Raw genomic sequence first — 72,089 nt, 5'->3', positions numbered from 1 at the left:
GTATTCTCTATCGTAACCTATCCTCTATCCTATCCTATCCTCTATTATATCCTATCCCCTATACTATCCTATCCTCTATCCTACCCTATCCTCTATCCTATCCTATCCTCTACAATATCGTATCCTCTATCATATCCTTTCCTCTTTCCTATAATATCATCTATCCTATCGTATCCTCTATCTTATCCTATCCTCTATCCTATCCTATCATCTATCCTATCCTATCCTCTATCCTATCCTATCCTCTATCCTATCCTATCCTCTATCCTATCCTATCCGCTATCCTATCCTATCCTCTATCCTATCCTATCGTATCCTCTATCGTATCCTATCCTCTATCCTATCCTATCCTCTATCCTATCCAATACCCTATCCTATCCTCTATCCGATCTTATCCTCTATCCTATCCTATCCTCTATCCGATCCTATCCTCTATCTTATCCTATCCTCTATCCTATCCTATCCTCTATACTATACTATCCTCTATCCTATCCTCTATCCTATCCTATCCTCTATCCTAACCTATCCTCTATCCTATCCTATCCTCTATCCTATCCTATCCTCTATCCTATCCTATCCTCTATCCTATCCTATCCTCTATCCTATCCTTTCGTATCCTCTATCGCATCCTATCCTCTATCCTATCCTATCCTCTATCCTATCCTATCCTCTATACTATCCTATCCTCTATCCTATCATATCCTCTATTATATCCTATCCCCTATTCTATCCTATCCTCTATCCTACCCTATCCTCTATCCTATCCTCTCCTCTATCCTATCCTATCCTCTATCATATCCTATCCTCTATCCTATTCTATCCTCTATCCTATCCTATCCTCTATCCTATCCTATCCTCTATCCTATCCTATTCTCTATCCTATCCTATCGTATCCTCTGTCCTATCCTATCCTCGATCCTATCCTATCCTCTATCGTATCCTATCGTCTATCCTATCAAATCCTCTATCTTATCCTATCCTCTATACTATCCTATCCTCTATCATATCCTATCCTCTCCTCTATCCTATCCTATCCTCTATCATATCCTATCCTCTATCCTATTCTATCCTCTATCCTATCCTATCCTCTATCCTATCCTATGTTCTATCCTATCCTATCCTCTATCCTATCCTACCCTCTATCCTATCCTATCGTATCCTCTATCGTATCCTATCCTCTATCCTATCCTATCCTCTATTATAACCTATCCCCTATTCTATCCTATCCTCTATCCTACCCTATCCTCTATCCTATCCTATCCTCTATCCTATCCTATCCTCTATCATATCCTATCCTCTACCCTCTCCTATCCTCTATCCTATCCTATCCTCTATATTATCCTACCCTCTATCCTATCCTTTCGTATCCTCTATCGCATCCTATCCTCTATCCTATCCTATCCTGTAACCTATCCTATACTCTATACTATCCTATCCTCTATCCTATCCTATCCTATCCTCTATCCTATGCTATCCTCTATCCTATCCTATCCTCTATCCTATCCTATCCTCTATCCTATCCTACCCTCTATCGTATCCTATCCTCTATCCTATCCTATCCTCTATTATATCCTATCCCCTATACTATCCTATCCTCTATCCTACCCTATCCTCTATCCTATCCTATCCTCTATCCTATCCTATCCTCTATCCTATCCTACCCTCTATCCTATCCTATCGTATCCTCTATCCTATCCTATCCTCTATCCTATCCTACCCTCTATCCTATCCTATCGTATCCTCTATCGTATCCTATCCTCTATCCTATCCTATCCTCTATTATAACCTATCCCCTATTCTATCCTATCCTCTATCCTACCCTATCCTCTATCCTATCCTCTCCTCTATCCTATCCTATCCTCTATCCTATCCTATCCTCTATCCTATCCTATCCTATCCTATCCCATCCTCTATCCTATACAATCCTCTATCCTATCCTCTATCCTATCCTATCCTCTATCCTATCCTATCCTCTATCCTATCCTATCCTCTATCCTATCCTATCCTCTATCCTATCCAATGCCCTATCCTATCCTCTATCCCATCCTATACTCAATTCTATCCTATACTGTATTATATCCTATCCTCTATCCTATCCTATCCTCTATCCTATCCTTTCCTCTATCCTATCCAATGCCCTATCCTATCCTCTATCCCATCCTATACTCAATCCTATCCTATACTGTATTATATCCTATCCTCTATCCTATCCTATCCTCTATCCTATCCTATCCTCTATCCTAGCCTATCCTCTATCCTATCCTATCCTCTATCCTATCCTATCCTCTATCCTATCCTCTATTCTATCCTATCCTCTATCCTATCCTATCCTCTATCCTATCCTATTCTATCCTCTATCATATCCTATCCTCTTTCCTATCCTATCCTCTATCCTATCCTATCCACTATCCTATCCCATCCTCTATCCTATCCTAACCTCTATCCTATCCTATCCTCTATCCTATCCTATCCTCTATCCTATCCTCTTTCCTATCCTCTATCATATCGTATCCTCTATCCTATCCTATCATCTATCCTATCCTATCCTCTATCCTATCCTATCCTCTATCCTATCATATCCACTATCCTATCCTATCCTCTATCCTATCCTATCCTCTATCCTATCCTATCCTCTATCCTATCCTATCCTCTATCCTATCCTATCCTATCCTCTATCCTATACTATCTATCCTATCCTATCCTCTATCCTATCCTATCCTCTATCCTATCCTATCTATCCTATCCTATCCTCTATCCTATTCTATCCTCTATCCTATCCTATCCTCTATCCTATCCTATCCTCTATCCTATCCTATCCTCTATCCTATCCTATCCTCTATCCTATCCTATCCTCTATCCTATCCTATCCTCTATCCTATCCAATGCGCTATCCTATCCTCTATCCCATCCTATACTCAATCCTATCCTATACTGTATTATATCCTATCCTCTATCCTATCCTATCCTCTATCCTATCCTTTCCTCTATCCTATCCAATGCCCTATCCTATCCTCTATCCCATCCTATACTCAATCCTATCCTATACTGTATTATATCCTATCCTCTTTCCTATCCTCAATCATATCGTATCCTCTATCCTATCCTATCCTCTACCCTATAATATCCTCTATCCTATCCTATCCTCTATCCTATCCTCTCCTCTATCCTATCCTATCCTCTATCCTATCCTATCCTCTATCCTATCCTATCCTATCCTCTATCCTATCCTATCCTCTATCCTATCCTCCCCTCTATCCTATCCTCCCCTCTATCCTATCCTCTATCCTATCCTATCCTCTATTCTATCCTATCCTCTATCCTTTCCTATCCTCTATCCTATCCTATCCTCTATCCTATCCTATCCTCTATTATATCCTATCCTCTATCCCATCCTATCCTCTATCCCATGCTATACTCAATCCTATCCTATACTGTATTATATCCTATCCTCTATCCTATCCTATCCTCTATCCTATCCTATACTCTATCATATCGTCTATCCCATCCTATACTCAACCCTATCCTATCATGTATTATATCCTATCCTCTATCCTATCCTATCCTCTATCCTATCCTTTCCTCTATCCTATCCAATGCCCTATCCTATCCTCTATCCTATCCTATCCTCTATCCTATCATATCCACTATCCTATCCTATCCTCTATCCTATCCTATCCTCTATCCTATCCTATCCTCTATCCTATCCTATCCTCTATCCTATCCTATCCTATCCTATCCTCTATCCTATACAATCCTCTATCCTATCCTATCCTCTATCCTATCCTATCCTCTATCCTATCCTATCCTCTATCCTATCCTATCCTCTATCCTGTCCTCTCCTCTATCCTATCCTATCCTCTATCCTATCCTATCCTCTATCTTATCCTATCCTCCATCCGATCCTATCCACTATCCTATCCTATCCTCTATCCTATCCTATCCTCTATCCTATCCTATCCTCTACCCTATAATATCGTCTATCCTATCCTATCCTCTATACTATCCTCTCCTCTATCCTATCCTATCCTCTATACTATCCTATCCTCTATCCTATCCTATCCTCTATCCTATCATATCCACTATCCTATCCTATCCCCTATCCTATCCTATCCTCTATCCTATCCTATCCTCTATCCTATCCTATCCTATCCTATCCTCTATCCTATCCTCTATCCTATCCTATCCTCTATCATATCCTATCCTCTATCCTATCCTATCCTCTATCCTATCCTATCCTCTATCATATCCAATGCCCTATCCTATCCTCTATCCCATCCTATACTCAATCCTATCCTATACTGTATTATATCCTATCCTCTATCCTATCCTATCCTCTATCCTATCCTTTCCTCTATCCTATCCAATGCCCTATCCTATCCTCTATCCCATCCTATAATCAATCCTATCCTATACTGTATTATATGCTATCCTCTTTCCTATCCTCTATCATATCGTATCCTCTATCCTATCCTATCCTCTATCCTATCCTATCCTCTATCCTATCCTATCCTCTAACCTATCCTATCCTCTATCCTATCCTATCCTCTATCATATCCTATCCTCTATCCTATCCTATCGTGTATCCCATCCTATCCTCTATCCTATCCTCTCCTCTATCCTATCCTCTATCCTATCCTATACTCTATCCTATCCTATCCTCTATCCTATCCTCTATCCCATCCTATACTCAATCCTATCCTATACTGTATTATATCCTATCCTCTTTCCTATCCTCTATCATATCGTATCCTCTATCCTATCCTATCCTCTACCCTATAATATCCTCTATCCTATCCTATCCTCTATCCTATCCTATCCTCTATCCTATCCTATCCTCTATCCTATCCTCTCCTCTATCCTATCCTATCCTCTATCATATCCTATCCTCTATCCTATCCTTTCCTCTATCCTATCCAATGCCCTATACTATCCTCTATCCCATCCTATACTCAATCCTATCCTATACTGTATTATATCCTATCCTCTTTCCTATCCTCAATCATATCGTATCCTCTATCCTATCCTATCCTCTACCCTATAATATCCTCTATCCTATCCTATCCTCTATCCTATCCTCTCCTCTATCCTATCCTATCCTCTATCCTATCCTATCCTCTATCCTATACTATCCTCTATCCTATCCTGTCCTCTATCCTATCCTCTCCTCTATCCTATCCTCTATCCTATCCTATCCTCTATCCTATCCTATCCTCTATCCTATCCTATCCTCTATCCTATCCTATCCTCTATCCTATCCTATCCTCTATTATATCCTATCCTCTATCTCATCCTATCCTGTATCCCATCCTATACTCAATCCTATCCTATACTGTATTATATCCTATCCTCTTTCCTATCCTCTATTATATCGTATCCTCTATCCTATCCTATCCTCTACCCTATCTTATCCTCTATCCTATCCTATCCTCTATTCTACACTATCCTCTATCCTATCCTACCCTCTATCCTATCCTATCCTCTATACTATCCAATCCTCTATCCTATCCTATCCTATACCCTATCCTATCCTCTATCCCATCCTATACTCAATCCTATCCTATACTGTATTATATCCTATCCTCTTTCCTATCCTCTATCATATCGTATCCTCTATCCTATCCTCTATCCTATCCTATCCTCTATCCTATCCTATCCTCTATCATATCCTATCCTGTATCCTATCCTATCCTGTATCCCATCCTATCCTCTATCCTATCCTATCCTCTATCCTATCCTATCCTCTATCCTATCCAATACCCTATCCTATCCTCTATCCCATCCTATACTCAATCCTATCCTATACTGTATTATATCCTATCCTCTTTCCTATCCTCTATCATATCGTATCCTCTATACTATCCTATCCTCTACCCTATAATATCCTCTATCCTATCCTATCCTCTATCCGATCTTATCCTCTATCCTATCCTATCCTCTATCCGATCCTATCCTCTATCTTATCCTATCCTCTATCCTATCCTATCCTCTATACTATACTATCCTCTATCCTATCCTCTATCCTATCCTATCCTCTATCCTAACCTATCCTCTATCCTATCCTATCCTCTATCCTATCCTATCCTCTATCCTATCCTATCCTCTATCCTATCCTATCCTCTATCCTATCCTTTCGTATCCTCTATCGCATCCTATCCTCTATCCTATCCTATCCTCTATCCTATCCTATCCTCTATACTATCCTATCCTCTATCCTATCATATCCTCTATTATATCCTATCCCCTATTCTATCCTATCCTCTATCCTACCCTATCCTCTATCCTATCCTCTCCTCTATCCTATCCTATCCTCTATCATATCCTATCCTCTATCCTATTCTATCCTCTATCCTATCCTATCCTCTATCCTATCCTATCCTCTATCCTATCCTATTCTCTATCCTATCCTATCGTATCCTCTGTCCTATCCTATCCTCGATCCTATCCTATCCTCTATCGTATCCTATCGTCTATCCTATCAAATCCTCTATCTTATCCTATCCTCTATACTATCCTATCCTCTATCATATCCTATCCTCTCCTCTATCCTATCCTATCCTCTATCATATCCTATCCTCTATCCTATTCTATCCTCTATCCTATCCTATCCTCTATCCTATCCTATGTTCTATCCTATCCTATCCTCTATCCTATCCTACCCTCTATCCTATCCTATCGTATCCTCTATCGTATCCTATCCTCTATCCTATCCTATCCTCTATTATAACCTATCCCCTATTCTATCCTATCCTCTATCCTACCCTATCCTCTATCCTATCCTATCCTCTATCCTATCCTATCCTCTATCATATCCTATCCTCTACCCTCTCCTATCCTCTATCCTATCCTATCCTCTATATTATCCTACCCTCTATCCTATCCTTTCGTATCCTCTATCGCATCCTATCCTCTATCCTATCCTATCCTGTAACCTATCCTATACTCTATACTATCCTATCCTCTATCCTATCCTATCCTATCCTCTATCCTATGCTATCCTCTATCCTATCCTATCCTCTATCCTATCCTATCCTCTATCATATCCTACCCTCTATCGTATCCTATCCTCTATCCTATCCTATCCTCTATTATATCCTACCCCCTATACTATCCTATCCTCTATCCTACCCTATCCTCTATCTTATCCTATCCTCTATCCTATCCTATCCTCTATCCTATCCTACCCTCTATCCTATCCTATCGTATCCTCTATCCTATCCTATCCTCTATCCTATCCTACCCTCTATCCTATCCTATCGTATCCTCTATCGTATCCTATCCTCTATCCTATCCTATCCTCTATTATAACCTATCCCCTATTCTATCCTATCCTCTATCCTACCCTATCCTCTATCCTATCCTCTCCTCTATCCTATCCTATCCTCTATCCTATCCTATCCTCTATCCTATCCTATCCTATCCTATCCCATCCTCTATCCTATACAATCCTCTATCCTATCCTCTATCCTATCCTATCCTCTATCCTATCCTATCCTCTATCCTATCCTATCCTCTATCCTATCCTATCCTCTATCCTATCCTATCCTCTATCCTATCCAATGCCCTATCCTATCCTCTATCCCATCCTATACTCAATTCTATCCTATACTGTATTATATCCTATCCTCTATCCTATCCTATCCTCTATCCTATCCTTTCCTCTATCCTATCCAATGCCCTATCCTATCCTCTATCCCATCCTATACTCAATCCTATCCTATACTGTATTATATCCTATCCTCTATCCTATCCTATCCTCTATCCTATCCTATCCTCTATCCTAGCCTATCCTCTATCCTATCCTATCCTCTATCCTATCCTATCCTCTATCCTATCCTCTATTCTATCCTATCCTCTATCCTATCCTATCCTCTATCCTATCCTATTCTATCCTCTATCATATCCTATCCTCTTTCCTATCCTATCCTCTATCCTATCCTATCCACTATCCTATCCCATCCTCTATCCTATCCTAACCTCTATCCTATCCTATCCTCTATCCTATCCTATCCTCTATCCTATCCTCTTTCCTATCCTCTATCATATCGTATCCTCTATCCTATCCTATCATCTATCCTATCCTATCCTCTATCCTATCCTATCCTCTATCCTATCATATCCACTATCCTATCCTATCCTCTATCCTATCCTATCCTCTATCCTATCCTATCCTCTATCCTATCCTATCCTCTATCCTATCCTATCCTATCCTCTATCCTATACTATCTATCCTATCCTATCCTCTATCCTATCCTATCCTCTATCCTATCCTATCTATCCTATCCTATCCTCTATCCTATTCTATCCTCTATCCTATCCTATCCTCTATCCTATCCTATCCTCTATCCTATCCTATCCTCTATCCTATCCTATCCTCTATCCTATCCTATCCTCTATCCTATCCTATCCTCTATCCTATCCAATGCGCTATCCTATCCTCTATCCCATCCTATACTCAATCCTATCCTATACTGTATTATATCCTATCCTCTATCCTATCCTATCCTCTATCCTATCCTTTCCTCTATCCTATCCAATGCCCTATCCTATCCTCTATCCCATCCTATACTCAATCCTATCCTATACTGTATTATATCCTATCCTCTTTCCTATCCTCAATCATATCGTATCCTCTATCCTATCCTATCCTCTACCCTATAATATCCTCTATCCTATCCTATCCTCTATCCTATCCTCTCCTCTATCCTATCCTATCCTCTATCCTATCCTATCCTCTATCCTATCCTATCCTATCCTCTATCCTATCCTATCCTCTATCCTATCCTCCCCTCTATCCTATCCTCCCCTCTATCCTATCCTCTATCCTATCCTATCCTCTATTCTATCCTATCCTCTATCCTTTCCTATCCTCTATCCTATCCTATCCTCTATCCTATCCTATCCTCTATTATATCCTATCCTCTATCCCATCCTATCCTCTATCCCATGCTATACTCAATCCTATCCTATACTGTATTATATCCTATCCTCTATCCTATCCTATCCTCTATCCTATCCTATACTCTATCATATCGTCTATCCCATCCTATACTCAACCCTATCCTATCATGTATTATATCCTATCCTCTATCCTATCCTATCCTCTATCCTATCCTTTCCTCTATCCTATCCAATGCCCTATCCTATCCTCTATCCTATCCTATCCTCTATCCTATCATATCCACTATCCTATCCTATCCTCTATCCTATCCTATCCTCTATCCTATCCTATCCTCTATCCTATCCTATCCTCTATCCTATCCTATCCTATCCTATCCTCTATCCTATACAATCCTCTATCCTATCCTATCCTCTATCCTATCCTATCCTCTATCCTATCCTATCCTCTATCCTATCCTATCCTCTATCCTGTCCTCTCCTCTATCCTATCCTATCCTCTATCCTATCCTATCCTCTATCTTATCCTATCCTCCATCCGATCCTATCCACTATCCTATCCTATCCTCTATCCTATCCTATCCTCTATCCTATCCTATCCTCTACCCTATAATATCGTCTATCCTATCCTATCCTCTATACTATCCTCTCCTCTATCCTATCCTATCCTCTATACTATCCTATCCTCTATCCTATCCTATCCTCTATCCTATCATATCCACTATCCTATCCTATCCCCTATCCTATCCTATCCTCTATCCTATCCTATCCTCTATCCTATCCTATCCTATCCTATCCTCTATCCTATCCTCTATCCTATCCTATCCTCTATCATATCCTATCCTCTATCCTATCCTATCCTCTATCCTATCCTATCCTCTATCATATCCAATGCCCTATCCTATCCTCTATCCCATCCTATACTCAATCCTATCCTATACTGTATTATATCCTATCCTCTATCCTATCCTATCCTCTATCCTATCCTTTCCTCTATCCTATCCAATGCCCTATCCTATCCTCTATCCCATCCTATAATCAATCCTATCCTATACTGTATTATATGCTATCCTCTTTCCTATCCTCTATCATATCGTATCCTCTATCCTATCCTATCCTCTATCCTATCCTATCCTCTATCCTATCCTATCCTCTAACCTATCCTATCCTCTATCCTATCCTATCCTCTATCATATCCTATCCTCTATCCTATCCTATCGTGTATCCCATCCTATCCTCTATCCTATCCTCTCCTCTATCCTATCCTCTATCCTATCCTATACTCTATCCTATCCTATCCTCTATCCTATCCTCTATCCCATCCTATACTCAATCCTATCCTATACTGTATTATATCCTATCCTCTTTCCTATCCTCTATCATATCGTATCCTCTATCCTATCCTATCCTCTACCCTATAATATCCTCTATCCTATCCTATCCTCTATCCTATCCTATCCTCTATCCTATCCTATCCTCTATCCTATCCTCTCCTCTATCCTATCCTATCCTCTATCATATCCTATCCTCTATCCTATCCTTTCCTCTATCCTATCCAATGCCCTATCCTATCCTCTATCCCATCCTATACTCAATCCTATCCTATACTGTATTATATCCTATCCTCTTTCCTATCCTCAATCATATCGTATCCTCTATCCTATCCTATCCTCTACCCTATAATATCCTCTATCCTATCCTATCCTCTATCCTATCCTCTCCTCTATCCTATCCTATCCTCTATCCTATCCTATCCTCTATCCTATACTATCCTCTATCCTATCCTGTCCTCTATCCTATCCTCTCCTCTATCCTATCCTCTATCCTATCCTATCCTCTATCCTATCCTATCCTCTATCCTATCCTATCCTCTATCCTATCCTATCCTCTATCCTATCCTATCCTCTATTATATCCTATCCTCTATCTCATCCTATCCTGTATCCCATCCTATACTCAATCCTATCCTATACTGTATTATATCCTATCCTCTTTCCTATCCTCTATTATATCGTATCCTCTATCCTATCCTATCCTCTACCCTATCTTATCCTCTATCCTATCCTATCCTCTATTCTACACTATCCTCTATCCTATCCTACCCTCTATCCTATCCTATCCTCTATACTATCCAATCCTCTATCCTATCCTATCCTATACCCTATCCTATCCTCTATCCCATCCTATACTCAATCCTATCCTATACTGTATTATATCCTATCCTCTTTCCTATCCTCTATCATATCGTATCCTCTATCCTATCCTCTATCCTATCCTATCCTCTATCCTATCCTATCCTCTATCATATCCTATCCTGTATCCTATCCTATCCTGTATCCCATCCTATCCTCTATCCTATCCTATCCTCTATCCTATCCTATCCTCTATCCTATCCAATACCCTATCCTATCCTCTATCCCATCCTATACTCAATCCTATCCTATACTGTATTATATCCTATCCTCTTTCCTATCCTCTATCATATCGTATCCTCTATACTATCCTATCCTCTACCCTATAATATCCTCTATCCTATCCTATCCTCTATCCTATCCTATCCTCTATCCTATCCTCTATCCTATCCTATCCTCTATCCTATCCTATCCTCTATCCTATCCTATCCTCTATTATATCCTATCCTCTATCTCATCCTATCCTGTATCCCATCCTATACTCAATCCTATCCTATACTGTATTATATCCTATCCTCTTTCCTATCCTCTATCATATCGTATCCTCTATCCTATCCTATCCTCTACCCTATAATATCCTCTATCCTATCCTATCCTCTATCCTATCCTATCCTCTATCCTATCCTATCCTCTATCCTATCCTCTCCTCTATCCTATCCTATCCTCTATCATATCCTATCCTCTATCCTATCCTTTCCTCTATCCTATCCAATGCCCTATCCTATCCTCTATCCCATCCTATACTCAATCCTATCCTATACTGTATTATATCCTATCCTCTATCCTATCCTATCCTCTATCCTATCCTTTCCTCTATCCTATCCAATGCCCTATCCTATCCTCTATCCCATCCTATACTCAATCCTATCCTATACTGTATTATATCCTATCCTCTTTCCTATCCTCAATCATATCGTATCCTCTATCCTATCCTATCCTCTACCCTATAATATCCTCTATCCTATCCTATCCTCTATCCTATCCTCTCCTCTATCCTATCCTCTCCTCTAACCTATCCTATCCTCCATCCTATCCTATCCTCTATCCTATCCTATCCTCTATCCTATCCTCTCCTCTATCCTATCCTCTATCCTATCCTATCCTCTATCCTATCCTATCCTCTACCCTATCCTATCCTCTATACTATCCTATCCTCTATCCTATCCTATCCTATCCTCTATCCTATGCTATCCTCTATCCTATCCTATCCTCTATCCTATCCTATCCTCTATCCCATCCTACCCTCTATCCGATCCTATCGTATCCTCTATCGTATCCTATCCTCTATACTATCCTATCCTCTATTATATCCTATCCCCTATTCTATCCTATCCTCTATCCTACCCTATCCTCTATCCTATCCTATCCTCTATCCTATCCTATCCTCTATCATATCCTATCCTCTATCCTATTCTATCCTCTATCCTATCCTATCCTCTATCCTATCCTATCCTCTATCCTATCCTATTCTCTATCCTATCCTATCGTATCCTCTGTCCTATCCTATCCTCTATCATATCCTATCCTCTATCCTCTTCTATCCTCTATCCTATCCTATCCTCTATATTATCCTACCCTCTATCCTATCCTTTCGTATCCTCTATCGCATCCTATCCTCTATCCTATCCTATCCTCTATCCTATCCTATCCTCTATACTATACTATCCTCTATCCTATCCTATCCTATCCTCTATCCTATGCTATCCTCTATCCTATCCTATCCTCTATCCTATCCTATCCTCTATCCTATCCTACCCTCTATCCTATCCTATCGTATTCTCTATCGTAACCTATCCTGTATCCTATCCTATCCTCTGTTATATCCTATCCCCTATACTATCCTATCCTCTATCCTACCCTATCCTCTATCCTATCCTATCCTCTATCCTATCCTATCCTCTATCATATCCTATCCTCTATCCTATTCTATCCTCTATCCTATCCTATCCTCTATCCTATCCTATTCTCTATCCTATCCTATCGTATCCTCTGTCCTATCCTATCCTCTATCATATCCTATCCTCTATCCTCTTCTATCCTCTATCCTATCCTATCCTCTATATTATCCTACCCTCTATCCTATCCTATCCTATCCTCTATCCTATCCTATCCTCTATCCTATCCTATCCGCTATCCTATCCTATCCTCTATCCTATCCTATCGTATCCTCTATCGTATCCTATCCTCTATCCTATCCTATCCTCTATCCTATCCAATACCCTATCCTATCCTCTATCCGATCTTATCCTCTATCCTATCCTATCCTCTATCCGATCCTATCCTCTATCTTATCCTATCCTCTATCCTATCCTATCCTCTATCCTATCCTATCCTCTATCCTATCCTATCCTCTATCCTATCCTATCCTCTATCCTATCCTTTCGTATCCTCTATCGCATCCTATCCTCTATCCTATCCTATCCTCTATCCTATCCTATCCTCTATACTATCCTATCCTCTATCCTATCATATCCTCTATTATATCCTATCCCCTATTCTATCCTATCCTCTATCCTACCCTATCCTCTATCCTATCCTCTCCTCTATCCTATCCTATCCTCTATCATATCCTATCCTCTATCCTATTCTATCCTCTATCCTATCCTATCCTCTATCCTATCCTATCCTCTATCCTATCCTATTCTCTATCCTATCCTATCGTATCCTCTGTCCTATCCTATCCTCGATCCTATCCTATCCTCTATCGTATCCTATCGTCTATCCTATCAAATCCTCTATCTTATCCTATCCTCTATACTATCCTATCCTCTATCATATCCTATCCTCTCCTCTATCCTATCCTATCCTCTATCATATCCTATCCTCTATCCTATTCTATCCTCTATCCTATCCTATCCTCTATCCTATCCTATGTTCTATCCTATCCTATCCTCTATCCTATCCTACCCTCTATCCTATCCTATCGTATCCTCTATCGTATCCTATCCTCTATCCTATCCTATCCTCTATTATAACCTATCCCCTATTCTATCCTATCCTCTATCCTACCCTATCCTCTATCCTATCCTATCCTCTATCCTATCCTATCCTCTATCATATCCTATCCTCTACCCTCTCCTATCCTCTATCCTATCCTATCCTCTATATTATCCTACCCTCTATCCTATCCTTTCGTATCCCCTATCGCATCCTATCCTCTATCCTATCCTATCCTGTAACCTATCCTATACTCTATACTATCCTATCCTCTATCCTATCCTATTATATCCTCTATCCTATGCTATCCTCTATCCTATCCTATCCTCTATCCTATCCTATCCTCTATCCTATCCTACCCTCTATCGTATCCTATCCTCTATCCTATCCTATCCTCTATTATATCCTATCCCCTATACTATCCTATCCTCTATTCTACCCTATCCTCTATCCTATCCTATCCTCTATCCTATCCTATCCTCTATCCTATCCTACCCTCTATCCTATCCTATCGTATCCTCTATCCTATCCTATCCTCTATCCTATCCTACCCTCTATCCTATCCTATCGTATCCTCTATCGTATCCTATCCTCTATCCTATCCTATCCTCTATTATAACCTATCCCCTATTCTATCCTATCCTCTATCCTACCCTATCCTCTATCCTATCCTCTCCTCTATCCTATCCTATCCTCTATCCTATCCTATCCTCTATCCTATCCTATCCTATCCTATCCCATCCTCTATCCTATACAATCCTCTATCCTATCCTCTATCCTATCCTATCCTCTATCCTATCCTATCCTCTATCCTATCCTATCCTCTATCCTATCCTATCCTCTATCCTATCCTATCCTCTATCCTATCCTATCCTCTATCCTATCCTATCCTCTATCCTATCCAATGCCCTATCCTATCCTCTATCCCATCCTATACTCAATTCTATCCTATACTGTATTATATCCTATCCTCTATCCTATCCTATCCTCTATCCTATCCTTTCCTCTATCCTATCCAATGCCCTATCCTATCCTCTATCCCATCCTATACTCAATCCTATCCTATACTGTATTATATCCTATCCTCTATCCTATCCTATCCTCTATCCTATCCAATCCTCTATCCTAGCCTATCCTCTATCCTATCCTATCCTCTATCCTATCCTATCCTCTATCCTATCCTCTTTCCTATCCTATCCTCTATCCTATCCTATCCACTATCCTATCCCATCCTCTATCCTATCCTAACCTCTATCCTATCCTATCCTCTATCCTATCCTATCCTCTATCCTATCCTCTTTCCTATCCTCTATCATATCGTATCCTCTATCCTATCCTATCCTCTATCCTATCCTATCCTCTATCCTATCCTATCCTCTATCCTATCCTATCCTCTATCCTATCATATCCACTATCCTATCCTATCCTCTATCCTATCCTATCCTCTATCCTATCCTATCCTCTATCCTATCCTATCTATCCTATCCTATCCTCTATCCTATTCTATCCTCTATCCTATCCTATCCTCTATCCTGTCCTATCCTCTATCCTATCCTATCCTCTATCCTATCCTATCCTCTATCCTATCCAATGCCCTATCCTATCCTCTATCCCATCCTATACTCAATCCTATCCTATACTGTATTATATCCTATCCTCTATCCTATCCTATCCTCTATCCTATCCTTTCCTCTATCCTATCCAATGCCCTATCCTATCCTCTATCCCATCCTATACTCAATCCTATCCTATACTGTATTATATCCTATCCTCTTTCCTATCCTCAATCATATCGTATCCTCTATCCTATCCTATCCTCTACCCTATAATATCCTCTATCCTATCCTATCCTCTATCCTATCCTCTCCTCTATCCTATCCTATCCTCTATCCTATCCTATCCTCTATCCTATCCTATCCTCTATCCTATCCTATCCTCTATCCTATCCTCCCCTCTATCCTATCCTCTATCCTATCCTATCCTCTATTCTATCCTATCCTCTATCCTTTCCTATCCTCTATCCTATCCTATCCTCTATCCTATCCTATCCTCTATTATATCCTATCCTCTATCCCATCCTATCCTCTATCCCATGCTATACTCAATCCTATCCTATACTGTATTATATCCTATCCTCTATCCTATCCTATCCTCTATCCTATCCTATACTCTATCCTATCGTCTATCCCATCCTATACTCAACCCTATCCTATCATGTATTATATCCTATCCTCTATCCTATCCTATCCTCTATCCTATCCTTTCCTCTATCCTATCCAATGCCCTATCCTATCCTCTATCCTATCCTATCCTCTATCCTATCATATCCACTATCCTATCCTATCCTCTATCCTATCCTATCCTCTATCCTATCCTATCCTCTATCCTATCCTATCCTCTATCCTATCCTATCCTATCCTATCCTCTATCCTATACAATCCTCTATCCTATCCTATCCTCTATCCTATCCTATCCTCTATCCTATCCTATCCTCTATCCTATCCTATCCTCTATCCTGTCCTCTCCTCTATCCTATCCTATCCTCTATCCTATCCTATCCTCTATCTTATCCTATCCTCCATCCGATCCTATCCACTATCCTATCCTATCCTCTATCCTATCCTATCCTCTATCCTATCCTATCCTCTACCCTATAATATCGTCTATCCTATCCTATCCTCTATACTATCCTCTCCTCTATCCTATCCTATCCTCTATCCTATCCTATCCTCTATCCTATCCTATCCTCTATCCTATCATATCCACTATCCTATCCTATCCCCTATCCTATCCTATCCTCTATCCTATCCTATCCTCTATCCTATCCTATCCTATCCTATCCTCTATCCTATCCTCTATCCTATCCTATCCTCTATCATATCCTATCCTCTATCCTATCCTATCCTCTATCCTATCCTATCCTCTATCATATCCAATGCCCTATCCTATCCTCTATCCCATCCTATACTCAATCCTATCCTATACTGTATTATATCCTATCCTCTATCCTATCCTATCCTCTATCCTATCCTTTCCTCTATCCTATCCAATGCCCTATCCTATCCTCTATCCCATCCTATACTCAATCCTATCCTATACTGTATTATATGCTATCCTCTTTCCTATCCTCTATCATATCGTATCCTCTATCCTATCCTATCCTCTATCCTATCCTATCCTCTATCCTATCCTATCCTCTAACCTATCCTATCCTCTATCCTATCCTATCCTCTATCATATCCTATCCTCTATCCTATCCTATCGTGTATCCCATCCTATCCTCTATCCTATCCTCTCCTCTATCCTATCCTCTATCCTATCCTATACTCTATCCTATCCTATCCTCTATCCTATCCTCTATCCCATCCTATACTCAATCCTATCCTATACTGTATTATATCCTATCCTCTTTCCTATCCTCTATCATATCGTATCCTCTATCCTATCCTATCCTCTACCCTATAATATCCTCTATCCTATCCTATCCTCTATCCTATCCTATCCTCTATCCTATCCTATCCTCTATCCTATCCTCTCCTCTATCCTATCCTATCCTCTATCATATCCTATCCTCTATCCTATCCTTTCCTCTATCCTATCCAATGCCCTATCCTATCCTCTATCCCATCCTATACTCAATCCTATCCTATACTGTATTATATCCTATCCTCTTTCCTATCCTCAATCATATCGTATCCTCTATCCTATCCTATCCTCTACCCTATAATATCCTCTATCCTATCCTATCCTCTATCCTATCCTCTCCTCTATCCTATCCTATCCTCTATCCTATCCTATCCTCTATCCTATCCTATCCTCTATCCTATCCTGTCCTCTATCCTATCCTCTCCTCTATCCTATCCTCTATCCTATCCTATCCTCTATCCTATCCTATCCTCTATCCTATCCTATCCTCTATCCTATCCTATCCTCTATCCTATCCTATCCTCTATTATATCCTATCCTCTATCTCATCCTATCCTGTATCCCATCCTATACTCAATCCTATCCTATACTGTATTATATCCTATCCTCTTTCCTATCCTCTATTATATCGTATCCTCTATCCTATCCTATCCTCTACCCTATCCTATCCTCTATCCTATCCTATCCTCTATTCTACACTATCCTCTATCCTATCCTACCCTCTATCCTATCCTATCCTCTATACTATCCAATCCTCTATCCTATCCTATCCTATACCCTATCCTATCCTCTATCCCATCCTATACTCAATCCTATCCTATACTGTATTATATCCTATCCTCTTTCCTATCCTCTATCATATCGTATCCTCTATCCTATCCTCTATCCTATCCTATCCTCTATCCTATCCTATCCTCTATCATATCCTATCCTCTATCCTATCCTATCCTGTATCCCATCCTATCCTCTATCCTATCCTATCCTCTATCCTATCCTATCCTCTATCCTATCCAATACCCTATCCTATCCTCTATCCCATCCTATACTCAATCCTATCCTATACTGTATTATATCCTATCCTCTTTCCTATCCTCTATCATATCGTATCCTCTATACTATCCTATCCTCTACCCTATAATATCCTCTATCCTATCCTATCCTCTATCCTATCCTATCCTCTATCCTATCCTATCCTCTATCCTATCCTCTCCTCTATCCTATCCTATCCTCTATCCTATACTATCCTCTATACTATCCTATCCTCTATCCTATCCTATCCTCTATCATATCCTATCCTCTATCCTATGCTATCCTCTATCCTATCCAATGCCCTATCCTATCCTCTATCCCATCCTATACTCAATCCTATCCTATACTGTATTATATCCTATCCTCTATCCTATCCTATCCTCTATCCTATCCTTTCCTCTATCCTATCCAATGCCCTATCCTATCCTCTATCCCATCCTATACTCAATCCTATCCTATACTGTATTATATCCTATCCTCTTTCCTATCCTCAATCATATCGTATCCTCTATCCTATCCTATCCTCTACCCTATAATATCCTCTATCCTATCCTATCCTCTATCCTATCCTCTCCTCTATCCTATCCTCTCCTCTAACCTATCCTATCCTCCATCCTATCCTATCCTCTATCCTATCCTATCCTCTATCCTATCCTCTCCTCTATCCTATCCTCTATCCTATCCTATCCTCTATCCTATCCTATCCTCTATCCTATCCTATCCCCTATCCTATCCTATCCTCTATCCTATCCTATCCTCTATCCTATCCTATCCTCTATTATATCCTATCCTCTATCCCATCCTATCCTCTATCCCATCCTATACTCAATCCTATCCTATACTGTATTATATCCTATCCTCTTTCCTATCCTCTATCATATCGTATCCTCTATCCTATCCTATCCTCTACCCTATCCTATCCTCTATCCTATCCTATCCTCTATACTATCCAATCCTCTATCCTATCCTATCCTATACCCTATCCTATCCTCTATCCCATCCTATACTCAATCCTATCCTATACTGTATTATATCCTATCCTCTTTCCTATCCTCTATCATATCGTATCCTCTATCCTATCCTATCCTCTACCCTATAATATCCTCTATCCTATCCTATCCTCTATCCTATCCTATCCTCTATCCTATCCTATCCTCTATCCTATCCTCTCCTCTATCCTATCCTATCCTCTATCCTATACTATCCTCTATCCTATCCTACCCTCTATCCTATCCTTTCGTATCCTCTATCGCATCCTATCCTCTATCCTATCCTATCCTCTACCCTATCCTATCCTCTATACTATCCTATCCTCTATCCTATCCTATCCTATCCTCTATCCTATGCTATCCTCTATCCTATCCTATCCTCTATCCTATCCTATCCTCTATCCCATCCTACCCTCTATCCGATCCTATCGTATCCTCTATCGTATCCTATCCTCTATACTATCCTATCCTCTATTATATCCTATCCCCTATTCTATCCTATCCTCTATCCTACCCTATCCTCTATCCTATCCTATCCTCTATCCTATCCTATCCTCTATCATATCCTATCCTCTATCCTATTCTATCCTCTATCCTATCCTATCCTCTATCCTATCCTATCCTCTATCCTATCCTATTCTCTATCCTATCCTATCGTATCCTCTGTCCTATCCTATCCTCTACCATATCCTATCCTCTATCCTCTTCTATCCTCTATCCTATCCTATCCTCTATATTATCCTACCCTCTATCCTATCCTTTCGTATCCTCTATCGCATCCTATCCTCTATCCTATCCTATCCTCTATCCTATCCTATCCTCTATACTATACTATCCTCTATCCTATCCTATCCTATCCTCTATCCTATGCTATCCTCTATCCTATCCTATCCTCTATCCTATCCTATCCTCTATCCTATCCTACCCTCTATCCTATCCTATCGTATTCTCTATCGTAACCTATCCTCTATCCTATCCTATCCTCTATTATATCCTATCCCCTATACTATCCTATCCTCTATCCTACCCTATCCTCTATCCTATCCTATCCTCTACAATATCGTATCCTCTATCATATCCTTTCCTCTTTCCTATAATATCATCTATCCTATCGTATCCTCTATCTTATCCTATCCTCTATCCTATCCTATCATCTATCCTATCCTATCCTCTATCCTATCCTATCCTCTATCCTATCCTATCCTCTATCCTATCCTATCCGCTATCCTATCCTATCCTCTATCCTATCCTATCGTATCCTCTATCGTATCCTATCCTCTATCCTATCCTATCCTCTATCCTATCCAATACCCTATCCTATCCTCTATCCGATCTTATCCTCTATCCTATCCTATCCTCTATCCGATCCTATCCTCTATCTTATCGTATCCTCTATCGTATCCTATCCTCTATCCTATCCTATCGTATCCTCTATCGTATCCTATCCTCTATCCTAACCTATCCTCTATCCTATCCTATCCTCTATCCTATCCTATCCTCTATCCTATCCTATCCTCTATCCTATCCTTTCGTATCCTCTATCGCATCCTATCCTCTATCCTATCCTATCCTCTATCCTATCCTATCCTCTATACTATCCTATCCTCTATCCTATCATATCCTCTATTATATCCTATCCCCTATTCTATCCTATCCTCTATCCTACCCTATCCTCTATCCTATCCTCTCCTCTATCCTATCCTATCCTCTATCATATCCTATCCTCTATCCTATTCTATCCTCTATCCTATCCTATCCTCTATCCTATCCTATCCTCTATCCTATCCTATTCTCTATCCTATCCTATCGTATCCTCTGTCCTATCCTATCCTCGATCCTATCCTATCCTCTATCGTATCCTATCGTCTATCCTATCAAATCCTCTATCTTATCCTATCCTCTATACTATCCTATCCTCTATCATATCCTATCCTCTCCTCTATCCTATCCTATCCTCTATCATATCCTATCCTCTATCCTATTCTATCCTCTATCCTATCCTATCCTCTATCCTATCCTATCCTCTATCCTATCCTATCCTCTATCCTATCCTACCCTCTATCCTATCCTATCGTATCCTCTATCGTATCCTATCCTCTATCCTATCCTATCCTCTATTATAACCTATCCCCTATTCTATCCTATCCTCTATCCTACCCTATCCTCTATCCTATCCTATCCTCTATCCTATCCTATCCTCTATCATATCCTATCCTCTACCCTCTCCTATCCTCTATCCTATCCTATCCTCTATATTATCCTACCCTCTATCCTATCCTTTCGTATCCTCTATCGCATCCTATCCTCTATCCTATCCTATCCTGTAACCTATCCTATACTCTATACTATCCTATCCTGTATCCTATCCTATCCTATCCTCTATCCTATGCTATCCTCTATCCTATCCTATCCTCTATCCTATCCTATCCTCTATCCTATCCTACCCTCTATCGTATCCTATCCTCTATCCTATCCTATCCTCTATTATATCCTATCCCCTATACTATCCTATCCTCTATCCTAACCTATCCTCTATCCTATCCTATCCTCTATCCTATCCTATCCTCTATCCTATCCTACCCTCTATCCTATCCTATCGTATCCTCTATCCTATCCTATCCTCTATCCTATCCTATCCTCTATCCTATCCTACCCTCTATCCTATCCTATCGTATCCTCTATCGTATCCTATCCTCTATCCTATCCTATCCTCTATTATAACCTATCCCCTATTCTATCCTATCCTCTATCCTACCCTATCCTCTATCCTATCCTCTCCTCTATCCTATCCTATCCACTATCATATCCTATCCTCTATCCTATTCTATCCTCTATCCTATCCTATCCTCTATCCTATCCTATCCTCTATCCTATCCTATCCTCTATCCTATCCTACCCTCTATCCTATCCTATCGTATCCTCTATCGTATCCTATCCTCTATCCTATCCTATCCTCTATTATAACCTATCCCCTATTCTATCCTATCCTCTATCCTACCCTATCCTCTATCCTATCCTATCCTCTATCCTATCCTATCCTCTATCATATCCTATCCTCTACCCTCTCCTAGCCTCTATCCTATCCTATCCTCTATATTATCCTACCCTCTATCCTATCCTTTCGTATCCTCTATCGCATCCTATCCTCTATCCTATCCTATCCTGTAACCTATCCTATACTCTATACTATCCTATCCTCTATCCTATCCTATCCTATCCTCTATCCTATGCTATCCTCTATCCTATCCTATCCTCTATCCTATCCTATCCTCTATCCTATCCTATCCTCTATCCTATCCTATCCTCTATCCTATCCTATCGTATCCTCTATCGTATCCTATCCTCTATCCTATCCTATCCTCTATTATATCCTATCCCCTATACTATCCTATCCTCTATCCTACCCTATCCTCTATCCTATCCTATCCTCTATCCTATCCTATCCTCTATCCTATCCTACCCTCTATCCTATCCTATCGTATCCTCTATCGTATCCTATCCTCTATCCTATCCTATCCTCTATTATATCCTATCCCCTATACTATCCTATCCTCTATCCAACCCTATCCTCTATCCTATCCTATCCTCTATCCTATCCTATTCTCTATCCTATCCTATCGTATCCTCTGTCCTATCCTATCCTCGATCCTATCCTATCCTCTATCGTAGCCTATCGTCTATCCCATCATATCCTCTATCTTATCCTATCCTCTATACTATCCTATCCTCTATCCTATCCTATCCTCTATCCTATCCTATCCTCTATCCTCTCCTATCCTCTATCCTATCCTATCCTCTATACTATCCTATCCTCTATCCTATCCTCTATCCTATCCTATCCTCTATCTTATCCTATCCTCTATCCTATCCTATCCTCTATCCTATCCTATCCGCTATCCTATCCTATCCTCTATCCTATCCTATCCTCTATAATATCGTATCCTCTATCATATCCTATCCTCATTCCTATAATATCATCTGTCCTATCCTATCCTCTATCCTATCCAATCCCCTATCCTATCCTCTATCGTATCCTATGCTCTATCCTATCCTATCCTCTATCTTATCCTATCCTCTATCCTATCCTATCATCTATCCTATCCTATACTCTATCCTATCCTATCCTCTACCCTATCCTATCCTCTATCCTATCCTATCCTCTATCCTATCCTATCCTCTATCCTATCTTATCCTCTATCTTATCCTATCCTCTATCCTATCCTATCATCTATCCTATCCTATCTTCTATCCTATCCTATCCTCTATCATATCCTATCCTCTATCCTATCCTATCCTCTATCCTATCCTATCCTCTATCCTATCCTATCCTCTATCCTATCCTATCCTCTACAATATCGTATCCTCTATCATATCCTTTCCTCTTTCCTATAATATCATCTATCCTATCGTATCCCCTATCTTATCCTATCCTCTATACTATCCTATCCTCTATCCTATCATATCCTCTATCCTATCCTATCCTCTATGCTATCCTATCCTCTATCCTATCCTATCCTCTATCCTATCCTATCCTCTATCCTATCCTATCCTCTATCCTATCCTATCCCCTATCCTATCCTATCCTCTATCCTATCCTATCCTCTATCCTATCCTATCGTATCCTCTATCGTATCCTATCCTCTCTCCTATCCTATCCTCTATCCTATCCAATCCCCTATCCTATCCTCTATCCGATCTTATCCTCTATCCTATCCTATCCTCTATCCGATCCTATCCTCTATCTTATCCTATCCTCTATCCTATCCTATCCTCTATACTATCCTATCCTCTATCCTATCCTCTATCCTATCCTATCCTCTATCTTATCCTATCCTCTATCCTATCCTATCCTCTATCCTATCCTATCCTCTATCCTATCCTATCCTCTATCCTATACTATCCTCTACAATATCGTATCCTCTATCATATCCTATCCTCATTCCTATAATATCATCTGTCCTATCCTATCCTCTATCCTATCCAATCCCCTATCCTATCCTCTATCCTCTCCTATCCTCTATCCTATCCTATCCTCTATCCTATCCTACCCTCTATCCTATCCTTTCGTATCCTCTATCGCATCCTATCCTCTATCCTATCCTATCCTCTATCCTATCCTATCCTCTATACTATCCTATCCTCTATCCTATCCTATCCTATGCTCTATCCTATGCTATCCTCTATCCTATCCTATCCTCTATCCTATCCTATCCTCTATCCTATCCTACCCTCTATCCTATCCTATCGTATCCTCTATCGTATCCTATCCTCTATCCTATCCTATCGTATCCTCTATCCTATCCTATCCTCTATCCTATCCTATCCTCTATCCTCTCCTATCCTCTATCCTATCCTATCCTCTATACTATCCTATCCTCTATCCTATCCTCTATCCTATCCTATCCTCTATCTTATCCTATCCTCTATCCTATCCTATCCTCTATCCTATCCTATCCTCTATCCTATCCTATCCTCTATCCTATCCTATCCTCTATAATATCGTATCCTCTATCATATCCTATCCTCATTCCTATAATATCATCTGTCCTATCCTATCCTCTATCCTATCCAATCCCCTATCCTATCCTCTATCGTATCCTATGCTCTATCCTATCCTATCCTCTATCCTATCCTATCGTATCTTCTATCGTATCCTATCCTCTATCCTATCCTATCGTATCCTCTATCGTTTCCTATCCTCTATCCTATCCTATCCTATCCTCTATCCTATCCTATCCTATCCTCTATCTTATCCTATCCTCTATCCTATCCTATCATCTATCCTATCCTATACTCTATCCTATCCTATCCTCTACCCTATCCTATCCTCTATCCTATCCTATCCTCTATCCTATCCTATCCTCTATCCTATCTTATCCTCTATCTTATCCTATCCTCTATCCTATCCTATCATCTATCTATCCTATCTTCTATCCTATCCTATCCTATATCATATCCTATCCTCTATCCTATCCTATCCTCTATCCTATCCTATCCTCTATCCTATCCTATCCTCTATCCTATCCTATCCTCTACAATATCGTATCCTCTATCATATCCTTTCCTCTTTCCTATAATATCATCTATCCTATCGTATCCCCTATCTTATCCTATCCTCTATACTATCCTATCCTCTATCCTATCATATCCTCTATCCTATCCTATCCTCTATGCTATCCTATCCTCTATCCTATCCTATCCTCTATCCTATCCTATCCTCTATCCTATCCTATCCTCTATCCTATCCTCTATCCTCTCCTATCCTCTATCCTATCCTATCCTCTATCCTATCCTACCCTCTATCCTATCCTTTCGTATCCTCTATCGCATCCTATCCTCTATCCTATCCTATCCTCTATCCTATCCTATCCTCTATACTATCCTATCCTCTATCCTATCCTATCCTATGCTCTATCCTATGCTATCCTCTATCCTATCCTATCCTCTATCCTATCCTATCCTCTATCCTATCCTACCCTCTATCCTATCCTATCGTATCCTCTATCGTATCCTATCCTCTATCCTATCCTATCGTATCCTCTATCCTATCCTATCCTCTATCCTATCCTATCCTCTATCCTCTCCTATCCTCTATCCTATCCTATCCTCTATACTATCCTATCCTCTATCCTATCCTCTATCCTATCCTATCCTCTATCTTATCCTATCCTCTATCCTATCCTATCCTCTATCCTATCCTATCCTCTATCCTATCCTATCCTCTATCCTATCCTATCCTCTATAATATCGTATCCTCTATCATATCCTATCCTCATTCCTATAATATCATCTGTCCTATCCTATCCTCTATCCTATCCAATCCCCTATCCTATCCTCTATCGTATCCTATGCTCTATCCTATCCTATCCTCTATCCTATCCTATCGTATCCTCTATCGTATCCTATCCTCTATCCTATCCTATCGTATCCTCTATCGTTTCCTATCCTCTATCCTATCCTATCCTATCCTCTATCCTATCCTATCCTATCCTCTATCTTATCCTATCCTCTATCCTATCCTATCATCTATCCTATCCTATACTCTATCCTATCCTATCCTCTACCCTATCCTATCCTCTATCCTATCCTATCCTCTATCCTATCCTATCCTCTATCCTATCTTATCCTCTATCTTATCCTATCCTCTATCCTATCCTATCATCTATCTATCCTATCTTCTATCCTATCCTATCCTCTATCATATCCTATCCTCTATCCTATCCTATCCTCTATCCTATCCTATCCTCTATCCTATCCTATTCTCTATCCTATCCTATCCTCTACAATATCGTATCCTCTATCATATCCTTTCCTCTTTCCTATAATATCATCTATCCTATCGTATCCCCTATCTTATCCTATCCTCTATACTATCCTATCCTCTATCCTATCATATCCTCTATCCTATCCTATCCTCTATGCTATCCTATCCTCTATCCTATCCTATCCTCTATCCTATCCTATCCTCTATCCTATCCTATCCTCTATCCTATCCTATCCCCTATCCTATCCTATCCTCTATCCTATCCTATCCTCTATCCTATCCTATCGTATCCTCTATCGTATCCTATCCTCTATCCTATCCTATCCTCTATCCTATCCAATCCCCTATCCTATCCTCTATCCGATCTTATCCTCTATCCTATCCTATCCTCTATCCGATCCTATCCTCTATCTTATCCTATCCTCTATCCTATCCTATCCTCTATACTATCCTATCCTCTATCCTATCCTCTATCCTATCCTATCCTCTATCTTATCCTATCCTCTATCCTATCCTATCCTCTATCCTATCCTATCCTCTATCCTATCCTATCCTCTATCCTATACTATCCTCTACAATATCGTATCCTCTATCATATCCTATCCTCATTCCTATAATATCATCTGTCCTATCCTATCCTCTATCCTATCCAATCCCCTATCCTATCCTCTATCCTCTCCTATCCTCTATCCTATCCTATCCTCTATCCTATCCTACCCTCTATCCTATCCTTTCGTATCCTCTATCGCATCCTATCCTCTATCCTATCCTATCCTCTATCCTATCCTATCCTCTATACTATCCTATCCTCAATCCTATCCTATCCTATGCTCTATCCTATGCTATCCTCTATCCTATCCTATCCTCTATCCTATCCTATCCTCTATCCTATCCTACCCTCTATCCTATCCTATCGTATCCTCTATCGTATCCTATCCTCTATCCTATCCTATCCTCTATTATATCCTATCCCCTATTCTATCCTATCCTCTATCCTACCCTATCCTCTATCCTATCCTATCCTCTATCCTATCCTATCCTCTATCATATCCTATCCTCTATCCTATTCTATCCTCTATCCTATCCTATCCTCTATCCCATCCTATCGTATCCTCTATCGTATCCTATCCTCTATCCTATCCTATCCTCTATTATATCCTATCCTCTATCCTATCGTATCGTCTATCCTATCATATCCTCTATCTTATCCTATCCTCTTTACTATCCTATCCTCTATCCTATCCTATCCTCTATCCTATCCTATCCTCTATCCTATCCTATCCTCTATCCTCTCCTATCCTCTATCCTATCCTATCCTCTATACTATCCTATCCTCTATCCTATCCTATCCTCTATCCTATCCTATCCTCTATCATATCCTATCCTCTATCCTATCCTATCGTCTATCCTAGCATATCCTCTATCTAATCCTATCCTCTATACTATCCTATCCTCTATCCTATCCTATCCTCTATCCTATCCTATCCTCTATCATATCCTATCCTCTATCCTCTCCTATCCTCTATCCTATCCTATCCTCTATCCTATCCTACCCTCTATCCTATCCTTTCGTATCCTCTATCGCATCCTATCCTCTATCCTATCCTATCCTCTATCCTATCCTATCCTCTATACTATCCTATCCTCTATCCTATTATATCCCCTATTCTATCCTATCCTCTATGCTATCCTATCCTCTATCAAATCCTATCCTCTATCCTATCCTATCCTCTATCCTATCCTATCCTCTATCCTATCCTATCCTCTATCATATCCTATCCTCATTCCTATAATATCATCTGTCCTATCCTATCCTCTATCCTATCCAATCCCCTATCCTATCCCGTATCGTATCCTATGCTCTATCCTATCCTATCCTCTATCCTATCCTATCCTCTATCCTATCCTATCCTCTATCCTATCCTATCCTCTATCCTATCCTATCGTATCCTCTATCGTATCCTATCCTCTATCCTATCCTATCCTCTATTATATCCTATCCCCTATACTATCCTATCCTCTATCCTACCCTATCCTCTATCCTATCCTATCCTCTATCCTATCCTATCCTCTATCCTATCCTACCCTCTATCCTATCCTATCGTATCCTCTATCGTATCCTATCCTCTATCCTATCCTATCCTCTATTATATCCTATCCTCTATCCTATCCTATCCTCTATCCTATCCTATCGTATCCTCTATCGTATCCTATCCTCTATCCTATCCTATCCTCTATCCTATCCTATCCTCTATCCTATCCTATCCTCTATCCTATCCTATCCTCTATCCTATCCTATCGTATCCTCTATCGTATCCTATCCTCTATCCTATCCTATCCTCTATTATATCCTATCCCCTATACTATCCTATCCTCTATCCTACCCTATCCTCTATCCTATCCTATCCTCTATCCTATCCTATCCTCTATCCTATCCTACCCTCTATCCTATCCTATCGTATCCTCTATCGTATCCTATCCTCTATCCTATCCTATCCTCTATTATATCCTATCCCCTATACTATCCTATCCTCTATCCTACCCTATCCTCTATCCTATCCTATCCTCTATCCTATCCTATTCTCTATCCTATCCTATCGTATCCTCTGTCCTATCCTATCCTCGATCCTATCCTATCCTCTATCGTAGCCTATCGTCTATCCTATCATATCCTCTATCTTATCCTATCCTCTATACTATCCTATCCTCTATCCTATCCTATCCTCTATCCTATCCTATCCTCTATCCTCTCCTATCCTCTATCCTATCCTATCCTCTATACTATCCTATCCTCTATCCTATCCTCTATCCTATCCTATCCTCTATCTTATCCTATCCTCTATCCTATCCTATCCTCTATCCTATCCTATCCTCTATCCTATCCTATCCTCTATCCTATCCTATCCTCTATAATATCGTATCCTCTATCATATCCTATCCTCATTCCTATAATATCATCTGTCCTATCCTATCCTCTATCCTATCCAATCCCCTATCCTATCCTCTATCGTATCCTATGCTCTATCCTATCCTATCCTCTATCCTATCCTATCGTATCCTCTATCGTATCCTATCCTCTATCCTATCCTATCGTATCCTCTATCGTTTCCTATCCTCTATCCTATCCTATCCTATCCTCTATCCTATCCTATCCTATCCTCTATCTTATCCTATCCTCTATCCTATCCTATCATCTATCCTATCCTATACTCTATCCTATCCTATCCTCTACCCTATCCTATCCTCTATCCTATCCTATCCTCTATCCTATCCTATCCTCTATCCTATCTTATCCTCTATCTTATCCTATCCTCTATCCTATCCTATCATCTATCTATCCTATCTTCTATCCTATCCTATCCTCTATCATATCCTATCCTCTATCTTATCCTATCCTCTATCCTATCCTATCATCTATCCTATCCTATACTCTATCCTATCCTATCCTCTACCCTATCCTATCCTCTATCCTATCCTATCCTCTATCCTATCCTATCCTCTATCCTATCTTATCCTCTATCTTATCCTATCCTCTATCCTATCCTATCATCTATCCTATCCTATCTTCTATCCTATCCTATCCTCTATCATATCCTATCCTCTATCCTATCCTATCCTCTATCCTATCCTATCCTCTATCCTATCCTATCCTCTATCCTATCCTATCCTCTACAATATCGTATCCTCTATCATATCCTTTCCTCTTTCCTATAATATCATCTATCCTATCGTATCCCCTATCTTATCCTATCCTCTATACTATCCTATCCTCTATCCTATCATATCCTCTATCCTATCCTATCCTCTATGCTATCCTATCCTCTATCCTATCCTATCCTCTATCCTATCCTATCCTCTATCCTATCCTATCCTCTATCCTATCCTCTATCCTCTCCTATCCTCTATCCTATCCTATCCTCTATCCTATCCTACCCTCTATCCTATCCTTTCGTATCCTCTATCGCATCCTATCCTCTATCCTATCCTATCCTCTATCCTATCCTATCCTCTATACTATCCTATCCTCTATCCTATCCTATCCTATGCTCTATCCTATGCTATCCTCTATCCTATCCTATCCTCTATCCTATCCTATCCTCTATCCTATCCTACCCTCTATCCTATCCTATCGTATCCTCTATCGTATCCTATCCTCTATCCTATCCTATCGTATCCTCTATCCTATCCTATCCTCTATCCTATCCTATCCTCTATCCTCTCCTATCCTCTATCCTATCCTATCCTCTATACTATCCTATCCTCTATCCTATCCTCTATCCTATCCTATCCTCTATCTTATCCTATCCTCTATCCTATCCTATCCTCTATCCTATCCTATCCTCTATCCTATCCTATCCTCTATCCTATCCTATCCTCTATAATATCGTATCCTCTATCATATCCTATCCTCATTCCTATAATATCATCTGTCCTATCCTATCCTCTATCCTATCCAATCCCCTATCCTATCCTCTATCGTATCCTATGCTCTATCCTATCCTATCCTCTATCCTATCCTATCGTATCCTCTATCGTATCCTATCCTCTATCCTATCCTATCGTATCCTCTATCGTTTCCTATCCTCTATCCTATCCTATCCTATCCTCTATCCTATCCTATCCTATCCTCTATCTTATCCTATCCTCTATCCTATCCTATCATCTATCCTATCCTATACTCTATCCTATCCTATCCTCTACCCTATCCTATCCTCTATCCTATCCTATCCTCTATCCTATCCTATCCTCTATCCTATCTTATCCTCTATCTTATCCTATCCTCTATCCTATCCTATCATCTATCTATCCTATCTTCTATCCTATCCTATCCTCTATCATATCCTATCCTCTATCCTATCCTATCCTCTATCCTATCCTATCCTCTATCCTATCCTATCCTCTATCCTATCCTATCCTCTACAATATCGTATCCTCTATCATATCCTTTCCTCTTTCCTATAATATCATCTATCCTATCGTATCCCCTATCTTATCCTATTCTCTATACTATCCTATCCTCTATCCTATCATATCCTCTATCCTATCCTATCCTCTATGCTATCCTATCCTCTATCCTATCCTATCCTCTATCCTATCCTATCCTCTATCCTATCCTATCCTCTATCCTATCCTATCCCCTATCCTATCCTATCCTCTATCCTATCCTATCCTCTATCCTATCCTATCGTATCCTCTATCGTATCCTATCCTCTATCCTATCCTATCCTCTATCCTATCCAATCCCCTATCCTATCCTCTATCCGATCTTATCCTCTATCCTATCCTATCCTCTATCGCATCCTATCCTCTATCCTATCCTATCCTCTATCCTATCCTATCCTCTATACTATCCTATCCTCTATCCTATTATATCCCCTATTCTATCCTATCCTCTATGCTATCCTATCCTCTATCAAATCCTATCCTCTATCCTATCCTATCCTCTATTCTATCCTATCCTCTATCCTATCCTATCCTCTATCATATCCTATCCTCATTCCTATAATATCATCTGTCCTATCCTATCCTCTATCGCATCCTATCCTCTATCCTATCCTATCCTGTAACCTATCCTATACTCTATACTATCCTATCCTCTATCCTATCCTATCCTATCCTCTATCCTATGCTATCCTCTATCCTATCCTATCCTCTATCCTATCCTATCCTCTATCCTATCCTATCCTCTATCCTATCCTATCCTCTATCCTATCCTATCGTATCCTCTATCGTATCCTATCCTCTATCCTATCCTATCCTCTATTATATCCTATCCCCTATACTATCCTATCCTCTATCCTACCCTATCCTCTATCCTATCCTATCCTCTATCCTATCCTATCCTCTATCCTATCCTACCCTCTATCCTATCCTATCGTATCCTCTATCGTATCCTATCCTCTATCCTATCCTATCCTCTATTATATCCTATCCCCTATACTATCCTATCCTCTATCCAACCCTATCCTCTATCCTATCCTATCCTCTATCCTATCCTATTCTCTATCCTATCCTATCGTATCCTCTGTCCTATCCTATCCTCGATCCTATCCTATCCTCTATCGTAGCCTATCGTCTATCCCATCATATCCTCTATCTTATCCTATCCTCTATACTATCCTATCCTCTATCCTATCCTATCCTCTATCCTATCCTATCCTCTATCCTCTCCTATCCTCTATCCTATCCTATCCTCTATACTATCCTATCCTCTATCCTATCCTCTATCCTATCCTATCCTCTATCTTATCCTATCCTCTATCCTATCCTATCCTCTATCCTATCCTATCCGCTATCCTATCCTATCCTCTATCCTATCCTATCCTCTATAATATCGTATCCTCTATCATATCCTATCCTCATTCCTATAATATCATCTGTCCTATCCTATCCTCTATCCTATCCAATCCCCTATCCTATCCTCTATCGTATCCTATGCTCTATCCTATCCTATCCTCTATCTTATCCTATCCTCTATCCTATCCTATCATCTATCCTATCCTATACTCTATCCTATCCTATCCTCTACCCTATCCTATCCTCTATCCTATCCTATCCTCTATCCTATCCTATCCTCTATCCTATCTTATCCTCTATCTTATCCTATCCTCTATCCTATCCTATCATCTATCCTATCCTATCTTCTATCCTATCCTATCCTCTATCATATCCTATCCTCTATCCTATCCTATCCTCTATCCTATCCTATCCTCTATCCTATCCTATCCTCTATCCTATCCTATCCTCTACAATATCGTATCCTCTATCATATCCTTTCCTCTTTCCTATAATATCATCTATCCTATCGTATCCCCTATCTTATCCTATCCTCTATACTATCCTATCCTCTATCCTATCATATCCTCTATCCTATCCTATCCTCTATGCTATCCTATCCTCTATCCTATCCTATCCTCTATCCTATCCTATCCTCTATCCTATCCTATCCTCTATCCTATCCTATCCCCTATCCTATCCTATCCTCTATCCTATCCTATCCTCTATCCTATCCTATCGTATCCTCTATCGTATCCTATCCTCTCTCCTATCCTATCCTCTATCCTATCCAATCCCCTATCCTATCCTCTATCCGATCTTATCCTCTATCCTATCCTATCCTCTATCCGATCCTATCCTCTATCTTATCCTATCCTCTATCCTATCCTATCCTCTATACTATCCTATCCTCTATCCTATCCTCTATCCTATCCTATCCTCTATCTTATCCTATCCTCTATCCTATCCTATCCTCTATCCTATCCTATCCTCTATCCTATCCTATCCTCTATCCTATACTATCCTCTACAATATCGTATCCTCTATCATATCCTATCCTCATTCCTATAATATCATCTGTCCTATCCTATCCTCTATCCTATCCAATCCCCTATCCTATCCTCTATCCTCTCCTATCCTCTATCCTATCCTATCCTCTATCCTATCCTACCCTCTATCCTATCCTTTCGTATCCTCTATCGCATCCTATCCTCTATCCTATCCTATCCTCTATCCTATCCTATCCTCTATACTATCCTATCCTCTATCCTATCCTATCCTATGCTCTATCCTATGCTATCCTCTATCCTATCCTATCCTCTATCCTATCCTATCCTCTATCCTATCCTACCCTCTATCCTATCCTATCGTATCCTCTATCGTATCCTATCCTCTATCCTATCCTATCGTATCCTCTATCCTATCCTATCCTCTATCCTATCCTATCCTCTATCCTCTCCTATCCTCTATCCTATCCTATCCTCTATACTATCCTATCCTCTATCCTATCCTCTATCCTATCCTATCCTCTATCTTATCCTATCCTCTATCCTATCCTATCCTCTATCCTATCCTATCCTCTATCCTATCCTATCCTCTATCCTATCCTATCCTCTATAATATCGTATCCTCTATCATATCCTATCCTCATTCCTATAATATCATCTGTCCTATCCTATCCTCTATCCTATCCAATCCCCTATCCTATCCTCTATCGTATCCTATGCTCTATCCTATCCTATCCTCTATCCTATCCTATCGTATCTTCTATCGTATCCTATCCTCTATCCTATCCTATCGTATCCTCTATCGTTTCCTATCCTCTATCCTATCCTATCCTATCCTCTATCCTATCCTATCCTATCCTCTATCTTATCCTATCCTCTATCCTATCCTATCATCTATCCTATCCTATACTCTATCCTATCCTATCCTCTACCCTATCCTATCCTCTATCCTATCCTATCCTCTATCCTATCCTATCCTCTATCCTATCTTATCCTCTATCTTATCCTATCCTCTATCCTATCCTATCATCTATCTATCCTATCTTCTATCCTATCCTATCCTCTATCATATCCTATCCTCTATCCTATCCTATCCTCTATCCTATCCTATCCTCTATCCTATCCTATCCTCTATCCTATCCTATCCTCTACAATATCGTATCCTCTATCATATCCTTTCCTCTTTCCTATAATATCATCTATCCTATCGTATCCCCTATCTTATCCTATCCTCTATACTATCCTATCCTCTATCCTATCATATCCTCTATCCTATCCTATCCTCTATGCTATCCTATCCTCTATCCTATCCTATCCTCTATCCTATCCTATCCTCTATCCTATCCTATCCTCTACAATATCGTATCCTCTATCATATCCTTTCCTCTTTCCTATAATATCATCTATCCTATCGTATCCCCTATCTTATCCTATCCTCTATACTATCCTATCCTCTATCCTATCCTATCATCTATCTATCCTATCTTCTATCCTATCCTATCCTCTATCATATCCTATCCTCTATCCTATCCTATCCTCTATCCTATCCTATCCTCTATCCTATCCTATCCTCTATCCTATCCTATCCTCTACAATATCGTATCCTCTATCATATCCTTTCCTCTTTCCTATAATATCATCTATCCTATCGTATCCCCTATCTTATCCTATCCTCTATACTATCCTATCCTCTATCCTATCATATCCTCTATCCTATCCTATCCTCTATGCTATCCTATCCTCTATCCTATCCTATCCTCTATCCTATCCTATCCTCTATCCTATCCTATCCTCTATCCTATCCTCTATCCTCTCCTATCCTCTATCCTATCCTATCCTCTATCCTATCCTACCCTCTATCCTATCCTTTCGTATCCTCTATCGCATCCTATCCTCTATCCTATCCTATCCTCTATCCTATCCTATCCTCTATACTATCCTATCCTCTATCCTATCCTATCCTATGCTCTATCCTATGCTATCCTCTATCCTATCCTATCCTCTATCCTATCCTATCCTCTATCCTATCCTACCCTCTATCCTATCCTATCGTATCCTCTATCGTATCCTATCCTCTATCCTATCCTATCGTATCCTCTATCCTATCCTATCCTCTATCCTATCCTATCCTCTATCCTCTCCTATCCTCTATCCTATCCTATCCTCTATACTATCCTATCCTCTATCCTATCCTCTATCCTATCCTATCCTCTATCTTATCCTATCCTCTATCCTATCCTATCCTCTATCCTATCCTATCCTCTATCCTATCCTATCCTCTATCCTATCCTATCCTCTATAATATCGTATCCTCTATCATATCCTATCCTCATTCCTATAATATCATCTGTCCTATCCTATCCTCTATCCTATCCAATCCCCTATCCTATCCTCTATCGTATCCTATGCTCTATCCTATCCTATCCTCTATCCTATCCTATCGTATCCTCTATCGTATCCTATCCTCTATCCTATCCTATCGTATCCTCTATCGTTTCCTATCCTCTATCCTATCCTATCCTATCCTCTATCCTATCCTATCCTATCCTCTATCTTATCCTATCCTCTATCCTATCCTATCATCTATCCTATCCTATACTCTATCCTATCCTATCCTCTACCCTATCCTATCCTCTATCCTATCCTATCCTCTATCCTATCCTATCCTCTATCCTATCTTATCCTCTATCTTATCCTATCCTCTATCCTATCCTATCATCTATCTATCCTATCTTCTATCCTATCCTATCCTCTATCATATCCTATCCTCTATCCTATCCTATCCTCTATCCTATCCTATCCTCTATCCTATCCTATTCTCTATCCTATCCTATCCTCTACAATATCGTATCCTCTATCATATCCTTTCCTCTTTCCTATAATATCATCTATCCTATCGTATCCCCTATCTTATCCTATCCTCTATACTATCCTATCCTCTATCCTATCATATCCTCTATCCTATCCTATCCTCTATGCTATCCTATCCTCTATCCTATCCTATCCTCTATCCTATCCTATCCTCTATCCTATCCTATCCTCTATCCTATCCTATCCCCTATCCTATCCTATCCTCTATCCTATCCTATCCTCTATCCTATCCTATCGTATCCTCTATCGTATCCTATCCTCTATCCTATCCTATCCTCTATCCTATCGTATCCTCTATCGTATCCTATCCTCTATCCTATCCTATCCTCTATCCTATCCAATCCCCTATCCTATCCTCTATCCGATCTTATCCTCTATCCTATCCTATCCTCTATCCGATCCTATCCTCTATCTTATCCTATCCTCTATCCTATCCTATCCTCTATACTATCCTATCCTCTATCCTATCCTCTATCCTATCCTATCCTCTATCTTATCCTATCCTCTATCCTATCCTATCCTCTATCCTATCCTATCCTCTATCCTATCCTATCCTCTATCCTATACTATCCTCTACAATATCGTATCCTCTATCATATCCTATCCTCATTCCTATAATATCATCTGTCCTATCCTATCCTCTATCCTATCCAATCCCCTATCCTATCCTCTATCCTCTCCTATCCTCTATCCTATCCTATCCTCTATCCTATCCTACCCTCTATCCTATCCTTTCGTATCCTCTATCGCATCCTATCCTCTATCCTATCCTATCCTCTATCCTATCCTATCCTCTATACTATCCTATCCTCAATCCTATCCTATCCTATGCTCTATCCTATGCTATCCTCTATCCTATCCTATCCTCTATCCTATCCTATCCTCTATCCTATCCTACCCTCTATCCTATCCTATCGTATCCTCTATCGTATCCTATCCTCTATCCTATCCTATCCTCTATTATATCCTATCCCCTATTCTATCCTATCCTCTATCCTACCCTATCCTCTATCCTATCCTATCCTCTATCCTATCCTATCCTCTATCATATCCTATCCTCTATCCTATTCTATCCTCTATCCTATCCTATCCTCTATCCCATCCTATCGTATCCTCTATCGTATCCTATCCTCTATCCTATCCTATCCTCTATTATATCCTATCCTCTATCCTATCGTATCGTCTATCCTATCATATCCTCTATCTTATCCTATCCTCTTTACTATCCTATCCTCTATCCTATCCTATCCTCTATCCTATCCTATCCTCTATCCTATCCTATCCTCTATCCTCTCCTATCCTCTATCCTATCCTATCCTCTATACTATCCTATCCTCTATCCTATCCTATCCTCTATCCTATCCTATCCTCTATCATATCCTATCCTCTATCCTATCCTATCGTCTATCCTAGCATATCCTCTATCTAATCCTATCCTCTATACTATCCTATCCTCTATCCTATCCTATCCTCTATCCTATCCTATCCTCTATCATATCCTATCCTCTATCCTCTCCTATCCTCTATCCTATCCTATCCTCTATCCTATCCTACCCTCTATCCTATCCTTTCGTATCCTCTATCGCATCCTATCCTCTATCCTATCCTATCCTCTATCCTATCCTATCCTCTATACTATCCTATCCTCTATCCTATTATATCCCCTATTCTATCCTATCCTCTATGCTATCCTATCCTCTATCAAATCCTATCCTCTATCCTATCCTATCCTCTATCCTATCCTATCCTCTATCCTATCCTATCCTCTATCATATCCTATCCTCATTCCTATAATATCATCTGTCCTATCCTATCCTCTATCCTATCCAATCCCCTATCCTATCCCGTATCGTATCCTATGCTCTATCCTATCCTATCCTCTATCCTATCCTATCCTCTATCCTATCCTATCCTCTATCCTATCCTATCCTCTATCCTATCCTATCGTATCCTCTATCGTATCCTATCCTCTATCCTATCCTATCCTCTATTATATCCTATCCCCTATACTATCCTATCCTCTATCCTACCCTATCCTCTATCCTATCCTATCCTCTATCCTATCCTATCCTCTATCCTATCCTACCCTCTATCCTATCCTATCGTATCCTCTATCGTATCCTATCCTCTATCCTATCCTATCCTCTATTATATCCTATCCTCTATCCTATCCTATCCTCTATCCTATCCTATCGTATCCTCTATCGTATCCTATCCTCTATCCTATCCTATCCTCTATCCTATCCTATCCTCTATCCTATCCTATCCTCTATCCTATCCTATCCTCTATCCTATCCTATCGTATCCTCTATCGTATCCTATCCTCTATCCTATCCTATCCTCTATTATATCCTATCCCCTATACTATCCTATCCTCTATCCTACCCTATCCTCTATCCTATCCTATCCTCTATCCTATCCTATCCTCTATCCTATCCTACCCTCTATCCTATCCTATCGTATCCTCTATCGTATCCTATCCTCTATCCTATCCTATCCTCTATTATATCCTATCCCCTATACTATCCTATCCTCTATCCTACCCTATCCTCTATCCTATCCTATCCTCTATCCTATCCTATTCTCTATCCTATCCTATCGTATCCTCTGTCCTATCCTATCCTCGATCCTATCCTATCCTCTATCGTAGCCTATCGTCTATCCTATCATATCCTCTATCTTATCCTATCCTCTATACTATCCTATCCTCTATCCTATCCTATCCTCTATCCTATCCTATCCTCTATCCTCTCCTATCCTCTATCCTATCCTATCCTCTATACTATCCTATCCTCTATCCTATCCTCTATCCTATCCTATCCTCTATCTTATCCTATCCTCTATCCTATCCTATCCTCTATCCTATCCTATCCTCTATCCTATCCTATCCTCTATCCTATCCTATCCTCTATAATATCGTATCCTCTATCATATCCTATCCTCATTCCTATAATATCATCTGTCCTATCCTATCCTCTATCCTATCCAATCCCCTATCCTATCCTCTATCGTATCCTATGCTCTATCCTATCCTATCCTCTATCCTATCCTATCGTATCCTCTATCGTATCCTATCCTCTATCCTATCCTATCGTATCCTCTATCGTTTCCTATCCTCTATCCTATCCTATCCTATCCTCTATCCTATCCTATCCTATCCTCTATCTTATCCTATCCTCTATCCTATCCTATCATCTATCCTATCCTATACTCTATCCTATCCTATCCTCTACCCTATCCTATCCTCTATCCTATCCTATCCTCTATCCTATCCTATCCTCTATCCTATCTTATCCTCTATCTTATCCTATCCTCTATCCTATCCTATCATCTATCTATCCTATCTTCTATCCTATCCTATCCTCTATCATATCCTATCCTCTATCTTATCCTATCCTCTATCCTATCCTATCATCTATCCTATCCTATACTCTATCCTATCCTATCCTCTACCCTATCCTATCCTCTATCCTATCCTATCCTCTATCCTATCCTATCCTCTATCCTATCTTATCCTCTATCTTATCCTATCCTCTATCCTATCCTATCATCTATCCTATCCTATCTTCTATCCTATCCTATCCTCTATCATATCCTATCCTCTATCCTATCCTATCCTCTATCCTATCCTATCCTCTATCCTATCCTATCCTCTATCCTATCCTATCCTCTACAATATCGTATCCTCTATCATATCCTTTCCTCTTTCCTATAATATCATCTATCCTATCGTATCCCCTATCTTATCCTATCCTCTATACTATCCTATCCTCTATCCTATCATATCCTCTATCCTATCCTATCCTCTATGCTATCCTATCCTCTATCCTATCCTATCCTCTATCCTATCCTATCCTCTATCCTATCCTATCCTCTATCCTATCCTCTATCCTCTCCTATCCTCTATCCTATCCTATCCTCTATCCTATCCTACCCTCTATCCTATCCTTTCGTATCCTCTATCGCATCCTATCCTCTATCCTATCCTATCCTCTATCCTATCCTATCCTCTATACTATCCTATCCTCTATCCTATCCTATCCTATGCTCTATCCTATGCTATCCTCTATCCTATCCTATCCTCTATCCTATCCTATCCTCTATCCTATCCTACCCTCTATCCTATCCTATCGTATCCTCTATCGTATCCTATCCTCTATCCTATCCTATCGTATCCTCTATCCTATCCTATCCTCTATCCTATCCTATCCTCTATCCTCTCCTATCCTCTATCCTATCCTATCCTCTATACTATCCTATCCTCTATCCTATCCTCTATCCTATCCTATCCTCTATCTTATCCTATCCTCTATCCTATCCTATCCTCTATCCTATCCTATCCTCTATCCTATCCTATCCTCTATCCTATCCTATCCTCTATAATATCGTATCCTCTATCATATCCTATCCTCATTCCTATAATATCATCTGTCCTATCCTATCCTCTATCCTATCCAATCCCCTATCCTATCCTCTATCGTATCCTATGCTCTATCCTATCCTATCCTCTATCCTATCCTATCGTATCCTCTATCGTATCCTATCCTCTATCCTATCCTATCGTATCCTCTATCGTTTCCTATCCTCTATCCTATCCTATCCTATCCTCTATCCTATCCTATCCTATCCTCTATCTTATCCTATCCTCTATCCTATCCTATCATCTATCCTATCCTATACTCTATCCTATCCTATCCTCTACCCTATCCTATCCTCTATCCTATCCTATCCTCTATCCTATCCTATCCTCTATCCTATCTTATCCTCTATCTTATCCTATCCTCTATCCTATCCTATCATCTATCTATCCTATCTTCTATCCTATCCTATCCTCTATCATATCCTATCCTCTATCCTATCCTATCCTCTATCCTATCCTATCCTCTATCCTATCCTATCCTCTATCCTATCCTATCCTCTACAATATCGTATCCTCTATCATATCCTTTCCTCTTTCCTATAATATCATCTATCCTATCGTATCCCCTATCTTATCCTATCCTCTATACTATCCTATCCTCTATCCTATCATATCCTCTATCCTATCCTATCCTCTATGCTATCCTATCCTCTATCCTATCCTATCCTCTATCCTATCCTATCCTCTATCCTATCCTATCCTCTATCCTATCCTATCCCCTATCCTATCCTATCCTCTATCCTATCCTATCCTCTATCCTATCCTATCGTATCCTCTATCGTATCCTATCCTCTATCCTATCCTATCCTCTATCCTATCCAATCCCCTATCCTATCCTCTATCCGATCTTATCCTCTATCCTATCCTATCCTCTATCCGATCCTATCCTCTATCTTATCCTATCCTCTATCCTATCCTATCCTCTATACTATCCTATCCTCTATCCTATCCTCTATCCTATCCTCTATCCTATCCTATCCTCTATCTTATCCTATCCTCTATCCTATCCTATCCTCTATCCTATCCTATCGTATCCTCTATCGTATCCTATCCTCTATCCTATCCTATACTCTATCCTATCCTATCCTCTACCCTATCCTATCCTCTATCCTATCCTATCCTCTATCCTATCCTATCCTCTATCCTATCTTATCCTCTATCTTATCCTATCCTCTATCCTATCCTATCATCTATCTATCCTATCTTCTATCCTATCCTATCCTCTATCATATCCTATCCTCTATCCTATCCTATCCTCTATCCTATCCTATCCTCTATCCTATCCTATCCTCTATCCTATCCTATCCTCTACAATATCGTATCCTCTATCATATCCTTTCCTCTTTCCTATAATATCATCTATCCTATCGTATCCCCTATCTTATCCTATCCTCTATACTATCCTATCCTCTATCCTATCATATCCTCTACCCTATCCTATCCTCTATCCTATCCTATCCTCTATCCTATCCTATCCTCTATCCTATCTTATCCTCTATCTTATCCTATCCTCTATCCTATCCTATCATCTATCTATCCTATCTTCTATCCTATCCTATCCTCTATCATATCCTATCCTCTATCCTATCCTATCCTCTATCCTATCCTATCCTCTATCCTATCCTATCCTCTATCCTATCCTATCCTCTACAATATCGTATCCTCTATCATATCCTTTCCTCTTTCCTATAATATCATCTATCCTATCGTATCCCCTATCTTATCCTATCCTCTATACTATCCTATCCTCTATCCTATCATATCCTCTATCCTATCCTATCCTCTATGCTATCCTATCCTCTATCCTATCCTATCCTCTATCCTATCCTATCCTCTATCCTATCCTATCCTCTATCCTATCCTATCCCCTATCCTATCCTATCCTCTATCCTATCCTATCCTCTATCCTATCCTATCGTATCCTCTATCGTATCCTATCCTCTATCCTATCCTATCCTCTATCCTATCCAATCCCCTATCCTATCCTCTATCCGATCTTATCCTCTATCCTATCCTATCCTCTATCCGATCCTATCCTCTATCTTATCCTATCCTCTATCCTATCCTATCCTCTATACTATCCTATCCTCTATCCTATCCTCTATCCTATCCTATCGTATCCTCTATCGTATCCTATCCTCTATCCTATCCTATCCTCTATTATATCCTATCCCCTATACTATCCTATCCTCTATCCTACCCTATCCTCTATCCTATCCTATCCTCTATCCTATCCTATCCTCTATCCTATCCTACCCTCTATCCTATCCTATCGTATCCTCTATCGTATCCTATCCTCTATCCTATCCTATCCTCTATTATATCCTATCCCCTATACTATCCTATCCTCTATCCTACCCTATCCTCTATCCTATCCTATCCTCTATCCTATCCTATTCTCTATCCTATCCTATCGTATCCTCTGTCCTATCCTATCCTCGATCCTATCCTATCCTCTATCGTAGCCTATCGTCTATCCTATCATATCCTCTATCTTATCCTATCCTCTATACTATCCTATCCTCTATCCTATCCTATCCTCTATCCTATCCTATCCTCTATCCTCTCCTATCCTCTATCCTATCCTATCCTCTATACTATCCTATCCTCTATCCTATCCTCTATCCTATCCTATCCTCTATCTTATCCTATCCTCTATCCTATCCTATCCTCTATCCTATCCTATCCTCTATCCTATCCTATCCTCTATCCTATCCTATCCTCTATAATATCGTATCCTCTATCATATCCTATCCTCATTCCTATAATATCATCTGTCCTATCCTATCCTCTATCCTATCCAATCCCCTATCCTATCCTCTATCGTATCCTATGCTCTATCCTATCCTATCCTCTATCCTATCCTATCGTATCCTCTATCGTATCCTATCCTCTATCCTATCCTATCGTATCCTCTATCGTTTCCTATCCTCTATCCTATCCTATCCTATCCTCTATCCTATCCTATCCTATCCTCTATCTTATCCTATCCTCTATCCTATCCTATCATCTATCCTATCCTATACTCTATCCTATCCTATCCTCTACCCTATCCTATCCTCTATCCTATCCTATCCTCTATCCTATCCTATCCTCTATCCTATCTTATCCTCTATCTTATCCTATCCTCTATCCTATCCTATCATCTATCTATCCTATCTTCTATCCTATCCTATCCTCTATCATATCCTATCCTCTATCTTATCCTATCCTCTATCCTATCCTATCATCTATCCTATCCTATACTCTATCCTATCCTATCCTCTACCCTATCCTATCCTCTATCCTATCCTATCCTCTATCCTATCCTATCCTCTATCCTATCTTATCCTCTATCTTATCCTATCCTCTATCCTATCCTATCATCTATCCTATCCTATCTTCTATCCTATCCTATCCTCTATCATATCCTATCCTCTATCCTATCCTATCCTCTATCCTATCCTATCCTCTATCCTATCCTATCCTCTATCCTATCCTATCCTCTACAATATCGTATCCTCTATCATATCCTTTCCTCTTTCCTATAATATCATCTATCCTATCGTATCCCCTATCTTATCCTATCCTCTATACTATCCTATCCTCTATCCTATCATATCCTCTATCCTATCCTATCCTCTATGCTATCCTATCCTCTATCCTATCCTATCCTCTATCCTATCCTATCCTCTATCCTATCCTATCCTCTATCCTATCCTCTATCCTCTCCTATCCTCTATCCTATCCTATCCTCTATCCTATCCTACCCTCTATCCTATCCTTTCGTATCCTCTATCGCATCCTATCCTCTATCCTATCCTATCCTCTATCCTATCCTATCCTCTATACTATCCTATCCTCTATCCTATCCTATCCTATGCTCTATCCTATGCTATCCTCTATCCTATCCTATCCTCTATCCTATCCTATCCTCTATCCTATCCTACCCTCTATCCTATCCTATCGTATCCTCTATCGTATCCTATCCTCTATCCTATCCTATCGTATCCTCTATCCTATCCTATCCTCTATCCTATCCTATCCTCTATCCTCTCCTATCCTCTATCCTATCCTATCCTCTATACTATCCTATCCTCTATCCTATCCTCTATCCTATCCTATCCTCTATCTTATCCTATCCTCTATCCTATCCTATCCTCTATCCTATCCTATCCTCTATCCTATCCTATCCTCTATCCTATCCTATCCTCTATAATATCGTATCCTCTATCATATCCTATCCTCATTCCTATAATATCATCTGTCCTATCCTATCCTCTATCCTATCCAATCCCCTATCCTATCCTCTATCGTATCCTATGCTCTATCCTATCCTATCCTCTATCCTATCCTATCGTATCCTCTATCGTATCCTATCCTCTATCCTATCCTATCGTATCCTCTATCGTTTCCTATCCTCTATCCTATCCTATCCTATCCTCTATCCTATCCTATCCTATCCTCTATCTTATCCTATCCTCTATCCTATCCTATCATCTATCCTATCCTATACTCTATCCTATCCTATCCTCTACCCTATCCTATCCTCTATCCTATCCTATCCTCTATCCTATCCTATCCTCTATCCTATCTTATCCTCTATCTTATCCTATCCTCTATCCTATCCTATCATCTATCTATCCTATCTTCTATCCTATCCTATCCTCTATCATATCCTATCCTCTATCCTATCCTATCCTCTATCCTATCCTATCCTCTATCCTATCCTATCCTCTATCCTATCCTATCCTCTACAATATCGTATCCTCTATCATATCCTTTCCTCTTTCCTATAATATCATCTATCCTATCGTATCCCCTATCTTATCCTATCCTCTATACTATCCTATCCTCTATCATATCATATCCTCTATCCTATCCTATCCTCTATGCTATCCTATCCTCTATCCTATCCTATCCTCTATCCTATCCTATCCTCTATCCTATCCTATCCTCTATCCTATCCTATCCCCTATCCTATCCTATCCTCTATCCTATCCTATCCTCTATCCTATCCTATCGTATCCTCTATCGTATCCTATCCTCTATCCTATCCTATCCTCTATCCTATCCAATCCCCTATCCTATCCTCTATCCGATCTTATCCTCTATCCTATCCTATCCTCTATCCGATCCTATCCTCTATCTTATCCTATCCTCTATCCTATCCTATCCTCTATACTATCCTATCCTCTATCCTATCCTCTATCCTATCCTCTATCCTATCCTATCCTCTATCTTATCCTATCCTCTATCCTATCCTATCCTCTATCCTATCCTATCCTCTATCCTATCCTATCCTCTATCCTATACTATCCTCTACAATATCGTATCCTCTATCATATCCTATCCTCATTCCTATAATATCATCTGTCCTATCCTATCCTCTATCCTATCCAATCCCCTATCCTATCCTCTATCCTCTCCTATCCTCTATCCTATCCTATCCTCTATCCTATCCTACCCTCTATCCTATCCTTTCGTATCCTCTATCGCATCCTATCCTCTATCCTATCCTATCCTCTATCCTATCCTATCCTCTATACTATCCTATCCTCTATCCTATCCTATCCTATGCTCTATCCTATGCTATCCTCTATCCTATCCTATCCTCTATCCTATCCTATCCTCTATCCTATCCTACCCTCTATCCTATCCTATCGTATCCTCTATCGTATCCTATCCTCTATCCTATCCTATCCTCTATTATATCCTATCCCCTATTCTATCCTATCCTCTATCCTACCCTATCCTCTATCCTATCCTATCCTCTATCCTATCCTATCCTCTATCATATCCTATCCTCTATCCTATTCTATCCTCTATCCTATCCTATCCTCTATCCCATCCTATCGTATCCTCTATCGTATCCTATCCTCTATCCTATCCTATCCTCTATTATATCCTATCCTCTATCCTATCGTATCGTCTATCCTATCATATCCTCTATCTTATCCTATCCTCTTTACTATCCTATCCTCTATCCTATCCTATCCTCTATCCTATCCTATCCTCTATCCTATCCTATCCTCTATCCTCTCCTATCCTCTATCCTATCCTATCCTCTATACTATCCTATCCTCTATCCTATCCTATCCTCTATCCTATCCTATCCTCTATCATATCCTATCCTCTATCCTATCCTATCGTCTATCCTAGCATATCCTCTATCTAATCCTATCCTCTATACTATCCTATCCTCTATCCTATCCTATCCTCTATCCTATCCTATCCTCTATCATATTCTATCCTCTATCCTCTTCTATCCTCTATCCTATCCTATCCTCTATCCTATCCTACCCTCTATCCTATCCTTTCGTATCCTCTATCGCATCCTATCCTCTATCCTATCCTATCCTCTATCCTATCCTATCCTCTATACTATCCTATCCTCTATCCTATTATATCCCCTATTCTATCCTATCCTCTATGCTATCCTATCCTCTATCAAATCCTATCCTCTATCCTATCCTATCCTCTATCCTATCCTATCCTCTATCCTATCCTATCCTCTATCATATCCTATCCTCATTCCTATAATATCATCTGTCCTATCCTATCCTCTATCCTATCCAATCCCCTATCCTATCCCGTATCGTATCCTATGCTCTATCCTATCCTATCCTCTATCCTATCCTATCCTCTATCCTATCCTATCCTCTATCCTATCCTATCCTCTATCCTATCCTATCCTCTATCCTATCCTATCCTCTATCCTATCCTATCCTCTATCCTATCCTATCCTCTATCCTATCCTATCCTCTATCCTATCCTATCCTCTATCCTATCCTATCCTCTATCCTATCCTATCCTCTATCCTATCCTATCCTCTATCCTATCCTATCCTCTATCCTATCCTATCCTCTATCCTATCCTATCCTCTATCCTATCCTATCCTCTATCCTATCCTATCCTCTATCCTATCCTATCCTCTATCCTATCCTATCGTATCCTCTATCGTATCCTATCCTCTATCCTATCCTATCATCTATCCTATCCTATCCTCTATCCTATCCTATCCTCTATCCTATCCTATCCTCTATCATATCCTATCCTCTATCCTCTCCTATCCTCTCCTATCCTCTATCCTATCCTATCCTCTATCCTATCCTACCCTCTATCCTATCCTTTCGTATCCTCTATCGCATCCTATCCTCTATCCTATCCTATCCTCTATCCTATCCTATCCTCTATACTATCCTATCCTCTATCCTATTATATCCTCTATTCTATCCTATCCTCTATGCTATCCTATCCTCTATCAAATCCTATCCTCTATCCTATCCTATCCTCTATCCTATCCTATCCTCTATCCTATCCTATCCTCTATCATATCCTATCCTCATTCCTATAATATCATCTGTCCTATCCTATCCTCTATCCTATCCAATCCCCTATCCTATCCTGTATCGTATCCTATGCTCTATCCTATCCTATCCTCTATCCTATCCTATCCTCTATCCTATCCTATCCTCTATCCTATCCTATCCTCTATCCTATCCTATCCTCTATCCTATCCTATCCTCTATCCTATCCTATCCTCTATCCTATCCTCTATCCTACCCTATCCTCTATCCTATCCTATCCTCTATCCTATCCTATCCTCTATCATATCCTATCCTCTATCCTATTCTATCCTCTATCCTATCCTATCCTCTATCCCATCCTATCGTATCCTCTATCGTATCCTATCCTCTATCCTATCCTATCCTCTATTATATCCTATCCTCTATCCTATCGTATCGTCTATCCTATCATATCCTCTATCTTATCCTATCCTCTTTACTATCCTATCCTCTATCCTATCCTATCCTCTATCCTATCCTATCCTCTATCCTATCCTATCCTCTATCCTCTCCTATCCTCTATCCTCTCCTATCCTCTATCCTATCCTATCCTCTATACTATCCTATCCTCTATCCTATCCTATCCTCTATCCTATCCTATCCTCTATCATATCCTATCCTCTATCCTATCCTATCGTCTATCCTAGCATATCCTCTATCTAATCCTATCCTCTATACTATCCTATCCTCTATCCTATCCTATCCTCTATCCTATCCTATCCTCTATCATATTCTATCCTCTATCCTCTTCTATCCTCTATCCTATCCTATCCTCTATCCTATCCTACCCTCTATCCTATCCTTTCGTATCCTCTATCGCATCCTATCCTCTATCCTATCCTATCCTCTATCCTATCCTATCCTCTATACTATCCTATCCTCTATCCTATTATATCCCCTATTCTATCCTATCCTCTATGCTATCCTATCCTCTATCAAATCCTATCCTCTATCCTATCCTATCCTCTATCCTATCCTATCCTCTATCCTATCCTATCCTCTATCATATCCTATCCTCATTCCTATAATATCATCTGTCCTATCCTATCCTCTATCCTATCCAATCCCCTATCCTATCCCGTATCGTATCCTATGCTCTATCCTATCCTATCCTCTATCCTATCCTATCCTCTATCCTATCCTATCCTCTATCCTATCCTATCCTCTATCCTATCCTATCCTCTATCCTATCCTATCCTCTATCCTATCCTATCCTCTATCCTATCCTATCCTCTATCCTATCCTATCCTCTATCCTATCCTATCCTCTATCCTATCCTATCCTCTATCCTATCCTATCCTCTATCCTATCCTATCCTCTATCCTATCCTATCCTCTATCCTATCCTATCCTCTATCCTATCCTATCCTCTATCCTATCCTATCCTCTATCCTATCCTATCCTCTATCCTATCCTATCGTATCCTCTATCGTATCCTATCCTCTATCCTATCCTATCATCTATCCTATCCTATCCTCTATCCTATCCTATCCTCTATCCTATCCTATCCTCTATCATATCCTATCCTCTATCCTCTCCTATCCTCTCCTATCCTCTATCCTATCCTATCCTCTATCCTATCCTACCCTCTATCCTATCCTTTCGTATCCTCTATCGCATCCTATCCTCTATCCTATCCTATCCTCTATACTATCCTATCCTCTATCCTATTATATCCTCTATTCTATCCTATCCTCTATGCTATCCTATCCTCTATCAAATCCTATCCTCTATCCTATCCTATCCTCTATCCTATCCTATCCTCTATCCTATCCTATCCTCTATCATATCCTATCCTCATTCCTATAATATCATCTGTCCTATCCTATCCTCTATCCTATCCAATCCCCTATCCTATCCTGTATCGTATCCTATGCTCTATCCTATCCTATCCTCTATCCTATCCTATCCTCTATCCTATCCTATCCTCTATCCTATCCTATCCTCTATCCTATCCTATCCTCTATCCTATCCTATCCTCTATCCTATCCTATCCTCTATCCTATCCTCTATCCTACCCTATCCTCTATCCTATCCTATCCTCTATCCTATCCTATCCTCTATCATATCCTATCCTCTATCCTATTCTATCCTCTATCCTATCCTATCCTCTATCCCATCCTATCGTATCCTCTATCGTATCCTATCCTCTATCCTATCCTATCCTCTATTATATCCTATCCTCTATCCTATCGTATCGTCTATCCTATCATATCCTCTATCTTATCCTATCCTCTTTACTATCCTATCCTCTATCCTATCCTATCCTCTATCCTATCCTATCCTCTATCCTATCCTATCCTCTATCCTCTCCTATCCTCTATCCTATCCTATCCTCTATACTATCCTATCCTCTATCCTATCCTATCCTCTATCCTATCCTATCCTCTATCATATCCTATCCTCTATCCTATCCTATCGTCTATCCTAGCACATCCTCTATCTAATCCTATCCTCTATACTATCCTATCCTCTATCCTATCCTATCCTCTATCCTATCCTATCCTCTATCATATCCTATCCTCTATCCTCTCCTATCCTCTATCCTATCCTATCCTCTATCCTATCCTACCCTCTATCCTATCCTTTCGTATCCTCTATCGCATCCTATCCTCTATCCTATCCTATCCTCTATCCTATCCTATCCTCTATACTATCCTATCCTCTATCCTATTATATCCCCTATTCTATCCTATCCTCTATGCTATCCTATCCTCTATCAAATCCTATCCTCTATCCTATCCTATCCTCTATTCTATCCTATCCTCTATCCTATCCTATCCTCTATCATATCCTATCCTCATTCCTATAATATCATCTGTCCTATCCTATCCTCTATCCTATCCAATCCCCTATCCTATCCCGTATCGTATCCTATGCTCTATCCTATCCTATCCTCTATCCTATCCTATCCTCTATCCTATCCTATCCTCTATCCTATCCTATCCTCTATCCTATCCTATCCTCTATCCTATCCTATCCTCTATCCTATCCTATCCTCTATCCTATCCTATCCTCTATCCTATCCTATCCTCTATCCTATCCTATCCTCTATCCTATCCTATCCTCTATCCTATCCTATCCTCTATCCTATCCTACCCTCTATCCTATCCTTTCGTATCCTCTATCGCATCCTATCCTCTATCCTATCCTATCCTGTAACCTATCCTATCGTATCCTCTATCGTATCCTATCCTCTATCCTATCCTATCATCTATCCTATCCTATCCTCTATCCTATCCTATCCTCTATCCTATCCTATCCTCTATCCTATCCTATCCTCTATCATATCCTATCCTCTATCCTATCGTATCGTCTATCCTATCATATCCTCTATCTTATCCTATCCTCTATACTATCCTATCCTCTATCCTATCCTATCCTCTATCCTATCCTATCCTCTATCATATCCTATCCTCTCCTATCCTCTATCCTATCCTATCCTCTATACTATCCTATCCTCTATCCTATCCTATCCTCTATCCTATCCTATCCTCTATCATATCCTATCCTCTATCCTATCCTATCGTCTATCCTAGCATATCCTCTATCTTATCCTATCCTCTATACTATCCTATCCTCTATCCTATCCTATCCTCTATCCTATCCTATCCTCTATCATATCCTATCCTCTATCCTCTCCTATCCTCTATCCTATCCTATCCTCTATCCTATCCTACCCTCTATCCTATCCTTTCGTATCCTCTATCGCATCCTATCCTCTATCCTATCCTATCCTCTATCCTATCCTATCCTCTATACTATCCTATCCTCTATCCTATCGTATCCTCTATCCTATCCTATCCTCTATCATATCCTATCCTCTATCCTATCCTATCGTCTATCCTAGCATATCCTCTATCTTATCCTATCCTCTATACTATCCTATCCTCTATCCTATCCTATCCTCTATCCTATCCTATCCTCTATCATATCCTATCCTCTATCCTCTCCTATCCTCTATCCTATCCTATCCTCTATCCTATCCTACCCTCTATCCTATCCTTTCGTATCCTCTATCGCATCCTATCCTCTATCCTATCCTATCCTCTATCCTATCCTATCCTCTATACTATCCTATCCTCTATCCTATCGTATCCTCTATCCTATCCTACCCTCTATCCTATCCTATCGTATCCTCTATCGTATCCTATCCTCTATCCTATCCTATCCTCTATTATAACCTATCCCCTATTCTATCCTATCCTCTATCCTACCCTATCCTCTATCCTATCCTATCCTCTATCCTATCCTATCCTCTATCATATCCTATCCTCTACCCTCTCCTAGCCTCTATCCTATCCTATCCTCTATATTATCCTACCCTCTATCCTATCCTTTCGTATCCTCTATCGCATCCTATCCTCTATCCTATCCTATCCTGTAACCTATCCTATACTCTATACTATCCTATCCTCTATCCTATCCTATCCTATCCTCTATCCTATGCTATCCTCTATCCTATCCTATCCTCTATCCTATCCTATCCTCTATCCTATCCTATCCTCTATCCTATCCTACCCTCTATCCTATCCTATCGTATCCTCTATCGTATCCTATCCTCTATCCTATCCTATCCTCTATTATATCCTATCCCCTATACTATCCTATCCTCTATCCTACCCTATCCTCTATCCTATCCTATCCTCTATCCTATCCTATCCTCTATCCTATCCTACCCTCTATCCTATCCTATCGTATCCTCTATCGTATCCTATCCTCTATCCTATCCTATCCTCTATTATATCCTATCCCCTATACTATCCTATCCTCTATCCTACCCTATCCTCTATCCTATCCTATCCTCTATCCTATCCTATTCTCTATCCTATCCTATCGTATCCTCTGTCCTATCCTATCCTCGATCCTATCCTATCCTCTATCGTAGCCTATCGTCTATCCTATCATATCCTCTATCTTATCCTATCCTCTATACTATCCTATCCTATATCCTATCCTATCCTCTATCCTATCCTATCCTCTATCCTCTCCTATCCTCTATCCTATCCTATCCTCTATCCTATCCTATCCTCTATCCTATCCTATCGTATCCTCTATCGTATCCTATCCTCTATCCTATCCTATCGTATCCTCTATCGTATCCTATCCTCTATCCTATCCTATCGTATCCTCTATCCTATCCTATCCTATCCTCTATCATATCCTATCCTATCCTCTATCATATCCTATCCTCTATCCTATCCTATCCTCTACCCTATCCTATCCTCTATCCTATCCTATCCTCTATCCTATCCTATCCTCTATCCTATCTTATCCTCTATCTTATCCTATCCTCTATCCTATCCTATCATCTATCCTATCCTATCTTCTATCCTATCCTATCCTCTATCATATCCTATCCTCTATCCTATCCTATCCTCTATCCTATCCTATCCTCTATCCTATCCTATCCTCTATCCTATCCTATCCTCTACAATATCGTATCCTCTATCATATCCTTTCCTCTTTCCTATAATATCATCTATCCTATCGTATCCCCTATCTTATCCTATCCTCTATACTATCCTATCCTCTATCCTATCATATCCTCTATCCTATCCTATCCTCTATGCTATCCTATCCTCTATCCTATCCTATCCTCTATCCTATCCTATCCTCTATCCTATCCTATCCTCTATCCTATCCTATCCCCTATCCTATCCTATCCTCTATCCTATCCTATCCTCTATCCTATCCTATCGTCTATCCTAGCATATCCTCTATCTTATCCTATCCTCTATACTATCCTATCCTCTATCCTATCCTATCCTCTATCCTATCCTATCCTCTATCATATCCTATCCTCTATCCTCTCCTATCCTCTATCCTATCCTATCCTCTATCCTATCCTACCCTCTATCCTATCCTTTCGTATCCTCTATCGCATCCTATCCTCTATACTATCCTATCCTCTATCCTATCATATCCTCTATTCTATCCTATCCTCTATGCTATCCTATCCTCTATCATATCCTATCCTCTATCCTATCCTATCCTCTATCCTATCCTATCCTCTATCCTATCCTATCCTCTATCATATCCTATCCTCATTCCTATAATATCATTTGTCCTATCCTATCTTCTATCCTATCCAATCCCCTATCCTATCCTGTATCGTATCCTATGCTCTATCCTATCCTATCCTCTATCCTATCCTATCCTCTATCCTATCCTATCCTCTATCCTATCCTATCCTCTATCCTATCCTATCCTCTATCCTATCCTATCCTCTATCCTATCCTATCCTCTATCCTATCCTATCCTCTATCCTATCCTATCCTCTATCCTATCCTATCCTCTATCATATCCTATCCTCTATCCTATCGTATCGTCTATCCTATCATATCCTCTATCTTATCCTATCCTCTTTACTATCCTATCCTCTATCCTATCCTATCCTCTATCCTATCCTATCCTCTATCCTATCCTATCCTCTATCCTCTCCTATCCTCTATCCTATCCTATCCTCTATACTATCCTATCCTCTATCCTATCCTATCCTCTATCCTATCCTATCCTCTATCATATCCTATCCTCTATCCTATCCTATCGTCTATCCTAGCATATCCTCTATCTAATCCTATCCTCTATACTATCCTATCCTCTATCCTATCCTATCCTCTATCCTATCCTATCCTCTATCATATCCTATCCTCTATCCTCTCCTATCCTCTATCCTATCCTATCCTCTATCCTATCCTACCCTCTATCCTATCCTTTCGTATCCTCTATCGCATCCTATCCTCTATCCTATCCTATCCTCTATCCTATCCTATCCTCTATACTATCCTATCCTCTATCCTATTATATCCCCTATTCTATCCTATCCTCTATGCTATCCTATCCTCTATCAAATCCTATCCTCTATCCTATCCTATCCTCTATCCTATCCTATCCTCTATCCTATCCTATCCTCTATCCTATCCTATCCTCTATCCTATCCTATCCTCTATCCTATCCTATCCTCTATCATATCCTATCCTCATTCCTATAATATCATCTGTCCTATCCTATCCTCTATCCTATCCAATCCCCTATCCTATCCCGTATCGTATCCTATGCTCTATCCTATCCTATCCTCTATCCTATCCTATCCTCTATCCTATCCTATCCTCTATCCTATCCTATCCTCTATCCTATCCTATCCTCTATCCTATCCTATCCTCTATCCTATCCTATCCTCTATCCTATCCTATCCTCTATCCTATCCTATCCTCTATCCTATCCTATCCTCTATCCTATCCTATCCTCTATCCTATCCTATCCTCTATCCTATCCTATCCTCTATCCTATCCTATCCTCTATCCTATCCTATCCTCTATCCTATCCTATCCTCTATCCTATCCTATCCTCTATCCTATCCTATCCTCTATCCTATCCTATCCTCTATCCTATCCTATCCTCTATCCTATCCTATCCTCTATCCTATCCTATCCTCTATCCTATCCTATCGTATCCTCTATCGTATCCTATCCTCTATCCTATCCTATCATCTATCCTATCCTATCCTCTATCCTATCCTATCCTCTATCCTATCCTATCCTCTATCATATCCTATCCTCTATCCTCTCCTATCCTCTATCCTATCCTATCCTCTATCCTATCCTACCCTCTATCCTATCCTTTCGTATCCTCTATCGCATCCTATCCTCTATCCTATCCTATCCTCTATCCTATCCTATCCTCTATACTATCCTATCCTCTATCCTATTATATCCTCTATTCTATCCTATCCTCTATGCTATCCTATCCTCTATCAAATCCTATCCTCTATCCTATCCTATCCTCTATCCTATCCTATCCTCTATCCTATCCTATCCTCTATCATATCCTATCCTCATTCCTATAATATCATCTGTCCTATCCTATCCTCTATCCTATCCAATCCCCTATCCTATCCTGTATCGTATCCTATGCTCTATCCTATCCTATCCTCTATCCTATCCTATCCTCTATCCTATCCTATCCTCTATCCTATCCTATCCTCTATCCTATCCTATCCTCTATCCTATCCTATCCTCTATCCTATCCTATCCTCTATCCTATCCTATCCTCTATCCTATCCTATCCTCTATCATATCCTATCCTCATTCCTATAATATCATCTGTCCTATCCTATCCTCTATCCTATCCAATCCCCTATCCTATCCCGTATCGTATCCTATGCTCTATCCTATCCTATCCTCTATCCTATCCTATCCTCTATCCTATCCTATCCTCTATCCTATCCTATCCTCTATCCTATCCTATCCTCTATCCTATCGTATCCTCTATCGTATCCTATCCTCTATCCTATCCTATCATCTATCCTATCCTATCCTCTATCCTATCCTATCCTCTATCCTATCCTATCCTCTATACTATCCTATCCTCTATCCTATTATATCCTCTATTCTATCCTATCCTCTATGCTATCCTATCCTCTATCCTATCCTATCGTCTATCCTAGCATATCCTCTATCTAATCCTATCCTCTATACTATCCTATCCTCTATCCTATCCTATCCTCTATCCTATCCTATCCTCTATCATATCCTATCCTCTATCCTCTCCTATCCTCTATCCTATCCTATCCTCTATCCTATCCTACCCTCTATCCTATCCTTTCGTATCCTCTATCGCATCCTATCTTCTATCCTATCCTATCCTCTATCCTATCCTATCCTCTATACTATCCTATCCTCTATCCTATTATATCCCCTATTCTATCCTATCCTCTATGCTATCCTATCCTCTATCAAATCCTATCCTCTATCCTATCCTATCCTCTATCCTATCCTATCCTCTATCCTATCCTATCCTCTATCATATCCTATCCTCATTCCTATAATATCATCTGTCCTATCCTATCCTCTATCCTATCCAATCCCCTATCCTATCCTCTATCATATCCTATCCTCTATCCTATCCTATCGTCTATCCTAGCATATCCTCTATCTTATCCTATCCTCTATACTATCCTATCCTCTATCCTATCCTATCCTCTACCCTATCCTATCCTCTATCATATCCTATCCTCTATCCTCTCCTATCCTCTATCCTATCCTATCCTCTATCCTATCCTACCCTCTATCCTATCCTTTCGTATCCTCTATCGCATCCTATCCTCTATCCTATCCTATCCTCTATCCTATCCTATCCTCTATACTATCCTATCCTCTATCCTATCGTATCCTCTATCCTATCCTATCCTCTATCATATCCTATCCTCATTCCTATAATATCATCTGTCCTATCCTATCCTCTATCCTATCCAATCCCCTATCCTATCCTCTATCGTATCTTATGCTCTATCCTATCCTATCCTCTATCCTATCCTATCCTATCCTCTATCCTATCCTATTGTCCATCCAATCCTATCCTATTCTCCATCCTATCCTATCCTATCCTCTACCGCCTCCTATCCTGTATCCGATCCAATCCCCTAGCGTCTACCGTATCATATTCTCTATCCTATCCAATCCTCTATCCTATCCGATCCACTATCATATCCTATCCTCTATCCTATCCTACCCTCTATCCTATCCTATCCTCTATCCTATCCTATCGTATCCTCTATCGTATCCTATCCTCTATCCTATCCTATCGTATCCTCTATCGTATCCTATCCTCTATCCTATCCTATCCTATCCTCTATCCTATCCTATCCTCTATCCTATCCTATCGTATCCTCTATCGTATCCTATCCTCTATCCTATCCTATTCTTCATCCTATCCTATCCTATCCTCTATCCTATCCTCTATCCTATCCTATCCTCTATCCTATCCTATCCTCTATCCTATCCTATCCTCTATCCTATCCTATCCTCTATCCTATCCTATCCTCAATAATATCGTATCCTCTATCATATCCTATCCTCATTCCTATAATATCATCTGTCCTATCCTATCCTCTATCCTATCCTATCCTCTATCCTATCCTATCCTATCCTCTATCCTAACCTATCCTCTATCCTATCCTATTCTCCATCCTATCCTATCCTATCCTCTACCGCCTCCTATCCTGTATCCGATCCAATCCCCTAGCGTCTACCGTATCATATTCTCTATCCTAGCCAATCCTCTATCCTATCCGATCCACTATCATATCCTATCCTCTATCCTATCCTATCCTCCATCCTATCCTATCCTCTATCCTCTATCCTATCCTATCCTCTATCCTATCCTATCCTCTATCCTATCCTATCCTCTATCCTATCCTATCCTCTATCCTATCCTATCCTCTATCCTATCCTATCCTCTATCCTATCCTATCCTCTACCCTATCATATCCTCTATCCTATCCTATCCTCTATCCTATCCTATCCTCTATCCTATCCTATCCTCTATCCCATCCTATCCTCTATCCTATCCTATCCTCTATCCTATCCTATCCTCTATCTTATCCTATCCTCTATCCTATCCTATCCTCTATCCTATCCTATCCTCTATCCTTTCCTATCCTCTATCCTATCCTCTATCCTATCCTATCCTCTATCGTATCCTATCCTCTATCCTATCGTATCCTCTATCGTATCCTATCCTCTATCCTATCCTATCCTCTATCCTATCCTATCCTCTATCCTATCCTATCCTCTATCCTATCCAATCCCCTATCATATCCTCTATCCGATCCTATCCTCTATCCGATCCTATCCTCTATCCTATCCTATCGTATCCTCTATCGTATCCTATCCTCTATCCTATCCTATCCTATCCTCTATCTTATCCTATCCTCTATCCTATCCTATCATCTATCCTATCCTATCCTCTATCCTATCCTATCCTCTACCCTATCCTATCCTCTACCCTATCCTATCCTCTATCCTATCCTATCCTCTATCCTATCCTATCCTCTATCCTATCCTTATCGTATCCTCTATCGTATCCTATCCTCTATCCTATCCTATCGTATCCTCTATCGTATCCTATCCTCTATCCTATCCTATCGTATCCTCTATCGTATCCTATCCTCTATCCTATCCTATCCTATCCTCTATCTTATCCTATCCTACATCCTATCCAATCCTCTATCCTATCCTATTCTCTATCCTATCCTATCCTCTACCCTATCCTATCCTCTATCCTACCCTATCCTCTATCCTATCCTATCCTCTATCCTGTCCTATCCTCTATCCCATCCTATCCTCTATCCTATTCTATCCTATCCTCTATCTTATCCTATCCTCTATCCTATCCTATCATCTACCCTATCCTATCCTCTATCATATCCTATCCTCTATCCTCTCCTATCCTCTATCCTATCCTATCCTCTATCCTATCCTACCCTCTATCCTATCCTTTCGTATCCTCTATCGCATCCTATCCTCTATCCTATCCTATCCTCTATCCTATCCTATCCTCTATACTATCCTATCCTCTATCCTATCGTATCCTCTATCCTATCCTATCCTCTATCATATCCTATCCTCATTCCTATAATATCATCTGTCCTATCCTATCCTCTATCCTATCCAATCCCCTATCCTATCCTCTATCGTATCTTATGCTCTATCCTATCCTATCCTCTATCCTATCCTATCCTATCCTCTATCCTATCCTATTGTCCATCCAATCCTATCCTATTCTCCATCCTATCCTATCCTATCCTCTACCGCCTCCTATCCTGTATCCGATCCAATCCCCTAGCGTCTACCGTATCATATTCTCTATCCTATCCAATCCTCTATCCTATCCGATCCACTATCATATCCTATCCTCTATCCTATCCTACCCTCTATCCTATCCTATCCTCTATCCTATCCTATCGTATCCTCTATCGTATCCTATCCTCTATCCTATCCTATCGTATCCTCTATCGTATCCTATCCTCTATCCTATCCTATCCTATCCTCTATCCTATCCTATCCTATCCTCTATCCTATCCTATCCTCTATCCTATCCTATCGTATCCTCTATCGTATCCTATCCTCTATCCTATCCTATTCTCCATCCTATCCTATCCTATCCTCTATCCTATCCTCTATCCTATCCTATCCTCTATCCTATCCTATCCTCTATCCTATCCTATCCTCTATCCTATCCTATCCTCAATAATATCGTATCCTCTATCATATCCTATCCTCATTCCTATAATATCATCTGTCCTATCCTATCCTCTATCCTATCCTATCCTCTATCCTATCCTATCCTATCCTCTATCCTAACCTATCCTCTATCCTATCCTATTCTCCATCCTATCCTATCCTATCCTCTACCGCCTCCTATCCTGTATCCGATCCAATCCCCTAGCGTCTACCGTATCATATTCTCTATCCTAGCCAATCCTCTATCCTATCCGATCCACTATCATATCCTATCCTCTATCCTATCCTATCCTCCATCCTATCCTATCCTCTATCCTCTATCCTATCCTATCCTCTATCCTATCCTATCCTCTATCCTATCCTATCCTCTATCCTATCCTATCCTCTATCCTATGCTATCCTCTATCCTATCCTATCCTCTATCCTATCCTATCCTCTATCCTATCCTATCCTCTATCCTATCCTATCCTCTATCCTATCCTATCCTCTATCCTATCCTATCCTCTATCCTATCCTATCGTATCCTCTATCGTATCCTATCCTCTATCCTATCCTATCCTCTATCCTATCCTATCCTCTATCCTATCCTATCCTCTATCCTATCCAATCCCCTATCATATCCTCTATCCGATCCTATCCTCTATCCGATCCTATCCTCTATCCTATCCTATCGTATCCTCTATCGTATCCTATCCTCTATCCTATCCTATCCTATCCTCTATCTTATCCTATCCTCTATCCTATCCTATCATCTATCCTATCCTATCCTCTATCCTATCCTATCCTCTACCCTATCCTATCCTCTACCCTATCCTATCCTCTATCCTATCCTATCCTCTATCCTATCCTATCCTCTATCCTATCCTTATCGTATCCTCTATCGTATCCTATCCTCTATCTTATCCTATCCTCTATCCTATCCTATCATCTATCCTATCCTATCCTCTATCCTATCCTATCCTCTACCCTATCATATCCTCTATCCTATCCTATCCTCTATCCTATCCTATCCTCTATCCTATCCTATCCTCTATCCCATCCTATCCTCTATCCTATCATATCCTCTATCCTATCCTATCCTCTATCCTATCCTATCCTCTATCCTATCCTATCCTCTATCCCATCCTATCCTCTATCCTATCCTATCCTCTATCCTATCCTATCCTCTATCTTATCCTATCCTCTATCCTATCCTATCCTCTATCCTATCCTATCCTCTATCCTTTCCTATCCTCTATCCTATCCTCTATCCTATCCTATCCTCTATCCCATCCTATCCTCTATCCTATTCTATCCTATCCTCTATCTTATCCTATCCTCTATCCTATCCTATCATCTATCCTATCCTATCCTCTATCCTATCCTATCCTCTACCCTATCATATCCTCTATCCTATCCTATCCTCTATCCTATCCTATCCTCTATCCTATCCTATCCTCTATCCCATCCTATCCTCTATCCTATCCTATCCTCTATCCTATCCTATCCTCTATCCTATCCTATCCTCTATACTATCCTATCCTCTATCCTATCGTATCCTCTATCCTATCCTATCCTCTATCATATCCTATCCTCATTCCTATAATATCATCTGTCCTATCCTATCCTCTATCCTATCCAATCCCCTATCCTATCCTCTATCGTATCTTATGCTCTATCCTATCCTATCCTCTATCCTATCCTATCCTATCCTCTATCCTATCCTATTGTCCATCCAATCCTATCCTATTCTCCATCCTATCCTATCCTATCCTCTACCGCCTCCTATCCTGTATCCGATCCAATCCCCTAGCGTCTACCGTATCATATTCTCTATCCTATCCAATCCTCTATCCTATCCGATCCACTATCATATCCTATCCTCTATCCTATCCTACCCTCTATCCTATCCTATCCTCTATCCTATCCTATCGTATCCTCTATCGTATCCTATCCTCTATCCTATCCTATCGTATCCTCTATCGTATCCTATCCTCTATCCTATCCTATCCTATCCTCTATCCTATCCTATTGTCCATCCAATCCTATCCTATTCTCCATCCTATCCTATCCTATCCTCTACCGCCTCCTATCCTGTATCCGATCCAATCCCCTAGCGTCTACCGTATCATATTCTCTATCCTATCCAATCCTCTATCCTATCCGATCCACTATCATATCCTATCCTCTATCCTATCCTACCCTCTATCCTATCCTATCCTCTATCCTATCCTATCGTATCCTCTATCGTATCCTATCCTCTATCCTATCCTATCCTATCCTCTATCCTATCCTATCCTATCCTCTATCCTATCCTATCCTCTATCCTATCCTATCGTATCCTCTATCGTATCCTATCCTCTATCCTATCCTATTCTCCATCCTATCCTATCCTATCCTCTATCCTATCCTCTATCCTATCCTATCCTCTATCCTATCCTATCCTCTATCCTATCCTATCCTCTATCCTATCCTATCCTCTATCCTATCCTATCCTCAATAATATCGTATCCTCTATCATATCCTATCCTCATTCCTATAATATCATCTGTCCTATCCTATCCTCTATCCTATCCTATCCTCTATCCTATCCTATCCTATCCTCTATCCTAACCTATCCTCTATCCTATCCTATTCTCCATCCTATCCTATCCTATCCTCTACCGCCTCCTATCCTGTATCCGATCCAATCCCCTAGCGTCTACCGTATCATATTCTCTATCCTAGCCAATCCTCTATCCTATCCGATCCACTATCATATCCTATCCTCTATCCTATCCTATCCTCCATCCTATCCTATCCTCTATCCTCTATCCTATCCTATCCTCTATCCTATCCTATCCTCTATCCTATCCTATCCTCTATCCTATCCTATCCTCTATCCTATCCTATCCTCTATCCTATCCTATCCTCTATCCTATGCTATCCTCTATCCTATCCTATCCTCTATCCTATCCTATCCTCTATCCTATCCTATCCTCTATCCTATCCTATCCTCTATCCTATCCTATCCTCTATCCTATCCTATCCTCTATCCTATCCTATCCTCTATCCTATCCTATCGTATCCTCTATCGTATCCTATCCTCTATCCTATCCTATCCTCTATCCTATCCTATCCTCTATCCTATCCTATCCTCTATCCTATCCAATCCCCTATCATATCCTCTATCCGATCCTATCCTCTATCCGATCCTATCCTCTATCCTATCCTATCGTATCCTCTATCGTATCCTATCCTCTATCCTATCCTATCCTATCCTCTATCTTATCCTATCCTCTATCCTATCCTATCATCTATCCTATCCTATCCTCTATCCTATCCTATCCTCTACCCTATCCTATCCTCTACCCTATCCTATCCTCTATCCTATCCTATCCTCTATCCTATCCTATCCTCTATCCTATCCTTATCGTATCCTCTATCGTATCCTATCCTCTATCCTATCCTATCGTATCCTCTATCGTATCCTATCCTCTATCCTATCCTATCGTATCCTCTATCGTATCCTATCCTCTATCCTATCCTATCCTATCCTCTATCTTATCCTATCCTACATCCTATCCAATCCTCTATCCTATCCTATTCTCTATCCTATCCTATCCTCTACCCTATCCTATCCTCTATCCTATCCTATCCTCTATCCTATCCTATCCTCTATCCTGTCCTATCCTCTATCCCATCCTATCCTCTATCCTATTCTATCCTATCCTCTATCTTATCCTATCCTCTATCCTATCCTATCATCTATCCTATCCTATCCTCTATCCTATCCTATCCTCTACCCTATCATATCCTCTATCCTATCCTATCCTCTATCCTATCCTATCCTCTATCCTATCCTATCCTCTATCCCATCCTATCCTCTATCCTATCCTATCCTCTATCCTATCCTATCCTCTATCTTATCCTATCCTCTATCCTATCCTATCCTCTATCCTATCCTATCCTCTATCCTTTCCTATCCTCTATCCTATCCTCTATCCTATCCTATCCTCTATCCCATCCTATCCTCTATCCTATTCTATCCTATCCTCTATCTTATCCTATCCTCTATCCTATCCTATCATCTATCCTATCCTATCCTCTATCCTATCCTATCCTCTACCCTATCATATCCTCTATCCTATCCTATCCTCTATCCTATCCTATCCTCTATCCTATCCTATCCTCTATCCCATCCTATCCTCTATCCTATCCTATCCTCTATCCTATCCTATCCTCTATCCTATCCTATCCTCTATACTATCCTATCCTCTATCCTATCGTATCCTCTATCCTATCCTATCCTCTATCATATCCTATCCTCATTCCTATAATATCATCTGTCCTATCCTATCCTCTATCCTATCCAATCCCCTATCCTATCCTCTATCGTATCTTATGCTCTATCCTATCCTATCCTCTATCCTATCCTATCCTATCCTCTATCCTATCCTATTGTCCATCCAATCCTATCCTATTCTCCATCCTATCCTATCCTATCCTCTACCGCCTCCTATCCTGTATCCGATCCAATCCCCTAGCGTCTACCGTATCATATTTTCTATCCTATCCAATCCTCTATCCTATCCGATCCACTATCATATCCTATCCTCTATCCTATCCTACCCTCTATCCTATCCTATCCTCTATCCTATCCTATCGTATCCTCTATCGTATCCTATCCTCTATCCTATCCTATCGTATCCTCTATCGTATCCTATCCTCTATCCTATCCTATCCTATCCTCTATCCTATCCTATCCTCTATCCTATCCTATCGTATCCTCTATCGTATCCTATCCTCTATCCTATCCTATTCTCCATCCTATCCTATCCTATCCTCTATCCTATCCTCTATCCTATCCTATCCTCTATCCTATCCTATCCTCTATCCTATCCTATCCTCTATCCTATCCTATCCTCTATCCTATCCTATCCTCAATAATATCGTATCCTCTATCATATCCTATCCTCATTCCTATAATATCATCTGTCCTATCCTATCCTCTATCCTATCCTATCCTCTATCCTATCCTATCCTATCCTCTATCCTAACCTATCCTCTATCCTATCCTATTCTCCATCCTATCCTATCCTATCCTCTACCGCCTCCTATCCTGTATCCGATCCAATCCCCTAGCGTCTACCGTATCATATTCTCTATCCTAGCCAATCCTCTATCCTATCCGATCCACTATCATATCCTATCCTCTATCCTATCCTATCCTCCATCCTATCCTATCCTCTATCCTCTATCCTATCCTATCCTCTATCCTATCCTATCCTCTATCCTATCCTATCCTCTATCCTATCCTATCCTCTATCCTATCCTATCCTCTATCCTATCCTATCCTCTATCCTATGCTATCCTCTATCCTATCCTATCCTCTATCCTATCCTATCCTCTATCCTATCCTATCCTCTATCCTATCCTATCCTCTATCCTATCCTATCCTCTATCCTATCCTATCCTCTATCCTATCCTATCCTCTATCCTATCCTATCGTATCCTCTATCGTATCCTATCCTCTATCCTATCCTATCCTCTATCCTATCCTATCCTCTATCCTATCCTATCCTCTATCCTATCCAATCCCCTATCATATCCTCTATCCGATCCTATCCTCTATCCGATCCTATCCTCTATCCGATCCTATCCTCTATCCTATCCTATCGTATCCTCTATCGTATCCTATCCTCTATCCTATCCTATCCTATCCTCTATCTTATCCTATCCTCTATCCTATCCTATCATCTATCCTATCCTATCCTCTATCCTATCCTATCCTCTACCCTATCCTATCCTCTACCCTATACTATCCTCTATCCTATCCTATCCTCTATCCTATCCTATCCTCTATCCTATCCTTATCGTATCCTCTATCGTATCCTATCCTCTATCCTATCCTATCGTATCCTCTATCGTATCCTATCCTCTATCCTATCCTATCGTATCCTCTATCGTATCCTATCCTCTATCCTATCCTATCCTATCCTCTATCTTATCCTATCCTACATCCTATCCAATCCTCTATCCTATCCTATTCTCTATCCTATCCTATCCTCTACCCTATCCTATCCTCTATCCTATCCTATCCTCTATCCTATCCTATCCTCTATCCTGTCCTATCCTCTATCCCATCCTATCCTCTATCCTATTCTATCCTATCCTCTATCTTATCCTATCCTCTATCCTATCCTATCATCTATCCTATCCTATCCTCTATCCTATCCTATCCTCTACCCTATCATATCCTCTATCCTATCCTATCCTCTATCCTATCCTATCCTCTATCCTATCCTATCCTCTATCCCATCCTATCCTCTATCCTATCCTATCCTCTATCCTATCCTATCCTCTATCTTATCCTATCCTCTATCCTATCCTATCCTCTATCCTATCCTATCCTCTATCCTTTCCTATCCTCTATCCTATCCTCTATCCTATCCTATCCTCTATCCCATCCTATCCTCTATCCTATTCTATCCTATCCTCTATCTTATCCTATCCTCTATCCTATCCTATCATCTATCCTATCCTATCCTCTATCCTATCCTATCCTCTACCCTATCATATCCTCTATCCTATCCTATCCTCTATCCTATCCTATCCTCTATCCTATCCTATCCTCTATCCCATCCTATCCTCTATCCTATCCTATCCTCTATCCTATCCTATCCTCTATCCTATCCTATCCTCTATACTATCCTATCCTCTATCCTATCGTATCCTCTATCCTATCCTATCCTCTATCATATCCTATCCTCATTCCTATAATATCATCTGTCCTATCCTATCCTCTATCCTATCCAATCCCCTATCCTATCCTCTATCGTATCTTATGCTCTATCCTATCCTATCCTCTATCCTATCCTATCCTATCCTCTATCCTATCCTATTGTCCATCCAATCCTATCCTATTCTCCATCCTATCCTATCCTATCCTCTACCGCCTCCTATCCTGTATCCGATCCAATCCCCTAGCGTCTACCGTATCATATTCTCTATCCTATCCAATCCTCTATCCTATCCGATCCACTATCATATCCTATCCTCTATCCTATCCTACCCTCTATCCTATCCTATCCTCTATCCTATCCTATCGTATCCTCTATCGTATCCTATCCTCTATCCTATCCTATCGTATCCTCTATCGTATCCTATCCTCTATCCTATCCTATCCTATCCTCTATCCTATCCTATCGTATCCTCTATCGTATCCTATCCTCTATCCTATCCTATTCTCCATCCTATCCTATCCTATCCTCTATCCTATCCTCTATCCTATCCTATCCTCTATCCTATCCTATCCTCTATCCTATCCTATCCTCTATCCTATCCTATCCTCTATCCTATCCTATCCTCAATAATATCGTATCCTCTATCATATCCTATCCTCATTCCTATAATATCATCTGTCCTATCCTATCCTCTATCCTATCCTATCCTCTATCCTATCCTATCCTATCCTCTATCCTAACCTATCCTCTATCCTATCCTATTCTCCATCCTATCCTATCCTATCCTCTACCGCCTCCTATCCTGTATCCGATCCAATCCCCTAGCGTCTACCGTATCATATTCTCTATCCTAGCCAATCCTCTATCCTATCCGATCCACTATCATATCCTATCCTCTATCCTATCCTATCCTCCATCCTATCCTATCCTCTATCCTCTATCCTATCCTATCCTCTATCCTATCCTATCCTCTATCCTATCCTATCCTCTATCCTATCCTATCCTCTATCCTATCCTATCCTCTATCCTATCCTATCCTCTATCCTATGCTATCCTCTATCCTATCCTATCCTCTATCCTATCCTATCCTCTATCCTATCCTATCCTCTATCCTATCCTATCCTCTATCCTATCCTATCCTCTATCCTATCCTATCCTCTATCCTATCCTATCCTCTATCCTATCCTATCGTATCCTCTATCGTATCCTATCCTCTATCCTATCCTATCCTCTATCCTATCCTATCCTCTATCCTATCCTATCCTCTATCCTATCCAATCCCCTATCATATCCTCTATCCGATCCTATCCTCTATCCGATCCTATCCTCTATCCTATCCTATCGTATCCTCTATCGTATCCTATCCTCTATCCTATCCTATCCTATCCTCTATCTTATCCTATCCTCTATCCTATCCTATCATCTATCCTATCCTATCCTCTATCCTATCCTATCCTCTACCCTATCCTATCCTCTACCCTATACTATCCTCTATCCTATCCTATCCTCTATCCTATCCTATCCTCTATCCTATCCTTATCGTATCCTCTATCGTATCCTATCCTCTATCCTATCCTATCGTATCCTCTATCGTATCCTATCCTCTATCCTATCCTATCGTATCCTCTATCGTATCCTATCCTCTATCCTATCCTATCCTATCCTCTATCTTATCCTATCCTACATCCTATCCAATCCTCTATCCTATCCTATTCTCTATCCTATCCTATCCTCTACCCTATCCTATCCTCTATCCTATCCTATCCTCTATCCTATCCTATCCTCTATCCTGTCCTATCCTCTATCCCATCCTATCCTCTATCCTATTCTATCCTATCCTCTATCTTATCCTATCCTCTATCCTATCCTATCATCTATCCTATCCTATCCTCTATCCTATCCTATCCTCTACCCTATCATATCCTCTATCCTATCCTATCCTCTATCCTATCCTATCCTCTATCCTATCCTATCCTCTATCCCATCCTATCCTCTATCCTATCCTATCCTCTATCCTATCCTATCCTCTATCTTATCCTATCCTCTATCCTATCCTATCCTCTATCCTATCCTATCCTCTATCCTTTCCTATCCTCTATCCTATCCTCTATCCTATCCTATCCTCTATCGTATCCTATCCTCTATCCTATCGTATCCTCTATCGTATCCTATCCTCTATCCTATCCTATCGTATCCTCTATCGTATCCTATCCTCTATCCTATCCTATCGTATCATCTATCGTATCCTATCCTCTATCCTATCCTATCCTATCCTCTATCTTATCCTATCCTCTATCCTATCCTATCATCTATCCTATCCTATCCTCTATCCTATCCTATCCTATCCTCTACCCTATCCTATCCTCTATCCTATCCTATCCTCTATCCTATCCTACCCTCTATCCTATCCTATCCTCTATCCCATCCTATCCTCTATCCTATCCTATTCTATCCTCTATCTTATCCTATCCTCTATCCTATCCTATCATCTATCCTATCCTATCCTCTATCCTATCCTATCCTCTATCCTATCCTATCGTATCCTCTATCGTATCCTATCCTCTATCCTATCCTATCCTATCCTCTATCCTATCCTATCCTCTATCCTATCCTATCCTCCATCCTATCCTATCCTCTATCCTATCCTATCCTCTATCCTATCCTATCCTCTATCCTATCCTATCCTCTATCCTATCCTATCGTATCCTCTATCGTATCCTATCCTCTATCCTATCCTATCGTATCCTCTATCGTATCCTATCCTCTATCCTATCCTATCGTATCCTCTATCGTATCCTATCCTCTACCCTATCCTATCCTATCCTCTATCTTATCCTATCCTCTATCCTATCCTATCATCTACCCTATCCTATCCTCTACCCTAAACTATCCTCTACCCTATCCTATCCTCTATCCTATCCTATCCTCTATCCTATCCTATCCTCTATCCTATCCTATCCTCTATCCCATCCTATCCTCTATCCTATCCTATCCTATCCTCTATCTTATCCTATCCTCTATCCTATCCTATCATCTATCCTATCCTATCCTCTATCCTATCCTATCCTCTACCCTATCCTATCCTCTATCCTATCCTATGCTCTATCCTATCCTATCCTCTATCCTATCCTTATCGTATCCTCTATCGTATCCTATCCTCTATATTATCCTATCGTATCCTCTATCGTATCCTATCCTCTATCCTATCCTATCGTATCCTCTATCGTATCGTATCCTCTATCCTATCCTATCCTATCCTCTATCTTATCCTATCCTCTATCCTATCCAATCCTCTATCCTATCCTATCCTCTATCCTATCCTATCCTCTACCCTATCCTATCCTCTATCCTATCCTATCCTCTATCCTATCCTATCCTCTATCCTATCCTATCCTCTATCCTATCCTATCCTCTATCCTATCCTATCCTCTATCCCATCCTATCCTCTATCCTATCCTATCCTCTATCCTATCCTATCCTCTATCTTATCCTATCCTCTATCCTATCCTATCCTCTATCCTATCCTATCCTCTATCCTTTCCTATCCTCTATCCTATCCTCTATCCTATCCTATCCTCTATCCCATCCTATCCTCTATCCTATTCTATCCTATCCTCTATCTTATCCTATCCTCTATCCTATCCTATCATCTATCCTATCCTATCCTCTATCCTATCCTATCCTCTACCCTATCATATCCTCTATCCTATCCTATCCTCTATCCTATCCTATCCTCTATCCTATCCTATCCTCTATCCCATCCTATCCTCTATCCTATCCTATCCTCTATCCTATCCTATCCTCTATCCTATCCTATCCTCTATACTATCCTATCCTCTATCCTATCGTATCCTCTATCCTATCCTATCCTCTATCATATCCTATCCTCATTCCTATAATATCATCTGTCCTATCCTATCCTCTATCCTATCCAATCCCCTATCCTATCCTCTATCGTATCTTATGCTCTATCCTATCCTATCCTCTATCCTATCCTATCCTATCCTCTATCCTATCCTATTGTCCATCCAATCCTATCCTATTCTCCATCCTATCCTATCCTATCCTCTACCGCCTCCTATCCTGTATCCGATCCAATCCCCTAGCGTCTACCGTATCATATTCTCTATCCTATCCAATCCTCTATCCTATCCGATCCACTATCATATCCTATCCTCTATCCTATCCTACCCTCTATCCTATCCTATCCTCTATCCTATCCTATCGTATCCTCTATCGTATCCTATCCTCTATCCTATCCTATCGTATCCTCTATCGTATCCTATCCTCTATCCTATCCTATCCTATCCTCTATCCTATCCTATCGTATCCTCTATCGTATCCTATCCTCTATCCTATCCTATTCTCCATCCTATCCTATCCTATCCTCTATCCTATCCTCTATCCTATCCTATCCTCTATCCTATCCTCTATCCTATCCTATCCTCTATCCTATCCTATCCTCTATCCTATCCTATCCTCTATCCTATCCTATCCTCTATCCTATCCTATCCTCAATAATATCGTATCCTCTATCATATCCTATCCTCATTCCTATAATATCATCTGTCCTATCCTATCCTCTATCCTATCCTATCCTCTATCCTATCCTATCCTATCCTCTATCCTAACCTATCCTCTATCCTATCCTATTCTCCATCCTATCCTATCCTATCCTCTACCGCCTCCTATCCTGTATCCGATCCAATCCCCTAGCGTCTACCGTA

This window comes from Halictus rubicundus, unplaced genomic scaffold, assembly GCF_050948215.1.
Source record: "Halictus rubicundus isolate RS-2024b unplaced genomic scaffold, iyHalRubi1_principal scaffold0132, whole genome shotgun sequence".
Classification (NCBI taxonomy): domain Eukaryota; kingdom Metazoa; phylum Arthropoda; class Insecta; order Hymenoptera; family Halictidae; genus Halictus; species Halictus rubicundus.
This window is presented reverse-complemented; position numbering follows the sequence as displayed.